The sequence below is a fragment of the Salmo salar genome, chromosome 18 (assembly GCF_965601325.2).
Source record: "Salmo salar chromosome 18, fSalSal1, whole genome shotgun sequence".
Lineage (NCBI taxonomy): Eukaryota > Metazoa > Chordata > Actinopteri > Salmoniformes > Salmonidae > Salmo > Salmo salar.
In genome coordinates, this window is record NC_138308.1 from 12,599,170 (window position 1) to 12,671,258 (window position 72,089).

General features: G+C 42.4%; 2 protein-coding genes, 2 long non-coding RNA genes and 1 other non-coding gene across 10 annotated transcripts; 3 read left to right on the forward strand and 2 right to left on the reverse strand.

Annotated features, from left to right (window-relative positions):
• Window positions 1-6,483: 6,483 nt before the first annotated feature.
• LOC106576758 (uncharacterized) lies at window positions 6,484-16,979 on the forward strand. 5 transcript variants are annotated; one of them, XR_006760318.2, is made up of 6 exons: window positions 6,484-7,930; window positions 8,317-8,437; window positions 8,524-8,604; window positions 9,613-9,790; window positions 16,294-16,407; window positions 16,513-16,979. It is a non-coding gene; the product is annotated as an uncharacterized LOC106576758 (long non-coding RNA). The 5 variants fall into 5 exon arrangements; XR_001322002.3 differs by lacking the exon at window positions 9,613-9,790 and having other exon boundaries at window positions 6,486-6,724; window positions 7,244-7,930; XR_001322004.3 differs by lacking the exon at window positions 9,613-9,790 and having other exon boundaries at window positions 6,486-7,930; window positions 8,524-8,613.
• Window positions 16,980-17,861: 882 nt separating this feature from the next.
• trnai-uau (transfer RNA isoleucine (anticodon UAU)) lies at window positions 17,862-17,955 on the reverse strand. The gene is made up of 2 exons: window positions 17,918-17,955; window positions 17,862-17,897 (listed from the first exon to the last, which is right to left on the reverse strand). It is a non-coding gene; the product is annotated as a tRNA-Ile (tRNA).
• An 8,858-nt stretch (window positions 17,956-26,813) lies between these two features.
• Window positions 26,814-40,177, reverse strand: LOC106576756 (transmembrane protein 229B). 2 transcript variants are annotated; one of them, XM_014154127.3, is made up of 3 exons: window positions 39,878-40,159; window positions 33,029-33,170; window positions 26,814-29,788 (listed from the first exon to the last, which is right to left on the reverse strand). In XM_014154127.3, exons 2-3 carry the CDS (start codon window positions 33,147-33,149, stop codon window positions 29,304-29,306), a joined length of 606 nt encoding a protein of 201 aa, XP_014009602.1. In that variant the 5' UTR covers window positions 33,150-33,170; window positions 39,878-40,159; the 3' UTR covers window positions 26,814-29,303. The 2 variants fall into 2 exon arrangements, with proteins under 2 accessions (XP_014009602.1, XP_014009603.1); XM_014154128.3 differs by lacking the exon at window positions 33,029-33,170 and having other exon boundaries at window positions 39,878-40,177.
• LOC145861728 (uncharacterized) lies at window positions 33,796-35,859 on the forward strand. Its single transcript, XR_014381356.1, has 3 exons — window positions 33,796-34,008; window positions 34,507-34,650; window positions 34,813-35,859. It is a non-coding gene; the product is annotated as an uncharacterized LOC145861728 (long non-coding RNA).
• A 4,862-nt stretch (window positions 40,178-45,039) lies between the features above and the next one.
• On the forward strand, window positions 45,040-47,669 carry hcar1-3 (hydroxycarboxylic acid receptor 1-3). The gene is made up of 2 exons (XM_014154126.3): window positions 45,040-45,208; window positions 45,799-47,669. Exon 2 carries the CDS (start codon window positions 45,898-45,900, stop codon window positions 46,885-46,887), a length of 990 nt encoding a protein of 329 aa, XP_014009601.1. The 5' UTR covers window positions 45,040-45,208; window positions 45,799-45,897; the 3' UTR covers window positions 46,888-47,669.
• Window positions 47,670-72,089: the final 24,420 nt, after the last annotated feature.

Sequence of the window (72,089 nt, forward strand, 5' to 3'; positions counted from 1 at the left end):
CACATATCTGCACATATGTGACGTAGTATGCAATTTTCAGTGACCACTTTTGGCTCATGAGCCCTCCTTTCAGAACTACTGTCTAAAAAGTATATAAAAGTACTGGAGAAGCTCTTTAACTAGTTAATGAGGTAACATGGCTGATCCTATAGATGTACAGCACATCAGCAATGTTTGCTAGCTCAGTGGTTCTCAAACTTTTTGACCTGTGACCCCCAAAAAGCAGTTGTTCAAAGCTTGTATTTAGGCGTGCACAGGGCGAACACCCGTGCACAATTGCTACACAAATGTAGCCTTTTTCTCACTCATCTACACACGATATGCTATAACGACAAAGTGAAAATGTGTTTTCACAGATTTTTGCAGATGTACTGACAATGAAAGGCATAAATATCTAATTTACATAAGTATTAACACCCCTTTGCTATGACACTCCAAATTCAGCTCAGGTGCATCCAATTTCCTTTTGATCATCCTTGAGATGTCACTACAACTTGATTGGAGTCCACCTGTGACCTATTCAATTGTTTGGACATGATTTAAAAAGAAGCACGCCTGACTATTTAAGGTCCCACAGTTGACAGAACGTGTCAGAGCAGAAACTATACCATGAAATACAAGGAACTGTCCATAGATCTCCAAGATAGAATTGCGATGAGGCATATATCTGGGGAAGGGTATAAAACAATTTCTAGAGTATTGAAAGTTTCCAAGAGCACAGTGGTCTCAAAATATGGAACTACCCAGATCAGAGCTGGCTGTCCGACCAAACTGAGCAACTGGGCAAGAAGGACCTTGGTCAGGGAGGTAACCAAGAGCCCAATGACCACTCTGACAGAATTACACAGTTCCTTGGCTGAGATGTGAGAACCTGCCAGAAGGACAACAGTCTCTACAGCATTTCACCAATCTGGACTTTGTAGGAGAGTGGCAAGACGGAAGCCATTCCTGTGAAAAAAAAGCTCATGACAGCATGCCTGGAGTTTGCAAAAAGGCACGTGAAAGACCCTGAGATCATAAGGCAAAAGATTCTATGGTCTGATGAGGCAAATATTTTACTCTTTGGCCTGAGTGCAAAGCGCTATGTCTGGAGAAGATCAGGCACAGCTCACCATTCGTCTAACACCATCCCTACTGTGAAGCATTGTGGTGGCAGCATCATGGTATGGAGATGCTTTTCAGTGGCAGTGACTGGGAGACTGGTAAGGATAGAGGGGACAATAAATGGAGACATGGAGACAAATACAGGAAAATCCTTGATGAGAACCTGCTTCAGAATGCAAACGACCTTAGACTGGGGCGAAGATTTACGTTCCAACAGGACAATGAACCCAAGCATACAACCAAAGCAATGCTTTAATGGCTTTAGAACAAGAATGTGAAAGTCCTTGAGTGGCCCAGCCGAAGCCCAAACTTTAATCCCATTGAACATCTGTGGAAAAACTTGAAGATTGTTGTTCACCACCGCTACCATCTAACTTAACAGAGCTTGAGAAAATCTCCAAGGAAGAATAGGAGAAAATCCCCGAATCCAGATGTGCAAAGCTGATACAGACATATGACTCAAAGCTGTAATCGCCGCCAAAGGTAGTTCTACAAAGTATTAAATACTCATGTAAATTTGATATTTCTGTTTTTCATTTTCAATAAGTTTGCAAGAACTTCTAGAAACACTGTCATTATGGGGTATTGTGTGTAGATGGGTGAGAGAAAAAAATAAATTTCATCCATTTTGAATTTAAGCTGTAACACAAAATGTGGAATAAGTCAAGGGGTATGAATACTTTCTGAAGGTACTGCATGTAGATAACTTTGTTAGAAAGAATACTGTATTTCTGAATGTAAACAAATGTCTCAATTTACCCCACTCACCCCTACAGCGACGCCTAGTTATTCTGGCAGATTATTTTACTACATGCACTGGTGCTCCCAAATTCAAATTCTAAGTCGCACAGCAAAATAACAATGAGCATATGTGATAAAAATGGCCGCACTTTAGAGCCCTGCCCATGACTATGTTACTTCACTATAGTATTCTCAGTGTTGTTAGGGTTAAAGATGAGTCAGAGCAGAGAAAGTGATTTATTTTCCAATGAATGACAGTTTGGTCACCCCAGGGCAGATGAAGGAGGAGATAAAGGAACAGGCCCCACCACCACGCTCAAAAGCCCTTCACCTGCTGTTCATTCCCAAGTCTCACCACTATCTCACCCTTTCACAGGTCTTTCTTCACCGAAAAAGATAGAGCTTCTGTTTGACCCCCTAGATGCACCACACCTCTCCAAAGCATCAAGTGGTAAATGTCTGTTTTCCAACTGTGCTTTCTCTTTGATGTTGTAAATGTGTCTTTGTATAAAACGTTATATGCTGCTATTTTGGCCAGGTCGCTTTTACAAAATAGATTTTTAATCTCAAAGAGATTAACTTCGTAAAATAAAATTCTATACCGATATGATGACGAACCAAACCCATACATGCGCTGCTAGGCCTACATCATGCCCCATTTTGTCGTCAGACTGAGGAAGGAGATTTTGAGAGGAATTTAGCTTTGATATAAGGAGACCTTGTGAAATCAATGCGACAGAACATCATCCAACAAGTACTGTTCCAACATGATAAAACTGGAAAGGGAAAACCATGCGTGCCATTTCACTGGAACACATACCTGTGTCACAAAATATGTGCACACAAGCAACTACATGAACAACACAAACACATTCAGTGTTTCACTACAGTCCTGTTCATCATTTAGCCAACACAATCCACACAAAATATGTCAGAGAAGAAACTCAGGCCTAATTTACCCCAAGGGCACATTTGAGTTGAGCGTGGAGTGAGGAGAGAAAAAAGAAAAATCTTAGAAGAAAAAACATTCCTGGAAATGTTTGGATAGACAAGCAAGTGTGTTGTGGTGATGATGGCGTGTTTGGCATGTCTCCATCAAAACCTGTCTATGCTAAACTGACAAGCTTTCATACAATACACTGTCTCCACAAATGGAGTGTGTGTGTGTGTGTGTGTGTGTGTGTGTGTGTGTGTGTGTGTGTGTGTGTGTGTGTGTGTGTGTGCGGTGTGTGTGTGTGTGTGTGTGTGTGTGTGTGTGTGTGTGTGTGTGTGACTTAGGAGAAGGCCTATATGGGCAGAGAGCAGCAGATCGGCCTACGACTCCCAGAGTACAGTACAATAACGTGTCTTAATGGGGTTACCCTGCATTCATAATCAAGTGGGAAGGTAATATTTACTACATATGACTGAAAAAAATCCACTTCGACACCCTCCAACTGGTAACTAGTCTACTAGTAGGAAACTTGTCTATCATCCCTGAGCTCTGACTTCTCCCACATGCTGAACTCTAACGTCACCTACTAAGGAAATTACCTCGATAACCAGGTGTTAAATTGGGCCGGGTCCCGCTGGGTCCGGGTCCTGGCACCTATGATCCAAATGAGATCCAGACGGAGCTGAGACCCATTTCCTTTGGTTATACAAAATTTGAATTATCTCATGAAAAATTGTTGTTCGTTTTACTCACCCAACAACACAAGTAAGAAACAGCAAAATCAGACAACCCCATAGTAGAATCGTTTACCTATTCAATTGGTCAGATTATCACATTCTACTGTATGTGAAAAAATTATATTCATTTCCAGTCCCGCACAGGAAGAGAAACATGCATGCATGACAGCCTACAACATTCTTAATGCAGTTGCGGGAAAACACATTTGAAAGCAGTTTTGATGGCCACTGTTAAAAGAAGAGGATCACAGAGCTTTCTAGTGTACACTTATTTCTCAAATCCCCCAAATTTGGGAACCATTTTAGAACCTGAGTTTTTAGCAGCAGCATGGTTTATGCGCACATAGCGTGTTACTAAATGTCACACGGGTCAGGTGTAACATGGAGACCTACACTATATTCACAGTACATGATCCTTGGCTAAGTGCCAGTAGAACTTTTGGGGGGGGACATTCAAGCCTTCAGTATGTTGCTAACTAGCAACAAGATAATGCTTAGAGTTTGATCTAGCTAAATGCAGATGGGCAACCCTCAGCCTATTTATTTATAGCCAATATTCCTCATCAGTTGGGCTACAGCAGGTGGTAATGTTTATTGTTGATTAGCACACCTCCCTGATAACATGGACCAAAAAGTTATTGGGCTCAATTCTGGTGGTGAAAATTATATTTTAGACCATCTCACAGTCATTCGCCCCCCCCCAAAAAAAATGTAGATCCATTTGTCACCTGTAGTATGCTGTGATATGTGCTTTTGTCAGCATATATTGTTTAGGCTAATATTTTAAACTCCTTGAGTCCCACCGTATCGCCGGCGTGTTTTGGACTTCTAACCCCTTTTAAACATTTGCGCTACAGACTTTGGGGTTGTACCATTGAATTGGTCTATTTATTTTGCATCCATAGATACCAGCCATTAGTCTGTGTGATCAACGGGGGCTAAGCTAGAGTGGTTTTTGTGAGACAAGGGCAGTCAATTATATAGTTCTTAGTCATTCAATTTGGGATGAGTGTGTCTTCTCACAAAAACGTCTGTAAAGTCCCAAACGGTTTGTGCTATATTATGACCCAACTATGAAAAGCTGAGACGCTCACAAACATGTCTTGCTCTATGATGCTCAGCGTAGTTAAAAGGTAAAGCGATCTTCTACATAGGTCATAGGAAATCCCAGGACATAGTGTCTATAATACTGTAATAAGCTCACATAGTTGCTGTCACAAACTCCAAACTCCACACAGTTGTCACTGACTAGTTGGATATTAATTTCCTACCTAGCAAACCATTTCTGTTCTCCTAAATTAATTCGTATCAGGTTTTTGCTTGGCGGACCTTATTTTTTTGTTGTTGACATTTGTCAATAAACTCATGAATGCAAGTGTTTATGTCAAATTGTTTTGTGTAGTACTTGTAGGCCTGGTTTTCCTGAAAGTAAAATACTTAAATGGGATGCTAAATATAAGCATTGAAAAAAATATGCAAATTTTTTTCTGGGGTCCTCGGGCCTGATGTTAAATTGAAAAACTCCTCCACACAGCTACAGAGCTTGTGAGAGTCTTGAGGGTACTGGTTGGGAGAAGACTTTTCATTTTTGCAGTACAAGATGGACACGTTCATCGCCTGCTGTGACCTTGTTTCCATTGATCTCATGCTAATTGCATTTAGCGTTCAAGTGTTCCTGGGAGGGCACTAAATGGACAAAGGTTAAATCCCTCGACACCGAATGTTTTTTAAATCAGCTGTGTTCTTTCCGTGTAAGAGTCAATTAAATGAAACTTGGAGTCATTTAATTTGAGATGATGTCAAATCCTGAGTGTGTGTATTGGGGTCGGGAAGAGGAGGAGGGGGAGGGGGAGAGGGGAGTGGAGGGGGAGGCCAGCTGCCAAAGCTCTCTCTGCTCAGTGCTCAGTTTCCTCTACCGTAAAATCTCTCTCCTCTATCATGTGTTACTTGTCTTCATAATGGATCCTTCCACTCACACATGGTTGTCTAAATGAATTAGGTGCTACCTAAATAACAGCTTATAGCCTATTCCTAAAGAGTTATCTTATCAACTTTTTAACATGTCTATTTGTTTTACACGTTCTTCCCAGCAACATTTACATTTTACCATGTTTTCTATAGTGTAATGTATACTGTAGGATGTTTTCAACATTGAATCAGTATAGGAGAACATTCTGATAAAGTTCAGGGAGCATTCTCAAACATGCGCACACAGACAAATCAGTATAGGACAACATTCTGACATTTAAAAGAAACTGTATTGATGTCAACAGAAAGGTTGCGAATGATGCATCAATCAAATGTGTCTAAATCATTCAACTAAAGAGAGGCGTAGCCAGTCACTACCAGCCACCAAGCCTCATTGATGTACTTAACTAGAGATGGTACACCCCACTCATAGCATGGACAACAGCGCCCCCGAGTGGAACTTGATACAGGTCATTACAAGCTGGCCAGAGAAGTATACTAAATACACCATTCTAATGTAATACTGGTAAATTACCTCAACAACAGTCACTCTCACCTTGTCCAAGTTCAAATGCAGTTAATTATCAAATACCATCCCCTCTAGTGAAGTTAAACTGCAAGTCTTATTACAGCTCAATGGATTTGTGTAGAAATTCAGTCATGCTGCCTCCTATATATAATGAGGGAACTACTTCAGCTCAGTTGATGAAATACCGCGTGAGTTAGAAACACACTTCTTACATTTACAGCTAAAAACGAATAATATATTTGCACTTTATATTAGGCCTTAGAAAAGTCCTCGCACCAAATAGTGTCACAAAAACAGAATAACTCGAAAATTGCTAGACCTACACATTGAGGTGTGTTATAAGATAACTGGTACCCGCCCCTGCCCCCCGCGCGGCTAAACGGCCCTAAACAGTTTCCCATGCATTGTCAATGGTTTGTAAACCAACCCGGATGTAATATAATTCTGGCCACACGTTGACTCAGTGACGCTTCTCCACGCAGGACGTGGGAGGTACGCACACTCTGTAAACAGGAATAGGTGCATCACCGGTCACTGAGCTGGCAAGCTAAAGTTACTCACAGAAATGTACTTTCAGCCTGTTAATTATTTATCTTACGAAGTCAGCATGGCTTCACATAGTTCATTTCGTTTTTGACTTCGAGATTGTTGCTGGATAGATACTTTCATATCTAACATGCTGGCGATGCTAGCTAATGCTAACGGCGCTAGGTAATCTCATATCTGGATGCCTCACTCTAGTTCCCGAGAGAGCAGCATACTGATAAGTCAACTTTGCTTTCAAACTTTGTAATCATCTGTAAAGTTGTTTTACATGCAATCATACAAGCTAGATAGATACATATTTTGTTAAAAAGCCTGATGTCATTCATTGGTTGTTTCTTTGGAGTTAGCTAAGCTATCACTAGCTAGCTAGGTTTATAATAATGTAACGTACAGTTGGCTACAGTAACGTTACAGTATAATATAGCCTTGTTACAACTAGTTGGTTGATATGGGGTGTAGTAGGCTAGCGTCGTTATGTTCTTTTTGACTTGGTAAAATAAGCTAATGGTTGTGTGCACTCCCACTGGATAGAATTGTGTGGTTTGGTGGCAGATTTTCTAAAGAAAATAGACATATACAGTATATAATCAGCAATTTTCAATCAGATGAGATACACAGTGAACCCATATTGAAGTTCATTCATACATGTGGACACTAAGTATTGTTAATATTCCAATTCTCTAGGCCCTCCATTCCCAAACCTGAAGCCCCCTGTCCCGAGCAGGAAAGACCAGGAAAAAGTGTTTAAAAGTGCCTTACGCATGTACAACTTCCTATTGAGGAAATATAAGACAACTCAATGTGACATTTAGATTTAGAGTTACTGACATGAATAGAAGCATACACAAGCAATCTATCAAATGTATTTTATAAAACCCATTTTACATCAGCAATTGTCACAACGTGCTTATACAGATACCCAGCCTATAACCCCAAAGAGCAAGCAATGCAGACGTAGAAGCAGAGCGGCTAGGAAAAACTCCCCAGAAAGGCAGGAATCTTGGAAGAAACCAGGCTCTGAAGGGTGGCCAGTGCTCTTCTGGCTGTGCTGGTGGAGATTATAAAAGAGTACAGCTATTTAGCCAGATTATGACCAGCAGTGTCAAATAATGAAGGGTTATAGAGGGTGCAATAGTTCAGCACCTCAGGAGTAAATGCCAGTTGGCTCTTCATAGCGGCGCATTTAGATGTTGAGACAGTAGGTCCGGTAGAGAGAGACAGGATCAAACAGCGGGTCTGGGACAAGTTAGTACCTCCGATGAGCCTTGAGCGGGTCAGGGTTCCATAGCTGCAGACAGAAACAGCAGAGACTGGATGAGCAGCACGACTAGGTGGACTGGAGACAGGGACAGCCAGGAGTCGTCAGGCCAGGTAGTCCTGAAGCATGGTCCTAGAGCTCTTCTTTGGGTCCAGCAGTTATACAATTTTAAAAACATTACAATACATTCACAACACATTAAGTGTGTGCCCTCAGGCCACTACTCTACTACCACATCCTTGTGTACGTGTGTGTACAGTATGTTATTGTGTGTATGCATGTGTCTCTTCACAGTCCCCGCTGTTCCATAAGGTGTTTTTTTGTTCCACCTGTTTTTTTTAAATCTAATTTTGCTGCTTGCATGAGTTACTTGATGTGGAATAGAGTTCCATGTAGTCATGGCTCTGTGTACTACTGTGCGCCTCCCATAGTCTGTTCTGTTGAGGTTAGTGTGTAGTCAAGGCTTTGTCATTAAAATTATATCGTGCCTGTTTTTCAGATCTTCCAACCTGCTCGGTGGGTGACAGGTAACCATCTTTCCACCAATCTTTTCCAGGCCTGGAGTGGCTGGCTGGAACTTCCAGAGGCTTGTAGACCTGAAGCAGTGTGATGTGGTCTGGGTAATTATCAAACACACGTATATACATTCACTCATTCTGTTTTGTTGTATAATTATAACTTAAAAAATTGTTCCTCTCTCTTTTAGATCTAAAAGATCTATTTGCTCAACCACAGTCCTCACAGCTGCAGTCGTCTGCCCCTACACCTGCTACTCCGGCCACGACAGGTGATACATGTAATTATCACATACATGTATACACACATGCACACTGTCCCTCACTTGGGGCTCTATTCATTCAGATCCGCTTTAGCCGACATCCACATAGCGGTTGTTTTGGCGGTGTCTGAGGTGGAACTGTGTTAGAGCTGTCAAATTCACAAGCGGCTCCTGGCATTATACCTAAAGCAGACATTGCCATTGGCTGCACGGAGTCGCATTAATGGAAATCTCACGCAGCCCTGTTTACAAGTTAGAACATTGCAATTTGAGATGTTATCTACATCTCGATTAGGCTGATAGAAATCCTCATTATTTAGTTTAATGATTTTGAATTTGAGCGTCATTATTTCTATATAACCTACACTTTCTCGTTCTGAACTTGTAACATGAGTAGGGCGGGTGTAGTTTTGTGACAATGATTAAGATCAGCTGCTCACTGATTTGACAGATCCAACACAGTTACACCTCAGACACCACCAAAACATCAGCTATGCGGTGTCAGCTATTGCCAGTTAACACTTGATCTGATTGAATCTAGGCCTTACACTCATTCAGTCTGTTTAGTTGTATGATTACAGTGGCTTGCGAAAGTATTCATCTCCCTTGGCATTTTTCCTGTTTTTTTGCCTTACAACCTGGAATTAAAATAGATTTTGGGTGGGGGGTTTGATCATTTTTTATCAATATCTCTCTCATCATCACTCAATGTCTAGGTTTACCTCCACTGTATTCACATCCTACCATACCTTTGTCTGTACATTATACCTTGAAGCTATTTTATCGCCCCCAGAAACCTGCTCCTTTTACTCTCTGTTCCGGACGTCCTAGACGACCAATTCTCAAAGCTTTTAGCCGTACCCTTATCCTACTCCTCCTCTGTTCCTATGGCAATGTAGAGGTGAATCCAGGCCCTGCAGTGCCTAGCTCCACTCCTATTCCCCAGGCGCTCTTTTGGTTTCATGCATGTTAACATTAGAAGCCTCCTCCCTAAGTTTGTTTTATTCACTGATTTAGCACACTCTGCCAACCCGGATGTCCTAGCCGTGTCTGAATCCTGGCTTAGGAAGACCACCAAAAGCTCTGAAATCTCCATCCCTAACTACAAAATTTTCAGACAAGATAGAACGGCCGAAGGGGGCGGTGTTGCAATCTACTGCAGAGATAGCCTGCAGAGTTCTGTCCTACTATCCAGGTCTGTACCCAAACAATTTGAACTTCTACTTTTAAAAATAGAACTTCTAAAAACAAGTCTCTCACCGTTGCTGCCTGCTATAGACCACCCTCTGCCCCCAGCTGTGCTCTGGACACCATATGTGAACTGATTGCCCCCCATCTATCATCAGAGCTCGTGCTAACTAGGTGACCTAAACTGGGACATGCTTAACACCCCAGCCATCCTACAATCTAAGCTTGATGCCCTCAATCTCACACAAATTATCAATGAACCTGCCAGGTACCACCCCAAAGCCGTAAACACGGGCACCCTCATAGATATCATCCTAACCAACTTGCCCTCTAAATACACCTCTGCTGTTTTCAACCAAGATCTCAGCGATCACTGCCTCATTGCCTGCATCCGTAATGGGTCAGCGGTCAAACGACCTCCACTCATCACTGTCAAACGCTCCCTGAAACACTTCAGTGAGCAGGCCTTTCTAATCGACCTGGCCCAGGTATCCTGGAAGGATATTGACCTCATCCCGTCAGTAGAGGATGCCTGGTTATTTTCTTTTAAATGCCTTCATCACCATCTTAAATAAGCATTCCCCGTTCAAGAAATGTAGAACCAGGAACAGATACAGCCCTTGGTTCTCTCCAGACCTGACTGCCCTTAACCAACACAAAAAGATTCTGTGGCGTTCTGCATTAGCATTGAACAGCCCACGTGTTATGCAATTTTTCCGGGAAGTTAGAAACCAATATACACAGGCAGTTAGAAAAGCCAAGGCTAGCTTTTTCAAGCAGAAATTTGCTTCCTGCAACACAAACTCAAAAAAGTTCTGGGACACTGTAAAGTCCATGGAGAATAAGAGCACCTCCTCCCAGCTGCCCACTGCACTGAGGATAGGAAACTCTGTCACCACTGATAAATCCACTATAATTGAGAATTTCAATAAGCATTTTTCTACGGCTGGCCATGCTTTCCACCTGGCTACCCCTATCCCGGTCAACAGCACTGCACCCCCCACAGCAACTCGCCCAAGCCTTCCCCATTTCTCCTTCTCCCAAATCCAGTCAGCTGATGTTCTGAAAGAGCTGCAAAATCTGGACCCCTACAAATCAGCCGGGCTAGACAATCTGGACCCTTTCTAAAATTATCTGCCGTAATTGTTGCAACCCCTATTACTAGCCTGTTCAACCTCTCTTTCGTGTCGTCTGAGATTCCCAAAGATTGGAAAGCAGCTGCGACCATCCCCCTCTTCAAAGGGGGAGACACTCTTGACCCAAACTGCTACAGACCTATATCTATCCTACCCTGCCTTTCTAAGGTCTTCGAAAGCCAAGTCAACAAACAGATTACCGACCATTTCGAATCCCACCGCACCTTCTCCGCTATGCAATCTGGTTTCAGAGCTGGTCATGGGTGCACCTCAGCCACGCTCAAGGTCCTAAACGATATCTTAACCGCCGTCGATAAGAAACAATACTGTGCAGCCATATTCATTGACCTGGCCAAGGCTTTCGACTCTGTCAATCACCACTTCCTCATCGGCACTCAATAGCCTTGGTTTCTCAAATGATTGCCTCGCCTGGTTCACCAACTACTTCTCTGATAGAGTTCAGTATTTCAAATCAGAGGGCATGTTGTCCGGACCTCTGGCAGTCTCTATGGGGGTGCCACAGGGTTCAATTCCTGAGCCGACTCTCTTCTCTGTATACATCAATGATGTCGCTCTTGCTGCTGGTGAGTCTCTGATCCACCTCTACGCAGACGACACCATTCTGTATACTTCTGGCCCTTCTTTGGACGCTGTGTTAACAACCCTCCAGATGAGCTTCAATGCCATACAACTCTCCTTCTGTGGCCTCCAACTGCTCTTAAATACAAGTAAAACTAAATGCATGCTCTTCAACCGATCACTGCCTGCACCTGCCCACTCGTCCAGCATCACTACTCTGGACGGTTCTGACTTAGAATATGTGGATAACTACAAATACCTAGGTGTCTGGTTAGACTGTAAACTCTCCTTCCAGACTCACATCAAACATCTCCAATCCAAAGTTAAATCTAGAATTGGCTTCCTATTTCGCAACAAAGCATCCTTCACTCATGCTGCCAAACATACCCTTGTAAAACTGACCATCCTACCTATCCTCGACTTCGGCGATGTCATTTACAAAATAGCCTCCAATACCCTACTCAATAAATTGGATGCAGTCTATCCTTACATTTAACATTACATTTAAGTCATTTAGCAGACGCTCTTATCCAGAGCGACTTACAAATTGGTGCATTCACCTTATGATATCCAGTGGAACAACCACTTTACAATAAATAGTGCATCTACATCTTTTAAGGGGGGGGGGGGGGGTTAGAAGGATTACTTTATCCTATCCTAGGTATTCCTTAAAGAGGTGGGGTTTCAGGTGTCTCCGGAAGGTGGTGATTGACTCCGCTGTCCTGGCGTCGTGAGGGAGCTTGTTCCACCATTGGGGTGCCATAAAGAGATCATTTCAAATCAAATTGTATTGGTCACATACACATATTTAGCAGATGTTACTGCGGGTGTAGCGAAATGCTTGTAAACTATTTTACTCTGAGCTATACACCTCTAAACCGCAAGATCCTTTGCTGACTGATTCGTTCTTCGATGGTCTGAATATGGCTTCAATTGATACAGAATCCCATGATGGTTAAGAAGAAGAATTTACACCTAAGGAGATTACAACTACAGTGTTTGCAATGAAAAGTGGTAAATCACCAGGTCCGGACGGTTTCCCAAACAGATTTTACAGAACGTTTTCCGGTCTGCTTTGCCCATTCCTGTCTCAAATATTTACATTGCGCCTTAATACATCAAAGCTACCGCCTAGTCTTTATCAAGCTTCAATTTCATTGCTATTAAAGAAAAACAAGGATCCCCTGGAATGTGGATCTTATCACCCAATCTCGCTTTTAAACTGTGATTAAAAAATCCTAGCCAAGCTCTTAGCCATCCGTATGGAAGGCTCGCACCACCAAGTAATACACTCTGACCAGACTGGCTTACTGAGAAATAGTCATTCATTTTTCAATATTAGATGCCTTATGAATATACTGTACTCCCCAGCGTCGGGGGACCTGGAGGTGGTGGTCTCGCTCAATGAGGCTTTAGATCGTATTGAGTGGGACTACCTAACAGCCGCCCTTTATAGATTGCCGCCCTTTATAAATTCATTGCATAGATAAAACATTTTTATTTCTCTCCCATGGCTTCGGTACAGACTAATAACTTGTCCTCTGACTATTTTCCCTTGCACCGTGGATCCAGACAGGGTTGTCTACTCTCCCCCTTGTTGTTTGCTTTGGCAATCGAGCCCCTCGCCGTCGCACTGCGCTCTAATGAGGCTGTTCAAGGTATACTCAGGACGGCCTTGAGCAGAACGTCTCGCTATACGCTAACGACCTCCTTTTGATAATCTCCAACCGTGATACTTCATTACCACACGCCTTATCTATTCTTAAACAGTTTGGAGCAATCTCAGGGTACAAGCTGAAACTAGGCAAGAGTGAGCTTTTCCTGTAAATCAGGCTGCTTTAAAGTGCTCTTTTACAAGCTTTCTGTTTAGGATTGTCCTGGATTAATTCACCTACTTGGGAGTTAGTGATAAGGAAATATTCAAATTTGTTTAAGGAAAACATTGCTCTAGCAGGCAGTTTGAAACAATAATTTACTTTTTGGAAGGGTTAATGTCATTAAATAGTAGTTGCTACTACTAAAATGAATGTATTGCCCAAATGTTTACCCATTTTTATTACAAAACCTTTTTTTTCGCTGCATCAAATATGAATGTATTTTATTTGGGATGGCAAGGTCCACGGATTGGTAGAAAACATTTATAGAAGTCTAGGGCATTGGGAGGTTTAGCTCTTACAAATTTTCAGACATACTATTGGGCTGAAAATCCGAGAGCCCTTTTGTACTGGCTATGGATTGATCCTACTGGACCAAGACCACCCTGGGTCCAGATGGAGTCTGAATCATGTAAACCTGCTGCACTTTCCTCTGTGTTGTGCTCCTCTCTCCTAGTGTCCCTAGGCAAAAGGTGTGTCAACCCAATTGTAAAGCAGTCTCTTAAAATTTGGAATCAGTTCCGTTTAGCTTTCAGCCTTCGAGGCTTTTCTCGATCAAGGCCCAATTAATCAGAATTAACCAATTAACCAATTAATATTTCCACCATCTTTAAATTATGGGGCATCTGGGCATCTATCACAATGCCATCCGTTTTTGTCACCAAAGCCCCATATACTACCCACCACTGCGACCTGTACGCTCTCATTGGCTGGCCCTCGCTTCATACTCGTCGCCAAACCCACTGGCTCCAGGTCATCTACAAGACCCTGCTATGTGAAGTCTCCCCTTATCTCAGCTCGCTGGTCACCATAGCAGCACCCACCATAGTAGCACGTGCTCCAGCAGGTATAGCTCTCTGGTCACCCCCAAAGCCAATTCCTCCTTCGGCCACCTCTCCTTCCAGTTCTCTGCTGCCAATGACTGGAACGAACTACAAAAATCTCTGAAACTGGAAACACTTATCTCCCTCACTAGCTTTAAGCACCAGCTGTCAGAGCGGCTCACAGATTACTGCACCTGTACATAGTCCAAACAACTACCTCTTCCCCTACTGTATTTATTTATTTTGCTCCTTTGCACCCCATTATTTCTATTTCTACTTTGCACTTTCTTCCACTGCAAATCTACCATTCCAGTGTTTTACTTGCTATATTGTATTTACTTCGCCACCATGGTCTTTTTTTGCCTTTACCTCCCTTATTTCACCTCATTTGCTCACATTGTATATAGACTTATTTTTCTACTGTATTATTGACTGTATGTTTGTTTTACTCCATGTGTAACTCTGTGTTGTTGTATGTGTCAAACTGCTTTGCTTTATCTTGGCCAGATCGCAATTGTAAATGAGAACTTGTTCTCAACTTGCCTACCTGGTTAAATAAAGGTGAAATAACATTTGAAAAAATGATTTACACAACATGCTAAATATTTTTTATTGTGAAACAAACAAGAAATAACACAAAAATACCAAAAACTTTAGCGTGCATAACTAATCACCCCCGCAAAGTGAATACTTTGTAGAGACACCTTTTGCAGCAACTACAACTGCAATTCTCTTGGGATATGTCTCTATAAGCTTGGCACATCTAGCCACTAGGATTTTTGCCCATTCTTCAAGGCAAAACTGCTCCAGCTCCATCAAGTTGGATGGGTTCCGCTGGTGTACAGGAATCTTTAAGTCATACCACAGATTCTCACTTGGATTGAGGTCTGGGCTTTGACTAGGACATTCCAAGACATTTAAATGTTTCCCCTTAAACCACTTGAGTGTTGCTTTAGCAGTATGCTTAGGGTCATAGTCCTGCTGGAAGGTGAACCTTCGTCCCAGTCTCAAATCTCTGGAAGACTGAAACAGGTTCCCCTCAAGAATTTCTCTGTATTTAGCGCCATCCTTCAATTCTGACCAGTTTCTCAGTCCATGCCGATGAAAAACATCCCCACAGCATGATGCTGCCACCGCCATGCTTCACTGTGGGGATGTGTTCTCGGGGTGATGAGAGTTGTTGGGTTTGCGCCAGACAGCATTTTCCTTGATTGCCAAAAAGCTACATTTTAGTCTCATCTGACTAGAGTACCTTCTTCCTTATGTTTGGGGAGTCTCCCACATGGCTTTTGGCGAACACCAAACGTGTTTGCTTATTTTTTTCTTTAAGCATTGGTTTTTTTCTGGCCACTCTTCCATAAAGCCCAGCTCTGTGGAGTGTACGGCTTAAAGTGGTCCTATGGACAGATACTCCAATCTCCGCTGTGGAGCTTTGCAGCTCCTTCGGGGGTTATCTTTGGTCTCTTTGTTGCCTCTCTGATTAATGCCCTCCTTGCCTGGTCCGTGAGTTTTGGTGGGCGACCCTCTCTTGGCAGGTTTGTTTTGGTGCCATATTCAAAAAAAAAAAAAAGTATAATGGATTTAATGGTGCTCAGTGGGATGTTCAAAGTTTCGGATATTTATTTATAACCCAACCCTGATCTGTACTTCTCCACTACTTTGTCCCTGACCTGTTTGGAGAGCTCCTTGGTCTTCATGGTGCCCCTTGCTTAGTGGCGTTGCAGACTCTGGGGCCTTTCGGAACAGGTGTATATATACTGAAATCATGTGACACTTAGATTGCACACAGGTGGACTTTATTTAACTAATTATATGACTTCTGAAGGTAATTGGTTGCACCAGATCTTATTTAGGGGGTGAAAACATATGCATGCGCCACTTTTCCGTTTTTTTTTAATTTTTTTTTACAAGTTATTTTTTTTTCATTTCACTTCACCAATTTGGACTATTTTGTTTATGTCCATCACATGAAATCCAAATAAAATCCATTTAAATTACAGGTTGTAATGCAACAAAATAGAAAAAACACCAAGGGGGATGAATACTTTTGCAAGGCACTGTATTTTCAATTAAGAAAATTGTGCCTCTCTCTTTTAGATCTGCCACCCCAAGCAGTTCAGCTGCAGTCACAGCAGTCCTCTGCTGCACCAGTTCCTACTACACTGGCCGTGAAGGGAGAAACCTTTTTGTACGATACCCAGATGGATACAGGTCATTCAGAATTCTATTGTATATGCTCAGTCACACCAACAGATGTACACGCAGACATGTTGTTGAGCTATATACTTACTGTCACTTTGTGCATCTCTCTTTCAGATCTGCCATGCACTCCACCACTGCCCGACAGCCTCACCCAGAAGACACTGGGCCTATCAAGACTGACAAAGCAGAGACGGGTGGCTGACAAGGGAAAATAAAACAACATGCACTCACACACATTATCCACAATGTAAATAAGTTGTAATTACTTGTTTATTTAATGTTTGGTCCATTTTATTTTAGGATTGGAGATATCTACTCTTTCATATCCATTCTTAATATCTACATAATTACTCTAAATATCTATCAAATCAAAGTGTGATTGATAATATTGTAAAAGACTATGGCTTAATGTTTACAGTTTGAGGAAATTCTGTGTGCTTTTTTTCCTGAGTTGATATACATGTCTCCCTATCACACGCACACATTAGACCCAATGTAAATAAATTGTAATAACTTGTTTATTTTATGTATGCTACATTTTATTTGAGGAAAATATCTGCAATAAACTACAATCAGTTAAAGCAATGTCTTTGGTTTATTGGATATTTCTCTGAATACAATGTGTGACCAGAAGGAAGTTGGCAGACCTGCAACCCTTGGACTGTGTAGGTTGACATCTGGAGCTGAAAAATAGGGAGGAGAGGAAGAGTGCAGTTTAAAGGTTTATCATTAATAACTGACACAATTCTATAATGAATATATGTTAGAATAATAATACATAGTAGAGTGACCAATAGTTACTGTATTGTGATTGATTGTTTTATTTACTCAATCAAGTAGTGTCCCAAGGGGGGATCGAACCGTGTCTCAAAAGCAGCAGAAAAAGTCAAATAAGGTCACCAAAATGTCCGTTACGGCTATACACTACTGGCCCCCGCGATGGGAGTGTGGATAATAGCTATTTTGTTTTATGTCTTCATTTCGAAGCACGCATGGATGTGAATGTGATCATCACTCACCCAAAGACCCCTGTGTACGTGCCTTGATCAGCGCAACATAAAACAGCAGGAATATATGTTAATGATAACATGTAGCTAAGAAATAGCATGTAGCTAAGACATGACAAATCGTGATTAAATCGAATCAAATTGTATTGGTAACATATACGTGGTTAGCTGATGTTATTGCAAGTGTAGCGAAATGCTTGTGCTTCTAGATCCCACAGTGCAGCAATATCTAACAAGTAATATCTAGGCTACTCTACCTAAATTTTTATATCTACTAGGTTTAGGCAAACAAATATGTTAGCGAAAAAAGTCCCTAACTGATATCATCTTTGTTTACACTGCTTAATCGTCAGTCACTGACAGATTAGGTAGGTACTGAGCGGCTGGTTCACGTATTGAATGTTATCTCAAGTTCAACGGCTAATACCTATCACTCTTCTGCAGCAGTAAAAATACTGCTCCAGGTGAGGCTCGAACTCACAACCTCGGCATAGCTCTACAATGTACTGTCATATAAGTACCGCGCGCTAACCGATTGCGCCACTGGAGCTCCACTATTACGGCTCAGCAATAGAGATTATGAGGAGTCTAAACCGGATGCTATCATCTCTTTTTTTTAAATCGGTAATTATATTGTCTTTTATGTGTTACAACACAACCAGAACTATACAGCAACACCCATAGAAACCGATCAAGACCCAACTAAGCTTTAATAAATTACTGATTTGCCGAATCAGTCGTTTGCGTTGTTTGAACATAGCTAACTAGCTTGCTAACGTTAGTTCGCCTGAACTGCTCACTGGATGGATAGAGAGCTGTCCGTTGTCGAGTCTATTGTGACTAAATTGTATTTTCCTATATTGGCCGTGTGTATTTGACAGTTAATCTGGAAAGTGATATTATACTGTGTGGTTGTAGTATGAATATTCATTTCATAACAAGTTGCTAATGCTTTCTGTGAAATCCTGGCTGCTACATGGTCGTTACTAGTTACCACAGCCACAAAGTTATGGCTAAACCCCACATAGTTCTACAGTTTATGTTCCTAACCGTAACCCTAACCTTAACAACACTGCTAACATGAATTCTAGCCCTAACCTTAAATTAAGGAACAATGTCAGCATTGCTGGTTTGGCAAAAAAGGTAGGTGTATAAAACAGTATCTTGCAGGATTCAACAGTTGGAATTGTAAGAGTTGTTGCCCTGTCCCTTTCTCTGTGATCGTCATTCTACTTGAATCCAGAAAGAACAAAACCCTTTCATTAAATATATACATCAAAATGTGCAAAGTTATGGACAAAGACCCAAAAGATCCATATCAAATTAAATATGTCTCTTGATCAAATAAAACAAGCACTTTTTTTTGTGCAGTATTAATTTGCCATCCTTACAAACCACTTAATGTAAATGTGCATTACTGTATTGTACATAGGCTGGTCATTTAGATTTGTACCTGTGGACTTTTAATCACCATAAAGACAATGCACAATGCAGTAATTGATTGAGTACATTGACACATCAACTGGTTTGTGATGTGATGATGTGGATCAGTTGGTAGTAGAGAATGATGATTTCAACTCTTGGGTTGGGGGTTCAATTCCCATGGGGGACCAGTATGCAATGCTTGCACTCACTACTCTAAGTTGCTTTGGATAAGGGTGTCTACTAAATTGTAAAACGACTGAGTAGACTACTTCAGTTTTCACATAGAAATAAGTTGTATTTGCAAAGTATTTCAAGAAACTGGAAAATAAATATCAAGCAAGTATTTTTATATTACACAAGTATTAACAGATTAACTGTTTTGCACAGATAATTATTAGACTGAAGTTACACATGCTGGTAAACACTCAAATACATTTAGTTTAACTTTTTTTCACAAAAGTAGTGCACTAGTCCTGTGTTAGTCCTGCAGCACCCCCACCCCAAAACTACTTCCCGCAGCTATGTTGACTAAACATGTTCTTTCTCTTCAGGCTACCCTCTATAACATGATGCAGTTTTGCCTGTGTATAATAATCTATTTTCGCAAAAGAGTCCATTGTTTTATTGTAGTATGGTTATGTTAACATTGTAAACTGAATGAAAAATACTGCTAGTCTAGACATGTATGGTAGGGCTAGTGTATTGGAGGATCACAATTCAACATGTCAACAACTGTACTTGACAACATGAATTCAGATCATTATCATCTATCCACTTAACTTTAGCAATCATCTGTCTTGTATCTGGATGGATTGAATGGAAGAATCATGGATGAATAGATGGAGGGAGAGAGGGAGGGAGGGAGGGATGGAAATGTAACATATGTAACAGCCATCTTTAACATATGCTTGGGAGATAAATCTGTCACATGACCTTCCTCTCCAAAGAGGCAGTTAAGCAAAAACTAATCTGATTTCACAAATGCATGTCTAGACTGAGCTCCCAGCAGACTGTGGCTCCTGCCAAGCTCCAGGATATCGACAGAGAGGGGATGTAGTGTGGAGAGATGGAGCTCATTAACTTCTTCAGGATTGGTGGGACGGTTGAGCTAACGTAGGCTAATGCGATTAGAATGAGGTTGTAAGTAACAAGAACATTTCCCAGAACATAGACATATCTGATATTGGCAGAAAGATGAAATTCTTGTTTTTCTAACTGCACTGTCCAATTTACAGTAGCTATTACAGTGAAAGAATCCCATGCTATTGTTTGAGGGCAGTGCACAGTTTTGACCATGAAAAGTTATTAATAAACATATTAGGCACATTTGGGCAATCTTGAGACACCATTTTGAATAGAAATGCAATGGTTCATTGGATCAGTCTAAAACTTTGCACATACAATGATGTCATCTAGTGGCCAATATATAAATTGCACCTGGGCTGGAATAATACATTATGGCCTTTCTCTTGCATTTCAAAGATGATGGTACAAAAAAAATACAAAAAACTGTTGTTTTTTTCTTTGTATTATCTTTTACCAGATCTAATGTGTTATATTCTCCTACATTCATTTCACATTTCCACAAACTTCAAAGTGTTTCCTTTCAAATGGTACCAAGAAAATGCATATCCTTACTTCAGGGCCTGAGCTACAGGCAGTTAGATTTGGGTATGTCATTTTAGGCCAAAATGTTAAAAAGGGGGCCGATCCTTAAGAGGGAAAGGGATCCTTAAGAGGGATCCTTAACAAATTGATGGGAAAGGAAAATGTGAGAAACTGCTCTTTAGTCCACCTGGGGCTTGATTAGAGAGTGTGAAGATGATGATGACGATGATGTCATATTGCCCTGCTCTTCCCATGACAGACCCTTCTCTATTGGCCACGAGAGACTGGGGGGATGAGAAGAGAAACTGATTTGTGGATATGCAACTGGTATGTGTCTTCCCCACGCATGAATGACCCGATCACCATTTTTCAGCTACTTAGCCGTTAATGCTACTTTGCTCACATTTTTCTCTCTCTTTCTACCTCTCACCCTTTCCTCCTCCCTCAGGAGAGGTCTACTATGACTTTAGCCAAGATTCCCTCTGTCTACAGGAGAGTCTGATCATTCGTGGACACAGCCAGTGAGTCAGTTTTCTTTAGAATACAGGAATTAGCTAGTGTATGAGAAAGTAAAAGAGAAATAATCAAGTATATTGTTTATTTCTTAGTTAACAGTGGAGGTGGGCTGTGGGGGTTGCCCTATTCATCTTACAGAGCCCTGACCTCTGATGTCATCACCCTGGTTGTGTGTCGTCAATCTAGACCCAGACAGTAAGAGCTGATAGTAGGATAGTAAGTCCTATGCACCTTTTAGATCAAATCAAAATCAAATGAAATTGTATTTGTCACATGCTTCAAAAACAACAGGCGTATACTAACAGTGTAATGCTTACTTAAGGGCCATTCACAACAATGCAGAGAGAAAAATTGAAACATAACACAAATAAATACACAATGAGTAAAGATAACTTGGCTATATACACAGGGTACCAGTACAGAGTCGATCTGCAGGGATACAAGATAATTGAGGTAGATATGTACATATAGGTAAGGGTAAAGCAACTAGGCAACAGGATAGATAATGAGAAGTAGCAGCAGCGTATGTGATGAGTCAAAAGAGTTAGTGCAAAAGGGGGTCAATGCAGATAGTCCTGGTAGCTATTTGCTTAACTATTTAGCAGTCTTATGGCTTGGGGGAAGATGCTGTTCAGAGTTCCAGACTTGGTGCATCAGTACTGCTTGTCGTGCAGTAGCAGAGAGAACAGTCTATGGGTGGCGTGAGTCTTTGACAATTATAAGGGCCTTCCTCTGACACCGCCTGGTATACCAGTCCTGGATGGCAGGGACCTTGGCTCCAGTGATGTACTGGACCGTACACACTATCCTCTGTAGCGTCGTGTGGTTGGATGCCAAGCAGTTGCCATACCAAGTGGTGATGCTGCCAGTCAAGATGCTCTCAATGATGCAGCTGTAGACCTTTTTGAGTATCTGAGGGCCCATGACAAATCTTTTCAGCCTCCTGAGGGGGAAGAGGCGTTGTCGTGCCTTTTTCACAACTGTTTTGGTGTGTGTGGACCATGCTAATTCCTCAGTGATGTAGACACAGAGGAACTCTCGACCCGGTCCACTACAGCCCCGTCAATGTGAATGGGGGCGTGCTCGGCCCTCTGTTTCCTGTAGTCCACGATCAGCTCCTTTGTCTTGCTGATGTTGCGATAAGTGGTAAGTGGTAAAAGAAGGGGATTTTAAGGTGATGAACTCAGCCAATAAAACAGTAGGCTATTGGTTCAAACATAGAGTACAGTCAATTTAAAATGTTTATTAAAACATAAAAAACATGCAACTCATTTAACTGTACCTTTTATAATATACATTGCTTATTCATGTACATTCTATCAGACTGCAGAGACTGCAGTGCTAATTTTAATGTGATTCCTGCTTCCCTCCTACTCATTAACATGTGCACCCCTCGTCCCCTCATCACTTTACTCTATCACTTTACTGACAAGTGTTTCCGCTTTAGTTTTATATGACCGCCCACACCGCTGTCACTAGTTTTCTTATTGTGGGAATGTAAGCAACCTTTCACCGATCACACCGGACTCCTCCCCTTGTTATCCCACTTCTGTATTTTGGACTCTCAGTCTCTCTGAAAACCCCCAAAAAACACACAGAACTAAGTGATTCAATACACAAAGAGTTATTTTTTTCAGTTACAATTTTCACATCACTTTGCAATAATGAGTGGGTAACCACTTCTTGTGAACGTAGACAAATGGATTGCAGAGAATGGAAAAGGCCTTTCTACCACCAGTGTGCAACAAACTCATGTGATTAGCAGCCTGGGCTAGTTTCGTTTATGGACATAGTTATAGTTTCAGTTTTAGTTGCACGCTCTGGTGTCACTAGATTAAACAAACTATAACTTCTAAAGTCTTCATATAAAGTGTTCATAAGCACAGCATAGCTGCTTCACAAATCATCTATAAGATGTATATAAAGCATCTGTTGTTATTTTAAAATGGGACCATGCTATTATCATGTTGAGCTGTAAAAGTACTGTTTACCCCCCTGACTATCTTTAGTAGTCAAATAGTAATGATTCACGCTACGTTGGCAAAGATTTACAAAGGTAATGAATGTGAGCAAAGTGAATGCTTTCATATTTCCTTTCTCCGCTAGGCATTTTTGTCAGCTGAACGTCATGTTTGTTGGAGGTCCCAACACCAGAAATGATTAGCACGTAGAGGAAAGGGAGGAGGTAAGAGAAAAGACCAGCATTCACCTATGACATTGACCAAATACTGTGGCAAAGGATTGAGGGATGTTCTTGATTTTTGTGTGCCCATTGGCTAAACTTCTGACTGAGTTGATGTAAGAAGGTTAGGCACGTGGGTCAGGAAAGATACTACTGTGGCTGACTGATTGCTAACTAACTAGCGTGGTAATGTCCTTGCATCAGTTGCTTACTTTCAGATAGGGACATTGCATTGGAATGATATCTCAAGCACTTGCAGACAATTGGCATTCAAACGACAAAGAGATATTATGTATGCGATATAAGACTTATAAGACTTATTTGTGCTATGTAAAGACTTTATACAATGAGTGTTCAAAACATTAGGAACATCTTCCTAATATTGACTTAGAATAGCCTCAATTCGTCGGGGTATGGACTACAAGGTGTCAACAGTGTTCCACAGGGATGCTGGCTGTTGACCCCAATGCTTCTCATAGTTGTGTCAAGTTGGCTGGATGTCCTTTGGGTGGTGAACCATTCTTGATACACACGGGAAACTGTTGAGTGTGAAAAACCCAGCAGCGTTGCAGTTCTTGACACACTCAAACCGATGCGCCTGGCACCTATTACCATACCCGTTCAAAGGCACTTCAATCTTTTGTCTAGTCCATTCACCCTCTGAATGGCACACATACACAATCCATGTCTCAACTGTTTCAATGCTTAAAAATCCTTCTTTAACCTGTCTCCTCCCCTTCATCTACTCTGATTTGAAGTGGATTTAACAGGTAACATCAATAAGGGATCATAGCTTTCACCTGGATTCACCTGGTCAGTCTATGTTATGGAAAGAGCAGGTGTTCTTAATGTTTTGTCTACTCAGTGTATTTACAAAGCAGAGAGGATTGTACTTGCATTTTCAAGACCATCATCTAGCCACTGGAGGTCAGCATAATCATAGCTTATATTCATAGCTTAGTGAGCACTTGAATGTGATGCGAAGCCGAAGATATCCTCCATATGATGTATCTGTGTTTTTTCTAGTCTGTTGTCATTGCCTTTCACTGTCATGTCCTCTTACTGTCTTGTTTTGTGCAGCTCTACTAGGCGAAAGGGGACATATGTCTGAAGGTGGTAGAGAATTATAAACATAAATGTAACTTAGCAAGTCAGTTAAGAACAGATTCATATTTACAATGACGGCCTACTCCGGCCAAATCTAGAAAATGCTGGGCCAATTGTGTGGGACTCCCAATCACAGCCGGATGTGATACAGCCAGGATTCAAACCAGGGAGTTTAGTGACACCTCTTGCACTGAGATGCAGTACATTAGACCGCTGCACCACTCAGGAGCTTGTGCATATCCACAAGGCACCGTTTGAGAGAAACAACATTTATTTCAAGCTTCTCTTGCCAAGCCCACTTCTCTTGCCAAGCCCACATAAGTGATCGTGCCATAAAAACGATGCAGATTTTTTTAGGTTTGCGTTTGTGTCACACACACCCCATGTTCTCCTGTGTCCATATCTGGTCCTCAGACATTTCTGCTCCCAGCTCGGATCCCCCACTCCCCCCAGAGACTGGATAACACTGTGGGGCTGGTGTTGGAGAGAAGGAGGCTTCATTCAAAGACAGACTGTTTAAGGTTCCAGCATGTCTTCTTCTTACACACATCATCACACCTCACATCCCCTTGACCCCCTACGGGGGGGGGAGAGAGAGAGAGAGAGAGAGAGAGAGAGAGAGAGAGAGAGGAGGAGAGAGAGAGAGAGAGAGAGAGAGAGAGAGAGAGAGAGAGGGAGAGAGAGAGAGAGAGAGAGAGAGAGAGAGAGAGAGAGAGAGAGAGAGAGAGAGAGAGGTAAATCATGCCTCTTCGTGGTTTCAGGTACTGTGTGGATGACACCACAGACATTTTGAGAGGGGTTTACTGTGAAAACCTGAGGACCCAGCTGGTGCCAGTGATTCAAAAGTGAGACGCATGTCATTGATTTTAGTCCGGCATTAAACAGAACACTTTGTTTTGTGAACATTAGCGCTCAGCAGGGAATACTCAGCGGATGATGTGGTTCGCATTTTTTTGTTTTGTTTTTGCGTCAGAGCAGCACAGATCAGGCAAGTTAAACCCAGGTGACTCCCCCTCTCACAAAGTGACAAAGGGAAAGGTGGGCTTCAATAGGTGTTGCACACTACTTTTATTTTTGTGTGGTTTTACATCGGGTTTGTGGATATTTTGCTGTGCCAGTGTATCCCACTACACGAGAACCCTGTTGGCCTATGTGCTATCATTTTCTGTCTGTCTAGAGGAGGACTTCAGACAGCCTCAGACAGCCTTCCACTTCAGAGACTGAGTGGAAAAACAGCGTCCCTCCCTGGTCCAGCTGACACCCCATCTACATGTTCGGGGGCCCAGTTTGAGACAGAGGTGACCCTGGAATATCCCAATGATGACTTAGCTATTTGCTGACCTTTTACGTTCATGGAAACCTTTCAAAGCGACCAACAACCAGTCTAGACTGAGCTCCCCACTGATTCAAACTCATGACTTGCTAATATTGAAAGTTACAGTAAGTTGCTCACTAGTGTAGTAGGAGGGAAGTGAGCTATAGGTCTGGTTTATCGGACTAGTGAGTGTAAAGATGATGATGGTGGTGCTGATGTTACTTCTACTACTCTTTGACAGACCATGCTGTATGGGCCCGGGCAGACAGAGGTTTGTAAACGAGAAACTGATGTCTGGTTACCCCTCATAGCCTGGTTCCTCTCTAGGTTTCTTCCTAGGTTTTTGGCCTTTCTAGGGAGTTTTTCCTAGGGAGTTTTTCCTAGCCACCGTGCTTCTTTCACATGCTTTGCTTGCTGTTTGGGGTTTTAGGCTGGGTTTCTGTACAGCACTTTGAGATATCAGCTGATGTACGAAGGGCTATATAAATAAATGTGATTTGATTTGATTTGATTTATGGCAGCAGGTACAGTATCACTAATCTATTCGAGAATTTGCATTTCTGTCATGTCATCATGCCTTCACTATTTATTTAAATGTGCGGTATTTCTCTCTTTTCATTTCACTCGCTCTGCTCCCATCTGTCTATTTGCACTTTCTCTCTCACCCTCTCTTCCTCTCTCAGGAGGGATCCCCCCACCCATGTGACTATGGATGGCCAAGAGTTCCCTCATTCCGGGACATAGCCAGTTAGTGGGATGATGACTGTGGTAATAAGAAAAGGAAACGGAAGATAGAGTGGATATGTGCATGTTTGTGAATTGCCCCAATAAATAATGGCTTTAGAGAAAGAATGTTGAATTCAAGTAACACAAGAAGAAAGAGGTTGTCACTCATACAGTAGATGCTATTATTTTGTGGTGTTGCTAGAGGAATCTGTTTGAATATCTGTTTGTATGATTCCGATGCGGCCGGTACCAGTGGAGGGGAGAATGTCCCTGTTTTGTCACTCAAAACCCAGGGAGGAAACGCGCATGACCTCTGACGAGCCCACTCTCTGCTGTGACGCACAAGGAAAAAGAAGGGTCAGCGAAAGAGATTGCATGTTCTTTTGCTACAGAGAGCATGATTGTAACCCTGAGTCATAAATTATGTTAAAGATTAACACTCTGTAATGCACTCAAAGATAAGATTTGGGTAGGTATTGAGTAAAACAGGAAGTCAAAATAACTGTAATAGACCATCTTGACAAATTAACATGATTAACGCAACAATATATTTTCATGCTTTCGGAATTAAACCATTTCATGAACACCTAAATCAGTGTTGATATGTATTCAAACTGAATTGTACATTTGTACAATTTGTACAAGTGTTCATAAATAAATGCAAATATGCTATGTGATCTCTTATTTGTTAACACACCAAAAGTGTTAACACACCAAGCACTTCCCAGCAGTCAGGATGGTTGAATTAGGAAGTTCACACATACCACACGTAATACTTCCCTTCATGTAAACAACCCACTGAAGCATAACTTTTATCTTCCATTGATGCAATGCTGCATTAGATTCATTTAACAACATACATTTAACCAAGTTAAACCCAGAGTTCAGAATAACTCCTTTTATTTCTCTGTAGTCCAAACCTGATGTATGTAAGATAGCAGAACAAAATAGAAATCAGCAATTCACTAAACGTTCATCTAGATATTTGATGGACCTACTAATTAAAACCTTTTTTTAATATGAAGCCTTTGATCCTTAGGATGTTTGAACAGTACTTCGGTTGTTCAACTGAATGTGGTGTGTGGGTTTGTGACAGTGGCCCTACAGTAGATTCTCTTCCCAGCACAGTGTACTGCCCACAGAGCAGATGACTGATACATTCTGTCATGTTCCAGCTTGCCTCATTTGACGCTTGATAGTGCACTTGTTATTCGCTGCCATGGCAACCAACTAGTGATCTCTCAGTAAAAATGCTTGCCGGTATTACCGTGTTGACAGTTTATTACCATGCTTACTTAAAACGATGGAATTAAGGGTTTGTGAAGACACTGTCAATGACATGGTGTGTTTCTATTTATAAACTGGGTGGTTCAGGTCCTGAATGCTGATTGGCTGACAGCTGTGGTATATCAGACTGTGTACCACGTGTATGACAAAACATGTATTTTTAATGCTCTAATTACATTGTTAACCAGTTTATAATAGCAATAAGGCACCTCGGGGGTTTGTGATATATGGCCAATATACATACCACGGCTAAGGGCTGTGCTTAAGAACGGCCAAATATCCTGTTCTGAACATTTGAGATTTACTATGCAATCGGATACACGTCAAATCCGTTTTTTTTATCTTGTGTGAAGATAATGTTCTATACACTGATCTTTACAGGAAACCTACTGATCGTAACAGTTTGTTGAGGGCTGATAGTTGTCACCCACTTCCCTTGAAAAGTAGTTTGCCCTACAGCCAATTCTGTCGAATCAAAATAATTTGTATAAAACAATCAGATTTCGACAGAAATATGGCTGAGACGCAGGATAAGTTCAAGGAGAGGGGGTACAACAATGATCAGATTAATATTGCCATTGAGAAAATTCAAAACAAAACGAGACATGACCTTTTTCAAGGTCAGTCTCGCAAAAAGACGCATTCTTGCGTTCTCACTACCCGCTATTCAAAATGCTCTGAACAAATTAAAGGAATCGTTCACAAACATTGGCACATTCTGAAATATGATGATAGTCTCGGTAATGTGTTTTCTGACCTTCCCCTGGTCGTATTCTCGCGGGGCAGAAATCTCAGAGACCAATTGGTACACTGATTTACCACCCCAAGATATTCCTGAACAACGCCTATTTGCGCCCATACTGGATGGAAATTACAAGTGTAATGGCTGTGCTCAATGCAATGGCACTTATAAATGTAGATCCTTCAAACACCCCCAAACAGGGAAATCTATCCCAATTAAAGGTGTTATTACGTGTTCCACTAAGGCAGTTATTTATCTTATAACTTGTCCTTGTGGTAAAAATTATGTGGGTAAAACAAAGCGTGAATTAAAAGTACGTATCTCAGAGCATCGTAGCACCATTAGGTGCAAAAACTTGACTTACCCAGTTGCGGCCCACTTTTTGGAAGCAAACCATTCGATTTCGTCTCTGCGTTATATTGGCATCGAACATGTCACCCTCCCGAGGAGAGGGGGTGACCTTGATAATTTATTGTTAAAATGAGAGGCTGCCTGGATCTTTAATTTAAAGACCCTTGCTCCCTTCGGTCTCAACATAGACTTTGATCTGAAGCCATTCTTGTGATTATTGTGATTTTGCCATTGTAATTGTTTGTTAGATACATTTTAGACTACAAATGCTATGATCGTATGCTATCCATTTGTTTGTCTTTTTGTATGTTCTTTGTATGCCATTTTTTTTAAATATTTGAGTTAACCAATGATATTAGGCCACACTTGGCCATGATTACAAACACCTGTGTGTCTCTTGACACTATATAAATGACTCATCTCGCAGTGTTTGTGATGATACCCTGATGAAGACAGCTTTGCTGTCGAAACGTTGGTTATTACATTTTTGCATCTAAGCTCTTAGAGTGTGCGGCTTTCCCTTATTTTCTAAGAACGGCCATATACCACACCCCCTCGGGCCTTATTGCTTAAGTATGCTGTGTATATAATAGGACGTAGGTGAGACTGTATGACTTGGTAATCCTCTATAAAGAGTCATCAGTTAGTCAGTCGTACTCTCAGAGTTTTTCTGATGACATGCTGCTCTGCTATTAGTGAGGCCAGGGCCCAGGGCAGGGCGTACTCCAGAGTCACCAGCCCTGCCAGGTTATAGCTAAACCCAGAGTAGTCCCATGGACAGGCTCCTAGAAAGCTCAGCACCACGCCCCAGCTAAACTCCCACAGGTAGATGAACAGGGTGTAGACCAGCATGCGCAGGAGCAGGGGGCAGCGTTGGGCCAACAGCCTGCCACGCAGGCCCTCTATGAGGAAGATGGCCAAGGCGTACATGGGGAGGGCCCAAAGACTGGTGTGTCCTGCCAGCCTCCTGTCCTTGGTCTCCCACCAGTCCCATACAGCGGTGAAGCCCACCTCACACAGGCAGCCGTGCAGGGCGTAGACATAGAGGCGGGCCAGAGGGGACAGGGGACGATGGGTCACCCGCTCTGGTGGCTCTGGTGGGGCCTCCTCGTCATCACCAGCCTCTGTCACAGGAAGAGAAGATCAAGACTTGTCGCACGCCATAAAGTATTTCTCACCTGTCCAGACAGTACAGTCAATGACGAGTGATGAGTGCACAGCGTCACACATCCAGTTACAGTATTATGCAACACAGAGCAGTTAATCAGTCTCACAAAATACTTGCTCCACATATCTGCATGCTCTGGTTTAATGCACATAGCCATAGACCCATGCCAGTGCATATCAGGAGACAACTCTACTAATCTCTGTCACATTTATGTTTCTTCATCATCTGTTGTCTTCATGATTTCTTAGCATGTCCAAATGGAATGGTTTGAGATGGTTCACTCTGTATGTTTCCATGTTCAGTTACATTTCAGTCATTTAGCAGACGCTCTTATCCAGAGCAACTTACAGTAGTGAATACATTTCATTTAATGCATTTTTTTTTGTGTACTGTCCCCCCGTGGGAATCAAACCCACAACCCTGGCGTTGCACACACCATGCTGGCGTTGCAAACACCATGCTCTACCAACTGAGCCACAGGGAAGACAGTTACAGCTCTGTGATACCTACAGTATGATAACTATTTAGTTATGCAATATTAGAAATGTCATTTTGACAGCAGGTTCACAGGCAAATACACAAAAACTCAGTTGTCAGATCGAGAAAGACAATCATTTCCACTAGTTACAGCATCAACTTGTGTGTAACCCTTACACCCAGTGTGACCCTTACACCCAGTGTAATCCTTACACCCAGTGTGACACTTACACCCAGTGTGACCCTTACACCCAGTAAAGTTTGCTCTTTACTAAATGGTTTTAAGAATACACTCTACAAATATTATACCACTAAAATGATATAGTTATACATAATACATATATGCTTATTACTGTATTTGTAGCTCCACCCATGAATGATCCTGCAAACCCAGCCATGTGGTGGGCTACTGAGATAAGGGAAGCTATTTTGATTAACTTTCTCACTTGGTACTGTCAGCTAAAGAAGAAGAAAACCACCACTGAAGATGCTAGGATGAGTGTAAATGTTTAAGAGAATGTTTCTTCCCTGGTTTGCATTCGCCCTTTTGCAGGTTTTACTATATCATTAAGTCCATCTTAGACAAATTTCCTCATCTGCTTTCATGTGCCTCCCCTATGTCAAAATGTTTTGTTACTTCCCTTATGCACTATGCTTTTCTGGGAGCTAACTACACCACAGGTCAATATAGTCTACAAGTCTGTCTAATAATAGCGAAGACTATGAATAGCGAAAACTATGAAATAACACATGGAATCATGTAGTAAAAAAAAGCGTAAAACAAATCAAAATAGATTTGAGATTTGAGATTCTTCAAAGTAGCCACCCTTTGCCTTGATGACAGCTTTGCACACTCTTGGCATTCTTTCAACCAGCTTCATGAGGTAGTCACCTGGAATGCATTTCAATAAACAGGTGTGCCTTGTTAAAAGTTAATTACTGGAATTTCTTTCCTTCTTAATGCGTTTGAGCCAATCAGTTGTTGTGACAAGGTAGGGGTGGTATATATTTAGTAAAAAACCAAGAACAGCTCAAATAAGCAAAGAGAAATGACAGTCCATCATTACTTTAAGACATGAATGTCAGTCAATCCGGAAAATTTCAAGAACTTGGAAGGTTTCTTCAAATGCAGTCGCAGAAAACAAGCGCTATGATGAAACTGGCTCTCATGAGGACCTCCACTGGAAAGGAAGACCCAGTTACCTCTGCTGCAGAGGATAAGTTCATTAAAGTTACCAGCATCAGAATTTGCAGCCCAAATAAATGCTTCACAGAGTTCAAGTAACAGACACATCTTAAAATCAACTGTTCAGAGGAGACTGTGTGAATCAGGCCTTGATGGTCGAATTGTTGCAAAGAAACCACTACTAAAGTGCACCAAAAGAAGAAGAGACTTGATTGGGCCAAGAAACACAAGAAATGGTGGAAATCTGTCCTTTGGTCTGATCAGTCCAAATTTGCGATTTTTGGTTACAACCGCCGTGTCATTGTGAGACGCAGAGTAGGTGAACAGATGATCTCCGCATGTGTGGTTCACACGTGACGCATGGAGGAGGTGTTATGGTGTGGGGGTGCTTTGCTGGTGACATTGTCTGTGATTTATTTAGAATTCAAGGCATACTTAACCAGCATGGCTACCACAGCATTCTGCAGCAATACGCCATCCCATCTGGTTTGCGCTCAGTGGGACTATCATTTGTTTTTCAACAGAACAATGACCCAACACACCTCCAGGCTGTGTAAAGGCTATTTGACCAAGAAGGAGAGTGATGGAGTGCTGCATCAGATGACCTGGCCTCCACAGTCACCTGACCTCAACTCAATTCAGATGGTTTGGGATGAGTTGGCCCACAGAGTGAAGGAAAAGCAGCCAAAAATTGCTCAGCATATGTGGAATCTCCTTCAAGACTGTTGGAAAAGCTGGTTGAGAGAATGCCAAGAGTGTGCAAAGTTGTCACCAAGGCAAAGGGTGGCTACTTTGAAGAATCTCAAATATAAAATATATTTACATTTATTTAACACTTTTTTGGTTACATATGTGTTTTTTCATAGTTGTGATGTCTTCACTATTATTCTACAATGTAGAAAAGAGTCAAAATAAAGAAAAACCCTTTAATGAGTAGGTGTCCAAACTTTTGACTAGTACTGTATGCTCCCAGCAGGCCCAGCTAATAAAGGAAAGCTTAAATTGCTCTGCTTCCTCTCTACAAACTTACGCTTTAATATAGCCTGTATTTGTAATTTCACTTTTTAAATGTATTACCTTTCATGTGTGGCATAAACACAAACAGTCACAATGTGTTAATCTGATTAGGCTAATTCAAAAGTCTCCTGTGGGCTACCTGAGCACATTCGTCCAAAATCTAATTCCAGCATCCAAACTGTGCAGCTGCTATTTGATGAATGGAAAGAGACATCTGTTCCAAAACACCAAAAAGTGTAATGACATTCAGAGATTGTCAAGCCAAGCCTTCGCTACTGGGTAGGCCTACAAGGTAGGGAGGGATGTAGACCTTATATTCTGTTTGTCGAGATTGACAAGTCTATTTGATTTTGGTGTTGAAAACGCAAACCATGATGTTGAAGCGCCCAAAGTTGATATGCTTGGCTTATTGGTTCTGTGGTGCATTGGCACAGAAACCTGTTGGTGGAAAATTAATTGCATATATTTGATATAATTATAAATATTGCATCAACATGTTGAAAATCGGATTCCTACCAAGCTGATCATTGTCTGCAGCCGGCTCTGATCGTAGTGTAATGAAACAGGTAGGGAGAGTTAACTTGTCGGTGGTGGTCTGCGAACCCTCAACCTTCTGGCCCGTAGCCCTGCATGGCATCGGCTGTGCCACAAAAGCATGCTGAAGTGGGAAAGACGATATCCACGTTTAAAAACACAGGGTCGCTACAGTTATCGTTATTTGTGGTCGTAAACATTGTTTTGGGTTAATTCTATAAGTATAAGGGGGAGGGTGTGCATTTTTACCAAGGTAAAAACAATTTCAGGTTGGATATTCAACGGATATTTGCCTGTAGTTTTCCTTACGACCACCAACAGCAGTTAGGGACCGTCAACATAGTAACAAATCACATTTTTCAAATTTCAATAGCTCTTTAACCATTACTCCTAAAGCGTTCAAAACTGGTTGTAGCTAACCCGATGGCATAGACACACATTGCACACACTTGTTTTGTCTTTGATTTACATCTCGCACTATTTAAAATTATTTATTTACATTTTTGAATTTCAATAGCTCCTTGGTCATGTGACCTACTGACTTCAAACAAGGTTCAGAATGTCCACTGAATACCCTACTATATTGCACACCCTTTAGTTTGTCAATTTTCATCTCACAAGATTTTACATTAATTTTTCAAAATGTACATTTCAATAGCTCCTTGGTCATGTGACCTACTGACTTCAAACAAGGTTCAGAATGTCCACTCAGTGGGCCTACACATTGCACACCCTTTAGTTTGTCTACTTTCATCTCATGCTATTAGACTTAAATCTGTAAGCTTTGCAGGCCTTCATTTTACATGGGTGTTCAACATTTTTTGGGGAAGTTAACAAATGTTCCAGCCTCGCAATAACTATCTTTCACATGGACACTGAGAAGATCCGCAAATGGCTGTATGTGGGATGGATCAAGGACAGGAGAGGTGTTCGAACAGAGGTGCTTAAAGGAAGGCGCGCAGGTAGGCCTCATGAAAAACAATGTTTCATATGCTCTTTTTAATCACAGTAATAGGCAGGGATTTGTCAGTCAGAGTGAGCTTGATAACGTGAAATAATAATTTTCATAGCATCACTTTCATATACTGTACATTAAGACAAATCCTTCTACTGTGAGTATTAGCACGCAGTTTACATAACCTGATAATGACTTGATATTTGAGTGCATTCACAACAAGCAACCTGCAGACAACTTACAAAATGCTATATTGCATTTGAGGGTTCCTTTTTCTGATGAAAATAGTTATTTCATACATGGCCTACTATTTCTAAGTGGAAAAATAAATTCCTATGTCTTTTGTGTAACACCAAAATGTTTAACATTCACACCACAACTACATGTTGAAACTACAGTTATTTTCCTGTGAAGTGATCAACTTACATTTTGCTAGCTTTTTGTATTTCTGAGTGATGTAAAGGTATCGACATAGGGATTAATTCAACTTGTAATGTCATTACAGAAAACATACAGCAACAACAAAATGATATAGTTAACAACACATTAGAAACAGATAAAGACGACAATGGAAAGGGAAATATTGATGATGGCCAGAAATTCAGTCAACACCATCGATATCCTTACTCCAGAGACAGAGGGACAGAAGGTGAGGCAGAGACTCTAGAGGGCAGGAAAGATGACAAACAATCACAAAGTGACAATGTGTTTTTTTTCTTCTTCAAATGTTAAAGGATTGTGATAGTTTGTTTTCAGTTCATGTTTAAGAGGACAATAACTCTTCTAAATGTGTTTAATTTGCATATTGCAGGTCACGGCTCTGTGGCGAAGAAACAATTGCGAGGTGGTGGTTGCTGTTGTGAGGTCTACAGACAAAAAGTCCTCTTTCCTTCTCCATCATTGTCACGTCCTGACCAGTATAAGGGTTATTTGTTATTGTAGTTTGGTCAGGACGTGGCAGAGGGTATTTTGTTTATATGGTTCGGGGTGGTGATTTTTGTAGTAGGGTGTTTGATTTATTATTTCCGGGTTTTGGTCTATGTTCTATGTTTTGTATTTCTATGTTCTTTCTGGTTTGTTGTATTTCTATGTTTAGTTTGATGGGGGGTTGGACTCTCAATTGGAGGCAGGTGCTTTCTCGTTGCCTCTGATTGAGAGTCCTATATATGGGTAATTGTTTGGTTTGGTATTGTGGGAGGTTGTTTCTTGTTTTGCCTGTGTGAGCATGACAAGACTGTTTTGTTGTTCGTGCGTTCTTCATTTTGTTATTTTGGTGTTCTCTTTATTTTAAAATAAATACAAGATGAGCATCCACATTCCTGCTGCGTTTTGGTCCTCCATTCCCGACGACAACCGTTACAATCATTCAGAGTTTAAAACTCTGCAGTCCCACAAATGCTTGTGGGTGAGGTAATAAATACTAGTCATAACATGACAATAAGCATTTTTTTTATCACAATTCTAAACATATTGTGTAAAAAACTTCATACAGTATGAGGGATGAACATAGAAGAACATTAGATGTGCACCTAACCAAGTATAAGGACATGTAATATCATTATGTAGTTAACTGGAATTGGAGCTGAATGTTTCTGATGACGTACACTTGAATATTTATGGCCCTCATTTTTCATGACATACTGTGAAAAACTCTCTTGGCTGCTGGCTCTGTCACTTTCAGACATGCGCAGAGCAGACTGAAAGGCGAAGGGTAGCTCTTGACTTGAACCACAGGGGTTCTCTGTAAAGAGAGAGTAATCCAAAAGGCACAGACACACCCCTTGACTTTCGATTGGCACCCTTGACCTGTGTATTCTCTCCTGATTGGCTCTGTGGTGCTTAATCAATGGGAACTCCGTTGCTGGCCCCATCATAAAGTTTTTACACAATCTGTCAGTCTGACTAAAGTGCCAGAGGTATGAGGAGAGACATCCTCCGTTGTATTTATGGGAACAAATATTTTCTATCGCTTTGGATCCTATTCTTGGACAGTTAGAAGACACACTGCATCAATGCAACATTTTTTTTTTTTACTAATTACTGTCCATGAGTAACCTCAACCTTGTGGGTCTGTGGATGTTTGGGCCAATAAAGTGCCAACTCAATTCTACCACTGACTAGTCTCTCATGCCCCTATGAATGGGAATATATGGCAATAGTTTTTCATCTAAACCAGTCCTTTTTTACTGGAGTACACTAACCCCTAATTGGGGCTCTTTTCTTGACGCACAGTAGCGGTTTACCAGATAAGAAGTCAAGAAGATCAAAAAGTAGATTGTTCTAAGGATGTATTATGTCCTGGGCTGGCCCCATTGTCATATCCATTCTTGATTCTGAGTAAAATCATAGCTGAAAAATGCCTCTATGTATGTGTTTACTGTATGTGGGAATGTCTTATGTCCGTCCTACATGTAGTGTTGGTACATGGAATATTCCTCAACTGCATATATCATAAACTGCTATTGCAAATAGAAGTATTATGTTCAACAACTGACATTTTCAGATATTATTTTGACAAACACACTTTAACACACTTTGGTGCTTACAATTCATTCTCTATTGTCATAGATTTGGTGGGCACTGTCATCTGTGATCTTTGTGATATGACTTTCTTTCAGCATGTACTGATGAAACTGTCCCTTAATATTTTTTTCTTAAAGTCTACAAACACTCTACATTTATTCACTCTGTGATAGGGTTGGATCCTATATGCTACTGTAACGCCCTGGCCATAGAGAGGGGTTTTTGTTCTTTATTTTGGTTAGGCCAGGGTGTTACATTGGGTGGGCGTTCTATGTTCCTTTTTCTATGTTTTTGTATTTCTTTGTTTTGGGCTGTGTGTGGCTCCCAATCAGGCACAGCTGAAGGTCGTTGTTGCTGATTGGGAGTCACACATAAGGAGCATGTTTTTCCTTTGGGTTTTGTGGGTAATTGTTTCTGTTAGTGTTTGCACCTGACAGGACTGTTTGGCTGTCAATTTTCTTGTTTTGTTTGTATAGTGTTCTTTCTTTATTAAATATTCAATGATGAACACTAACTCCGCTGCACCTTGGTCTACTCTCTCTCACGACAGCCCTTACAGCTACTTTTATTATTGTCCTGTAAATGGTTCAGTGCCTGTAATTTAGGCTGTGTGTAGAATGGGGCATAAAGGAATATACCTCTACTAAATTACAGTGATAAGGAAAACAGCATACATTTTTGGCCTGTGTATTAATTTGCCTATAACTAATCAGAATTCCATTATATTTAAATAAAAAAAGAGAATACTTCAAAATGAGAAGATCCTGCCATGGAAAAGACGACTGGGAGGACATAAAGTGGAAAGGAGGGGAAATAACTCACACCATGCAGCAGGACACCTTCAGCTGTGGGGTCTTTGTAATGCAGGTTTGATAGTTATATTTTCAATAATGAATGGTTAGCTGTTATGTGGCAATTAGGTCAAAAACTCTATTTTATTGTTTGGTGTAGATGGCCAAGGAAGTTGCACAAAAGTTCCCCAACATCCCCTCCCAAATTGATATAGAACCTTCACAAAAACACACGGAGCAACTGTGAAAAGAAATGGCTGAGGATATACAAAAAATGTCTGCTATGTAATGACATTTAATTCAAAGTAAATGTAAATATTGTTTTATGTTATGTCTATTTTTATGTTGTTGTATGGGACAGCCATATGGTCAGGTCATGCCTATGATTTCAGAGTTCAACAACTGCTTCATGTGTGCCACTGATAAAGAACCTATAACACAATGGATGGCTCATTCGTCATACTGCATTGATAATTGATATTATTTATAACGTGTTAAGCTTTCTTTTGTTTTAGATTGAATGTTTTGCATGTCAACGGCGGTTCCATGTGCTGTGCCTAGGAATGAAGACAAGAGTTCAACAGAGTAAAGAACACAAACTGGAAGTGCAGTCTTTGTTGTTGAACATGTATGCTATACCCCATCCACACTGAAGAGGCTCTGAAATGTACATCAACCAGGGATAAAGAGGAAGTTAACACTGTGAAATGTTTCGTACTAATATGAAGTAAAGTGTCTGTTGACATGTTAGAAAAGATTAAAGGTCTACAATTTCTGTTTAATTTGTCAATATACATTTTTGATTCATTGATTTACTGGCCACCATTACTGTGGTTACATGTTCAGTATATGTATTGACCAGCAAACCCACTGCAGCCTAACTCACCAGCTCACTTTCCATCTCTGCTTTGGACAATTAATAACATGACTTTCATACTTTGCCATTTTCCTTTATGGTTGATATTAACAATGAAAGGATATATTATCTGTCTCTCTTCTATTGTGCACCGCTGTTAAATACTGTGGAAAAATAAAAAAACAGGCAAAATAAATACTTAGAACTACCAATTATTCTAGATGAATATTAAAGAAAAGGGTAAACACAACACAATTCTCTCATGATTGTAGACCAAAAGGTAAACCCAATTGACGCCTACAAGAGGAAGTTGACCTCCACAGCCTGGGCCGTCTTCAGCACTCTGATCTGGAGTGCGAGTACGCCTCGAGTCACTCACGCCAACTCTACGGTACACGGAACCCCCTAATTGTCAAACTAATATTAATGTACAACAATATAGAAGAAACATAACTAGAGGTTATGCAATATGGGTGTATATCCACTGCATGCTTATTAGGTGTAATTGATATGATCAAGGAGCTATTGCAATCTAAAACAAAAAAGAAATGAAAAATGTACGTTACACTGCATGATTGTACAGTACACAAACAAGAGTGTGCAATATAGAAGGGTAGCCAGTGTACATTCTGCACCTTGTTTGAAGTAAGTAGGTCAAATGACCAAGGAGCTATTGAAATGTGAAAGTTTCAAAATTCATGTAAAATCATGTGAGATGAAAATGGACAAACTAAAGTGTGTGCAATGTGTGGGCCCACTGAGTGGACATTCTGAACCTTGTTTGAAGTCAGTAGGTCACATGACCAAGGAGCTATTGAAATTTAAAAAATTAAAAATTCATGTGAAATCTTGTGAGATGAAAATGGACAAACTAAAGGGTGTGCAATATAGAAGGGTAGTCAGTGGACATTCTGAACCTTGTTTGAAGTCAGTAGGTCACATGACCAAGGAGCTATTGAAATTCAAATGTAAAAAAGGTTTGTCCTTTGTTTTTCGTTCCCTAAATAATTCAACTAGGAATTCAAAATGCTGCTCACATTTCCACATGTTTATTAGCTTTGGAAAATGAATTAATGTCCAAATCGTGAAAATAAGACCTGTGCAATGTTGAGTGCAATTTTTCCAACATCATGACAATTATTTGGAGTCTGTGGCTCAAGTAGTTTGAAAGCTATTGAGGTTTGAAAGCGTGAATATCTGTTGAATATCCAACTTGAAACTGTCTTTACCTTGGTTGCATTTTTTTTTTTTTTTACAGTACAAGGGGAGTGTCATGTTAAAATATTTTTGACGTTGGGGAGGGGGGGTGCAAGTCAATAACCTTTGTCTTCTATTGACTCACGGGGGAAACACAGATGATTTCACTACATGCTTTCCTATTAAAAGTCTCTATGATATTCCATGCAAAGTTTAAGAAATGTGCTTATACTATGTCAGCATTGTTATGGTCTATAGAGCCTATTGTTCTTCATTTAACAGACAAACAATTGACTTTATCTGTAATTGTTATTGATCAGGCAGTTACTGTAAACGACTCAACTTAGGAAAGAACTGAACAAGTTTTATTTCAGCATAGAAACATTTATGGCTGTAGGTTCACTGTAACAAATTGATTAGCTGATAGTCATGGTTGTTATTTGAAATTAATTGTGATAAAAATGCAATCCTATAAATCCAACTCCCCAAAAAATGACTCAAATACTCACCCAAAGTTTTACCGCCTAGTACCCTCCTTACGTGTAGTGTTCCTGACTCCATCCCTGAGCCGTGTATGTCTCTGTGGTTACTTTGCCTTTTATACTGCTTCCCGGTCTGCCTCGTTGTGTCTATGTGTGTGTGTGTGTGTGTGTGTTAAGACCCTAGGCTAAACATTAAGCCAGTCTATGCTATCAGAGGTACAGAGCGACATCTCTTCTCCAGTCTAAGGTCAGGGTGGAGTGCAGAGGCGGTGGGGAGGAGAGCCAACCAGGTTTACCACTCATCTGGGCCATCAGTGACAAACTGTGTGTGTGTGTGTGGTGTGTGTGTGTGTGTGTGTGTGTGTGTGTGTGTGTGTGTGTGTGTGTGTGTGTGTGTGTGTGTGTGTGTGTGTGTGTGTGTGTGTGTGTGTGTGTGTGTGTGTGTGTGTGTGTGTGTGTGTGTGTGTGTGTGTGTGTGTGCGTGTGTGCGTGTGTGTGTGCGTGCCTGTGTGTCACTGTCACCAAAGTAAACTTTACTAAGGCTTTGGGGGTCCTTTCTCTACTGTCTCAGAGCAGGCTGCGTGAGGCTTATCAGTTGAGGACAGGCGAAGGGAGTGAGGGACATGACCTTATGGGAGACTGATAAGGATGGGCTAGCCCTGACATTACATCTAGGTCCTCTGGAGTTACAGAGAGGATCACCATTGTCTGCCTCAGGCTGGTTTAATGTGTGATGTGTACCTTTACATGGGATGGGAGAATTGTGGGTATGTGTTAATGTGGGATGTCTAACATGCAAGTAGGGCCTACACTCTTAGCAAAAAAAGGTGCTATCTTCTAGAACCTAAAAGTGTTTGTTGGCATAGGATAAGCCTTTGAAGAACCCTTTTGGGTTCCATGTAGAACCCTTTTCCACCGAGGGTTCTACCTGGAACCCAAAAGGGTTCTACTTGGAACCCAAAAGGGTTCTCCTATGGGGACGGCTGAAGAACCCTTTTGGAACCCTTTTTTGTAAGAGTGTAGAACACTGTACCCTGTTTACACAGTGACCAAGATATTGGTACAAAGCTGATCTGTCCAATATCTAACAATTTACATTTGTGAATTTTTAAAAGCTAGTGGAAGAACGCTTTTGAGACAGCTTGCATAATATCTTTCAGTTCTGTGCCAGAAATGTCATAGGTTATCTAGCACAGCTCCTTTTCACAAGCTACATCGCTTCCCCTCAAAAGGCTCTCAAAACATTGCGATTCAACTACTTTTACAGTCATTTACAGACAGACAGAGGGGAATGACTTAGTGGTAATTGACTCCCCCTCCCTCCTAGGCCTACCACAGTGTGTGTGTGTGTGTGTGTGTGTGTGTGTGTGTGTGTGTGTGTGTGTGTGTGTGTGTGAGTGTGTGTGTGTGTGTGTAAGCTGGACTCTGGTCTCTTATTTTCCTACTTTATTACACCGCACACAAAACAAACAGAGGCCGTAAAAGTGGCACCACCATAGGGCTAACATCTGCCTATCAACACAGATACACTCATTTATTGCAGAGTATTTGTGCATGCAGGAAAGTTGTTTTTAGAGTGTGAATGTCGGTGGGTGTGGTCGTGTGTCCCTATTTATTTTTCACAACATGTGCTACTTCTATGTTCTGCGAAATAGAGTTAGTGAGACTGGTAACCTCAAAATGACTGACAACAGAGGACTTGCGACATCGCTGACAGATAATGTTGTCATCTGAACATTTCTAAATAATTTCCTATGGACTTTGATCAGAGTACTGAACTTTGTTCAGACTAACACCGTCTGTTGTCACATACTAAGGGATTTTTACCTTGATGTATATGGTTATATTATGACATTAATGCTATAAACATTATTCATAGATCAGACAATTTTTCTTTTTTTCTTTTTTTTCCTTCAAGAATCTATGGCTATATGTCATTCTTTTACAAGTCTTAAAACAGATGTAGCAATCCCAGAATGCCCCTTTAAGACACCCAAACTCATTCTTGAAAAATTGAAGTAGTTCCCTATCGCTGCTATGAACTTAAATCACTGTTCTCAGCCAGGTGCAATCCATGGACTGATTCATAGACTACAGTATAGCGGGATCCAGGGGGAATTAGGTTGAAAAGGAGCTTCTGGGTTGATACAGTATATGTTGCTCATATGTCATGACTCATGGGTAATAGTGGAACTGTATGCTTCAGGAAAAGGTCTTCCCCCAGTTGTATGCCTGGTTTTCTTCTTATGAGGACAGCACATTTCACCTTCTCTTATTCCTGATATTACATCTATATCTTGACTCACTGGTATTTTGACCAACATCCCCTATCGCTGTGAACAAGCAGTTGCATGTTAAAATATCCACAATGATACCTCAGATAAAGCAAAGTCCCCCAGTCATATAGAAGTACAGTGCCTTCAGAAAGTATTCATACCCCAAATCAAATCAAATGTATTTGTCACATACACATGGTTAGCAGGTGTTAATGCAAGTGTAGCGAAATGCTTGTGCTTCTAGTTCCGACCATGCAGTAATATCTAACAAGTAATCTACCAATTCCACAACAACTACCTTGTACACACAAGTGTAAAGGAATGAATATGAATATGTACATAAAAATATATAAATGAGTGATGGCCGAATGGCATAGGCTAGATGCAGTAGATGGTATGGAGTACAGTATATACATATGAGATGAGTATTGTAGGGTATGAAAACATATAAAGCAGCATTGTTTAAGGTGGATAGTGATACATTACATCAGGATGGCAAGATTCAGCAGATGGTATAGAGTACAGTATATACATATGAGATGAGTAATGTAGATTATGAAAACATTATATAAAGTGGCATTGTTTAAAGTGGCTAGTGATAAATCTAATTACATCAAGATGGCAAGATGCAGTAGATGGTATGGCGTACAGTATATACATATGAGATGAAAAATGTAGGTTATGTAAACATTATCTAATATAAATAATATAAAGTGGCAAGAGATAAATTGATTACATCAATTTTCCCATTATTAAAGTGGCTTGAGTTGAGTCAGTATGTTGGCAGCAGCCACTCAATGTTAGTGATGGCTGTTTAACAGTCTGATGGCCTTGAGATAGAAGCTGTTTTTCAGTCTCTCGGTCCCAGCTTTGATGCACCTGTACTGACCTCACCTTCTGGATGATAGCGGGGTGAACAGGCAGTGGCTCGGGTGGTTGCTGTCCTTGATGATCTTTTTGGCCTTCCTGTGACATCGGGTGGTGTAGGTGTCCTGGAGGGCAGGTAGTTTGCCCCCGGTGATGCGTTGTGCAGACCTCACTACCCTCTGGAGAGCCTTCCGGTTGTGGGCGGAGCAGCTGCCGTAACAGCCCGACAGGATGCTCTCGATTGTGCATCTGTAAAAGTTTGTGAGTGTTTTTGGTGACAAGCCGAAATTCTTCAGCTTCCTGAGGTTGAAGAGGCGCTGCTGCGCCTTCTTCACCACGCTGTCTGTGTGGGTGGACCGTTTCAGTTTGTCCGTGATGTGTACGCCGAGGAACTTAAAAAAAACTGAAATGGTCCACCCACACAGACAGTGTGGTGAACAAGGAGCAGCAGCGCCTATGGGGAAATCCGAATATTAGGTTCTAGATACACACTTAGAAAAATAGGTGCTAAGTCAATACTTTGTAGAAGCACCTTCGGTACCGATTACAGCTTTGAGTTGTCTTGGGTGTGTCAGTATCAGCTTTGCACATCTGGATTCGGGGATTTTCTCCCATTCTTCCTTGAAAATTTTCTCAAGCTCTGTTAAGTTAGATGGGGAGTGGCAGGTTAACAACAATCTTCAAGTTTTTCCACAGACTTTCAATGGGATTCAAGTCTGGGCTTTGGCTGGGCAACTCAAGGACTTTCACATTCTTGTACTGAAGCCATTCTAGCGTTGATTTGGCTGTATGCTTGGGGTCATTGTCCTGTTGGAACATAAATCTTCACCCCAGTCTAAGGTCATTTGCACTCTGATGCAGGTTTTCACAAATGATTTGCCTTTATTTGTCTGTATTCATTGTTCCCACTATCCTTACCAGTCTCCCAGTCCCTGCCGCTGAAAAGCATCCCCATAGCATGATGCTGCAAACACCATGCTTTACGGTAGGGATGGTATTAGACAGGTGATGCCTGGTTTTCTACAGACATAATGCTTTGCTTTCAGGCCAAAGAGTTCAATTGTTGTCTCAGACCACAGACTCATTTACCTTATGCTCTGTCTTTCACGTGCCTTTTTGCAAACTCCAGGCATGCTGTCATGTGCCTTTTTCTCAGGAATGGCTTCCGTCTGGCCACTCTCCCATAAAGCCCAGATTGGTGAGGGGCTGTGGAGACTGCTGTCCTTCTGGCAGGATCTCCCATCTCAGCCAAGAAACTCTGTAGATCTGTCAGAGTGGTAATTGGGTTCTTGGTCACCTCCTTGACCAAGGTCCTTCTTGCCCGGTTGTTCAATTTGATAGGATGGTAAGCTCTAGGCAGAGTCTGGGTAGTTCCATATTTTTTTTTATTTTCCAATGATGGAGACTGTGTTTTTTGAATCTTTCAACACTCTAGAAATGGTTTTATACCCTTCCCCAGACATATGCCTCATCACAATTCTTTCTCTGAGATCTACGGACAGTTCCTTGGACTTCATGGTATAGTTTCGGCTCTGACATGTAATGTCAACTGTGGGACTTATATAGCCAGGTGTGTTTCTTTCTAAATCATGTCCAAACAATTTAATTGGCCACAGGTGGACTCCAATCAAGTTGGAGTGACATCTCAAGGATGATCAAAGGAAAATGGATGCACCTGAGCTCAATTTGGAGTGTCATAGCAAAAGATTGTGAATAATTATGTAAATAAGGTATTTCTGTTCGTTTTTTTTGTATATTAGCAAACATTTTGACAAAGATGTTTTCCCTTTGCCATTATGGGGTATTGTGTGTAGATGGGTGAGAAAACAAATTGATTGAATCCATTTTCAATTCAGGCTGTAAAACAACTAAATGTGGAATAAGTCAAGGGGTGTGAATAATTTCTGAAGGCACTGTATATGCAGATGTGGCTGAAGAGGACATTCAAATTAGAGTTTGGTTGTGATTGCAATCTCCCTGAATTAGCTCAGAGATCACACTTAGTGATGTCATGTTGGGTCTGGCCAGCCCTCAGAGGAAGTCAGTCTTAAAGTGACAGTCTCAAGACGCTCCTCTAAAAACCAACAGAAAAGCCTGAACAGTGGAAACACACAGGAGAGGAGATAAAATCTGTTGAGGACATTCAAAGTCACCTACGGGATTCTAAACTGCTCTTCAACCCCAAACGCAGTCAATGACCCCAAACGCTCAACTGGTGAGTAGTGAATATGTGAAAAGGTATCTTATATATGTGTGTGTATGTTGTTTTGAAATGTTTTTCATATTTGTTTCACGTTTCTCATCAATTGTGTAAGGCTAACTTACAAGCGAACATAGCAAGCATTTTCACTGAACATGCACTGAAGGAGGAGTTAATTTTGAGCATAGAAAATATATTGTTTTATTACAGTTTATTCCCAAATTTTACAGAAGTATTCATAAGTATTGCTATGAGACTTGAAATTGAGCTCAGGTGCATCCAACTAGATTGGGGTCCACCTGTGGTAAATTGATTGGACATGATTTAGAAAGGCACACGCCTGTCTATATAAGGTCCCACTGTTGACAGTGCATGTCAGAGCAACAACCAAGCCATGAGGTTGAAGGAACACACATCGGTTTTGCTGAGCTCTTACCCAAGCCCTGTAATAGAGGAACCTCCAATAAGCTTCCTTTTTATAAACGTTTTTACAAAGAGGTAGGCATATGAACAGACTATTTGTAGAAAACAGCTCTTCGTCTGTCTTGAATGCATTACCCTGGCAAATTTGATGTTATTTTCTCACATTTGCCTTGTTTGTGCAGATATCCCCCTGAGATGCTCTGTAAAGAGGAAGAGCCAGACTGTGTGAAAAACACCAACATCTGAGGTTTCCTGGAAGCAAAAACATACTCAATCTAACTATGGTTGAAGAAGCAACAGTAGTGCACAGTAACCAGCCCTTCCACTGCCTGGCCCCTCAGGATCTGGTGGCCAAAATACTGCCCCCTGTCCTGATTACAGAGCTCCTAGTGGGCTTGCCAGGCAACGTAATGGCCCTGTGGATCTTCACCTGCCGTCTGAAGACTTGGAGGGCCAACACCCTGTTCCTCTTTAACTTGGTCCTGGCTGACTTCCTACTGCTCATCTCCCTGCCCTTCCGCATTGACAACCTGTTCCGTGGGGAACACTGGGTGTTTGGCGAAGCCTGGTGTCGGAGCAACCTCTTCATGCTCGCTGTCAACCGCTCGGCCAGCATCGCCTTCATGACTACCGTGGCCTTCGACCGCTACTTCAAGGTGGTCCACCCACACCACCGTGTCAACCACATGACATCTACCCAGGCAGGATGGGTGGCGGGGGGCATCTGGGCGGTGGTGATGTCCCTGCGGCTCCCCCTGCTGACCACCGACCTCCTCGTTCAGCATGGCAACAAGTCCCTGTGTCGCAGCTTCAGCGCCTACAATGTGACTCCCCTGGCAATCAAGATACACAACACAGTGTTCGTCGGGGAGTTCTTCCTGCCCCTGCTGCTCTTGCTATTCTGCTCAGCCAGGATTGCCTGCATCTTGCGCCAACGGCAACTGGACAAGGGGCAGAAGGTGCAGCGGGCCATCCGCGTGGTTGGGCTGATCGTGGCTGTGTTTGTGCTGTGTTTCTTTCCCAGCATCGCCACAGGCCTGAGTGCTCTCTTTATCAAGAAGGTCAGACCCAGCGACTGTGAGTCTTACAACAAGGCTGCGCAGCTCTTCAGCCTGTCCATTGGATTTACCTACCTTAACAGTGCGCTGGATCCGGTCATCTACTGTTTTTCCAGTTCCATGTTCCGAAACTCCCTCAAGAGTGCCATCAATAAGCTGGGCCTGGTGGAGATGAGGCTGAGTCGACGGGGAAGCATGACGAGCGATGGGTGAAGAGCGAGGCACCCACCTTCTAAAAGGCCCTATAAAGGAGAACAGGAGCAGATTTCATGGCTGTGAATCGAATGGAGACTAGACATTGGAATTTTACAGCTATAATTAACAAGCCATATTATTTTAATATTTTTATTTTACCTTTATTTAACTAGGCAAGTCAGTTAAGAACAAATTCTTATTTTCAATGACGTTCTAGGAACAGTGGGTTAACTGCCTTGTTCAGGGGCAGAACGACTGATTTTTACCTTGTCAGCTAGGTCATCCGATCCGATTCTGTAGCTATGTGGGATACATACTTGAAAGGACTGAGTATGTGTGTATGTGTGTATGTGAAACAAAGACAGGAAAAAGAAATCCTTCATTCTACTGAATGGTTATTATTATAACCGAATGATGTAGAGTGACATTATGTTTTTGTCTTGATTTAGTAATGTCTATCAAATGCACCATTTTTACCAGATGCAGTGTTTAGGGATGTTTCAAAATGTACAGAACGGGACCAGGAGGAGAATGGGGGAGGGACATGCTTTCTATTTCAGTCGGGGAGGATTTAGTATTTTCTAAATCAAGTCCAGGGGAGGGTCATGCAATTTGTAATTGATTACATTTTAATATTTATCAGTGTTCTAGAATTAGTTGCTTATTATGCTATACAATGCCTTCAGAAAGTATTCCCACCACTAGACTTTTTCCACATTTTGTGTTAAAGCAATTTACATTTTTTATGTCACTGCGATTGTTTTGTTTTTTTACAAATGAATAAAGAACGCAAAGCTGAATGTCTTGAGTCAATAAGTATTCAACCCCTTTTTTTATGGCAAGCCTAAATAAGTTCAGAAGTATAATGTTGTTATGGATCGGTGTCCCGTCAACGGGACAGTTATTGCTCAATATGCATAATGTGACAAAAAAAAAATTGGGGGACAAAAATGTTGTACATAAGTGTCTTATATGGGCATAATGCTTCAATTCTTGTTAATGTAATTGCATTGTCCAATTTACAGTAGCTATTACATCACAAAAATACCATGCTATTGTTTTGAGTGCACAACAACAAAACACTTGTATCACAGCGACAGGTTTGATACATTCAGATCTGCAGGTAAATAATTTAATTACATTCTGACATCTTGCTCTGATTTGTCATCCTAAGGAACACAGAGATAAAATGTAGTGTAGTTTGATAACATCCTTTTTCATATCCTAAAAACGTCCATTTAGTATGCACGATTTTTGTATTTCCACAAGTTCAACTTGCAAAGAAAAAGCTGTGCTACTCGAACGCTAAATGTTGTTTCAACCAGTCAAATTACATTTGAATTTATTCCTCAGACACTCTAAAAAGTAACCAGCCTTTGCTATATCATTCTGCATTCAGTATATCCACTGGAAAGCCAATTTTAGCCAGGAAGGTACGACGCGTTATTGCGCACCGATGACACGGGCGGTGTTCACTTGATTGACTATCTTTGTCCAATGTTAACGATCGTTTTGAAACCTAGCTAGCTAGATAGCCAATGACCTGTGCTTTACGTGAGTAGGTGGGAACCCGTTGTGTGAAACCCGTTTTGAACTTAAATGGCTACTAATTCTGGAAAAGCTAAATCAAAGTCCAGGTATACAGATTTTGGATGATATTCTAACAGAAATCAACCGGGAAAGTGTCATGGACCCAGTGAATATAGTTTAGACAGCAGCTAAAGGAGGGGACGCTAAGTGAAATACCAGTCTTTGTATTTATATTTCAAAGCCGAGCTAATTCAGTTTGAATGGTTGCATAGTACTCATTTGAGAGATTTTTGAAATATTTTCTTTGATTGCTATATATTCATGTATATAATCTCAGCAAAAAAAGAAACGTCCTCTCACTGTCAACTGCGTTTATTTTCAGCAAACTTAACGTGTAAATATTTGTATGAACATAAGATTCAACAACTGAGACATGAACTGAACAAGTTCCACAGACATGTGACTAACAGAAATGGAATAATGTGTCCCTGAGCAAAGGGGGGGGGGGGACAAAATCAAAAACAACTGTCAGTATCTGGTGTGGCCAGCAGCTGCATTAAGTACTGCAGTGCATCTCCTACTCATGGACTGCACCAGATTTGCCAGTTCTTGCTGTGAGACGTTACCCCACTCTTCCACCAAGGCACCTGCAAGTTCTCAGACATTTGTGGGGGGAATGGCCCATGCACTCTCCCTCCGATCCAACAGGTCCCAGACGTGCTCAATGGGATTGAGATCCGGGCTCTTTGCTGGCCATGGCACAACACTGACATTCCTGTCTTGCAGGAAATCCCGCACAGAACGAGCAGTATGGCTGGTGGCATTGTCATGCTGGAGGGTCATGTCAGGATGAGTCTGCCGGAAGGGTACCACATGAGGGAGGAGGATGTCTTCTCTGTAACGCACAGCATTGAGATTGCCTGCAATGACAACAAGCTCAATCCGATGATGCTGTGACACACCGCCCCAGACCATGACGGACCCTCCACCTCCACATCGATCCCGCTCTAGAGTACAGGCCTCGGTGTAACACTCATTCATTTGACAATAAACGCGAATCCGACCATCACACCTGGTGAGACAAAATTGCGACTCGTCAGTGAAGACCACTTTTTTTGCCAGTCCTGTCTGGTCCAGCAACGGTGGGTTTGTGCCCATAGGCGACATTGTTGCCGGTGATGTCTGGTGAGAACCTGCCTTACAACAGCCCTACAAGCCCTCAGTCCAGCCTCTCTCAGCCTATTGCGGACAGTCTGAGCACTGATGGTGGGATTGTGCGTTCCTGGTGTAACTCGGGCATTTGTTGCCATCCTGTACCTGTCCCGCAGGTGTGATGTTCGGATGTACCGATCCTGTGCAGGAGTAGTTACACAGGGTCTGCCACTGCGAGGATGATCAGCTGTCTGTCCTGTCTCCCTGTAGCGCTGTCATAGGCGTCTCACAGTACGGACATTGCAATTTATTGCCCTGGCCACATCTGCAGTCCTCATGCCTCCTTGCAGCATGCCTAAGGCACGTTCACGCAGATGAGCAGGGACCCTGGGCATCTTTCTTTTGGTGTTTTTCAGAGTAAGTAGAAAGGCCTCTTCAGTGTCCTAAGTTTTCATAACTGTGACCTTAATTGCCTACCGTCTGTAAACTGTTAGTGTCTTAACGACCATTCCACCGGTGCATGTTCATTAATTGTTTATGGTTCATTGAACAAGCATGGGAAACAGTGTTTACACCCTTTATAATGAAGATCTGTGAAGTTATTTGGATTTTTAAGAATTATCTTTGAAAGACAGGGTCGTGAAAAAGGGACGTTTCTTTTTTTGCTGAGTTTATAATCCCTAATGAAATATCTGTATGAATAGCAAACAAGGCACTCGAAAGCCACAACATGTCAAAGTCAACATACAATACACTTTGGGCTCCCGACTGGCGCAGTGGTCTAACACACTGCAGTAGCTGGTTCAAATCTAGGCTGCATCACATCCGGCCGTGATTGGGAGTCCCGTAGGGCGGCGAACAATTGGCCCAGCATCGTCCAGGTTTGGGCGGGGTAGGTGTCATTGTAAATAAGAATTTGTTCTTAACTGACTTGCCTAGTTAAAAGGTAAAAAAAAACTAAAAAAAATACTCCTTGCTTGCACATGCTTTTTCAGTTCTGCCCACATATTTTCTACAGGATTGAGGTCAGGGCTTTGTGATGGCCACTCCAATACCTTGACTTTATTGTCCTAATGCCATTTTGCCACAATTTTGGAAGTATGCTTGGGGTCATTGTCCATTTGGAAGACCCATTTGTGACCAAGCTTTAACTTCCTGACTGATGTCTTGAGATGTTGCTTCAATATATCCACATAATTGTCCTTCCATGTGATGCCATCTATTTTGTGAAGTGCACCAGTCCCTCCTGCAGCAAAGCACACCCACAACATGATGCTGCCAACCCCGTGCTTCACGGTTGGGATGGTGTTCTTCGGATTGCAAGCCTTCCCCCTTTTCCACCAAACATAACAATGGTCATTATGGCCAAACAGTTATATTTTTGTTTCATCAGACCAGAGGACATTTCTCCAAACAGTACGATCTTTGTCCCCATGTGCAGTTGCAAACCGTAATCTGGCTTTTTTATGGTGGTTTTGGAGCAGTGGCTTCTTCCTTGCTGAGCGGCCTTTCAGGTTATGCTGATATAGGACTCGTTTTACTGTGGATATAGATACTTTTGTACCTGTTTCCTCCAGCATCTTCACAAGGTCCGTTGTTGTTGTTCTGGGATTGATTTGCACTTTTCGCACCAAAGTACGTTCATCTCTAAAAGACAGAACGCGTCTCTTTCCTGAGTGGTATTATGGCTGTGTGGTCCCATGGTGTTTATACTTGCGTACTATTGTTTGTACAGATGAACGTGGTACCTTCAGGCATTTGGTAATTGCTCCCAAGTGTGAACCAGACTTGTTGAGGTCTACAATGTTTTTCTGAGGTCTTGGCTTATTTCCTTTGATTTTCCCATGATGTCAAGCAAAGAGGCACTGAGTTTGAAGGTAGGCCTTCAAATACATCCACAGGTACACCACAGGTACAGGCACCACATCCACAGGTACTCCAATTGACTCAAATTATGTAAATTAGCCTATCAGAAGCTTCTAAAGCCATTACATCATTTTCTGGAATTTTTCCAAGCTGTATAAGGCACAGTCAACTTAGTGTACGTAAACTTCTGACCCACTGGAATTGTGATACAGTGAATTGTAAGTGAAATAATCTGTCTGTCAACAATTGTTGTAAAAATTACTTGTGTCATGCACAAAGTAGATATCCTAACCGACTTGCCAAAATTATAGTTTGTTAACAAGAAATTTGTGGAGTGGTTGAAAAACTAGTTTTAATGACTCCAACCTAAGTGTATGTAAACTTCCCACTTCAACTGTATATACTGTATCTTTATAAAAAATAATATAGATGGGGGATTGGAAGTTATGCAGACAATTACATTGATAGAAGCCACAATCTATTTGCAATATTAAAGCTGATCTACACCCTAAATAAAAAGTATTGTAGAATTGTTCATAGCTTTATGTGGTTATTTCATTGTCAGCAGTTTGTTATGTATGAGGTGATTCCTGTTAGTAGTTACTAACATTGTGTTTACTAACACACCAACATGAATATGTTTGTCTGCAGAATGAGAAGTCCTCAACTTTCACCAGCAATACCATGATCTAACTGCGAGGTGGTAGAGGAAATAAGTGTAGCCCCGCCTTATCTCAGCTCACTGGTCACCATAGCAACACCCACCCGTAGCACGTGCTCCAGCAGGTATATTTCACTGGTCATCCCCTTCCAGTTCTCAGCTGCCAATGACTGGAACGAATTGCAAAAATCACTGAAGTTGGAGACATATCTCCCTCTCTAACTTTAAGCATCAGCTGTCAGAGCAGCTTACCGATCACTGTACCTGTACACAGCCAATCTGTAAATAGCACACCCAACTACCTCATCCCCAAATTGTTGTTTATCTTCTTGCTCTTTTGCACCCCCGTATCTCTACTTGCACATCATCTGCACATCTATCACTCCAGTGTTAATGCTAAATTGTAATTATTTAGCCTCTACGTCCTTTATTGCCTTACCTCCCTACTCTTCTACATTTGCACACACTGTACATAGATTTTTTTCTATTGTATTGACTGTACATTTTTTATGTGTAACTCTGTGTTGTTGTCGCACTGCTTTGCTTAATCTTGGCCAGGTCGCAGTTGTAAATGAGAACGTGTTCTCAACTGGCCTACCTGGTTAAGTAGAGGTTAATAAAAAAGTAGCCGATTCTACACCACCCACTGGTTAACTTTAACCAGAGCATGGGGCTCAGCCTAACCATACAAATAATACATGTTCATATAGCTAGTGGGAGGTCAAACGGTTTACCTATGGAAGAGGCAGAGACCAAAATAACATTCTCATTAATTAATATGGATTATCCCAGTGGGCAAAACCTGGTTGAAAAGACGTCAGTATGACATCTTATTCTGGTCGCAAACTGGTTGAAAAAGGAAGTTAACATTTTTATTGTTGTAACGGCTGTCGTAGAGAGGGGACCAAAGCCCAGCGTGTTGAGTGCTCATGATGAAATTCAATAACTCAAAAACACTAAAGACAAAATAACAAATGGAAACCGATCAGCTCACAGTTCTGTCAGGTACAGAGACTAAACAGAATGCAACTGCCCACAAGCATAGGTGGAAAAAAAACCTACTTAAATCTTAAATATGATCTCCAATTAGAGACAACGAGGACCAGCTGCCTCTAATTGGAGATCATCCCAAAAAACAACAACATAGAAATAGAAACCTAGAACTTAAACATAGAAATAGAAAACATAGAAAAACGCAAAACACCCCCTGTCACGCCCTGACCTACTCTACCATAGAAAATAATATCTTACTATGGTCAGGATGTGACAATTGACCACTATATAGTGGTCATCATTGTGACCACTATATTATGTGCTATATTATGTAGCCTACTGGTCATAGTTAAGGCCTCATCATAACCTGATAATGACCACCTGACAACAATTTATTACCTACACTCTTAGAAAAAAAGGGTTCCAAAAGGGTTATTTGGCTGTCCCCATAGAGTAACCCTTTTGGGTTCCACGGAGAAGGCTTTTGGTTTCAATATAGAACCCTCTGTGGAAAGGGTCCTACATACAACAGGGTTCTTCTAAGTGTTATCCTATGGGGACAGCCAAATAATCCTTTTAGGTTCTAGATAGTACCTTTTTTCTAAAGTTGGATATTGAAAACATCTTCCATTTGTTTCCATAGTCACCAATTAGAGTTCATCTGCAACATATTCTTACATTTACAATAGAAAAAGCAATGGCAAAAACAAATCTACATCACAATGTTTCACACATCTGCATACAGTAATTGTTTCAGAATTCACTCACAGAAAATAAATGCATAGACACGGTGCACTCGGAACGTATTCAGACCCATAGACTTTTTCCACATTGTTACGTTACAGCCTTATTTCCCTCATCAATCTACACACAATACCCCCATAATGACCAAACAAAAACAGGTTTAGACGTTTTTGCACATTTACTAAAAAATGTAAAATCACATTTACTTAAATATTCAGACCCTTTATTCATTACCTTGTTGAATCACCTTTGGCAACGATTACAGCCTCAAGTCTTCTTGGGTATGACACTACAAGCTTGGCACACCTGTATTTGGGGACTTTCTTCCATTCTTCTCTGCAGATCCTCTCAAGCTCTCTCAGGTTGGATGGGGAGCGTCGCTGCACAGCTATTTTCAGGTTTCTCCAGAGATGTTGGATCGAGTTCAAGTCCGGGCTCTGGCTGGGCCACACAAGGACATTCGGAGACTGAGCGCTCTGGAGCAGGTTTTCATCAAGGATCTCGCTGTACTTTGCTCCATTCATCTTTCCCTCGATCCTGACTAGTCTCCCAGTCCATGCCACTGAAAAACATCCCCACAACATGATGCTGCCACCACCATGCTTCACTATAGGGATGGTGCCAGGTTTCCTCCAGACGTCACGCTTGGCATTCAGAACAAAGAGTTCAATCTTGGTTTCATCAGACCAGAGAATCTTGTTTTTCATGGTCTGAGAGTCCTTTGGATGCTTTTTGGCAAACTCCAAGTGGGCTGCCATGTGCCTTTTACTGAGGAGTGGCTTCCGTTTGGCCACTACCATCAAGGCCTGATTGGTGGAGCTCTGCAGAGATGGTTGTCCTTCTGGAAGGTTCTACCATCTCCACAGAGGAACTCTGGAGCTCCTTCAGAGTGATCATCGGGTTCTTGGTCATCTCCCTGACCAAGACCCTTCTCCCCCAATTGCTCAGTTTGACCGGGTGGCCAGCTCTAGGAAGAGTCTTGGTGGTTCCAAACTTCTTCCATTTAAGAATGGAGGCCACTGTGTTCTTGGGGACCTTCAATGCTGCAGATATGTTTTGGTACCCATCCCTAGATCTGTGCCTTGACACAATCCTGTCTCAGAGCTCTACGGACAATTCCTTCAACCGCATCGCTTGGTTTTTGCTCTGACATGCACTGTCAACTGTGGGACCTTATATAGACAATTGTGTGCCTTTCCAAATCATGTGCAATCAACTGGATTTACCACAGGTCGACTCCAATCAAGTTGTAGAAACATCTCAAGGATGATCAATAGAAACAAGACGCACCTGATCTCAATTTCGAGTCTCATAGCAAAGTGTCTGAATAGTTATGTACATAAAGTATCTGGTTTTTTTTTTTTTGGGGGGGGGGGGGTATATAAAGGTGCATTGTTTTATTTAATTAATAAGAGTGGTGTGATGGGGTAGATCCTCATCAAGGACCTCGGAGCACAGAAGGCGATCTGGAACGTAGTGGCCCTCTTGAGGAGTTGTGTGATGGGTCAGATCTGCAATGAAAACAATCAGCACATTTAAAGATTTTATGAGCAAACGAGAAAAGCACATTCTTGAAGCAACTTTGTGGACTCAGCTGGCTAAAAGTATTTCCATGGTACTAGTTGAATAATTTTGTGGCAGTTATAGCTTAGAGAGGTCTTTAAAAAAAGACACTTGCTCATATACATACTTTGCGTCATTCTCCAACACGGCTCAGGGGCATATTTCAGGACTTTCCAGAGGGCCCGCAATACATCAACCTCCTGAGTTTTCATGACACGCACTGTAAGCTTAAAATATTTGTTTTAACAATTGACGTAATGTGGGCATGCAGGACACAACATAACAGTAATGCACAGTGAAATATCTTCAACAGTCAGAATCTACAGAAAGTGGTAGCAATAGCATGTTTGGGACATGAATTCATTGGTCATCAATCTGAAACATTTTAAGGAAGAGGATATCAAAATTAAACAGTAGTAGATTGTAGACTTGTGGAGGTCTACAATTGTTTTTCTGAGGTCTTGGCTGATTTCTTTTGATTTTCCCATGATGTCAAGCAAAGAGGCACTGAGTTTGAAGGTAGGCCTTGAAATACATCTACAGGTACACCTCCAATTGACTCAAATTATGTCAATTAGCCTATCAGAAGGTTCTAAAGCCATTACATAATTTTCTGGAATTTTTCAAGCTGTTTATGTCACGACTTCCGCCGAAGTCGGTCCCTCTCCTTGTTCGGGCGGCGTTCGGCGGTCGACGTCACCGGTCTTCTAGCCATCGCCGCTCCACCTTTCATTTTCCATTTGTTTTGTCTTGTTTTCCTGCACACCTGGTTTACATCTCCTCTTAATTACTATGTGTATTTAGGCCTCTGTTCCCTCCATGTCTGTGTGGGGTATAGTTTATTTGTCAAGGTTGGCACACTTCCGTCTGGTTTGCGCCGGGTTTTGGTTTGTACCCGTGCTTTGTGGCAGCCTGTACTTTGTACTTGGTTGTGGTACTTTGTGCTATCTCATTTGTTCCTTGGGCATTTGTTTTTGTGACACGGTTGAGTTCTGTTCTGATAATTGCCTCAGTAAAGTGCTTTGTCCACTCATCTCTGCTCTCTTGCGCCTGACTTCCATGCACCAGCTACACCCATCATTGATAGTTTAAAGGCACAGTCAACTTAGAGTATGTAAACTTCTGACCCACTGGAATTGTGATACAGTGAATTATAAGTGAAATAATCTGTCTGTAAACAATTGTTGGTGTCAAACAAATTACTTGTGTCATGCACAAAGTAGATGTCCTAACCGACTTGCCAAAACTTTAGTTTGTTAACAAGAAATTTGTGGAGTGGTTAAAAAATGAGTTTTAATGACTCCGACCTACGTGTATGTAAACTTCCGACTCAACTGTATTAGGCAAAAAAGAGGTCAAATATTATTTTGTTCAAATGTTTTGGGTCTATCATTTAATCAAAATCAAATCAAATTTTATTTGTCACATGCGCCGAATACAACAGGTAGACCTTGCAGAGTTGCAAAGAAATAGCCAAATCTCAATTTCTCGCATGGAATAGCCTTAATTTCTCAGAACAAGAATAGACTGACGAGTTTCATAAAAAAGTGTATTGTTTCTGGCCATTTTGAGCCTGTAATCGAACCCACAAATGCTGATGCTCCAGCTACTCAACTAGTCTAAAGGACAGTTTTATTGCTCCTTTAATCAGCACAACTGTTTTCAGCTGTGTTAACATAATTGCAAAAGGGTTTTCTAATGATCAATTAGCCTTTTAAAATGATAAACTTGGATTAGCTAACACAAATTGCCATTGGAACACAGGAGTGATGGTTGCTGATAATGGACCTCTGTACGCCTATGTAGATATTCCATTAAAAATCAGCCGTTTCCAGCTACAATAGTAATTTACAACATTAACAATGTCTACACTGTATTTCTGATCAATTTGATGTTATTTTAATGGACAATTGTTTTTGCTTTTCTTTCAAAAACAAGGACATTTCTAGTGACCCCAAACTTTTGACCGGAAGTGTACATGCAGGTAGAGTTATTAAAGTGACTATGCATAGGTAATAACAGAGAATAGCAACAGCATAAAAAAGGGGGGGCAATGCAAATAGTAGCTATTTGATTAGATGTTCAGGAGTCTTATGGCTTGGGGGTAGAAGCTGTTTAGAAGCCTCTTGGACCTAGACTTGGCGCTCCGGTACCGCTTGCCTTGCGGTAGTAGAGAGAACAGTCTATGACTAAGGTGGTTGGAATCTTTGACAATCCTGGTATAGAGGTCCTGGATGGCAGGAAGCTTGACCCTGGTGGTGTACTGGGCTGTACACATTACCCTCTGTAGCGCCTTGCAGTCGGAGGCCGAGCAGTTGTCATACAGGCAGTGATGAAACCAGTCAGGATGCTCTCGATGATCTGAGGACCCATGACACATTTTTTCAGTCTTCTGAGGGGGAATAGTTTTTGTCATGCCCTCTTCACGACTGTCTTGGTGTGCTTGGACCATGGTAGTTTGTTGGTGTAGTTTGTTGGTGATGTGGACACCAAGGAACTTGAAGCTCTCAACCTGCTCCATTACAGCACCGTCGATGAGAATGGGGGCGTGCTCGGTCCTCCTTTTCCTGTAGTCCACAATCATCTCCTTTGTCTTGATCATGTTGAGGGAGAGGTTGTTGTCCTGGCACCACACCGCCAGGTCTCTGACCTCCTCCCTATAGGCTGTCTCATCGTTGTCGGTGATCAGGCCTACCACTGTTGTGTTATCAGCCAACTTAATGATGGTGTTGGAGTAGTGCCTGGCCATGCACTCAAGAGTGAACAGGGAGTACAGCAGGGGACTGAGCACGCACCCCTGTGTTGAGGATGTGTTGTTACCTACACTTACCTCCTGGGGGCGTCCCGTCAGGAAGTCCAGGATCCAGTTGCAGAGGGAGGTGTTTAGTCCCAGGGTCCTTAGCTTAATGATGAGCTTTGAGGGCACTATGGTGTTGAAAGCTGAGCTGTAGTCAATGAATAGCATTCTCACATAGGTGTTCCTTTTGTCCATGTGGGAAAGGTCAATGTGGAGTACAAAATTGGAGTGGGTCTAGGGTTTCTGGGATAATGGTGTTGATGTGAGCCATGACCAGCCTTTCATAGCACTTCATGGCTACAGACGTGAGTGTGTCTAGGGTTTCTGGGATGATGGTGTCGATGTGAGCCATGACCAGCCTTTCATAGCACTTCATGGCTACAGACGTGTGTGCTACGGGTCGGTAGTCATTTAGGTAGGTTACCTTATTGTTCTTGGGCACAGGGACTATGGTGGTCTGCTTGAAACATGTTGGAATTACAGACTCAGACAGGGAGAGGTTGAAAATGTCATTGAAGACACTTGCCAGTTGGTCAGCGCATGCTCGGAATACACGTCCTGGTAATCCGTCTGGCCCTACGGCCTTGTGAATGTTGACCTGTTTAAAGGTCTTACTCACATCAGCTGTGGAGAGCGTGACCACACAGTTGTCCCGAACAGCTGATGCTCTCATGCATGTTTCAGTGTTACTTGCCTCGATGCAAGCATAGAAGTGATTAGCTTGTCTAGTGGGCTTGTGTCACTGGGCAGCTCTCAGCTGTGCTTCCCTGTATGTTTGTAATAGTTTGCAAGCCCTGCCACATCCGACGAGCGCCTGAGCCTGTGTTTTACGATTCGATCTTAGTCCTGTATTGAAGCTTTGCCGTTTGATGGTTCGTCGGAGGGCATAGCGGGATTTCTTATAAGCATCCGGGTTAAAGTCCTGCTCCTTAAATGCGGCAGCTATTTAGCTCAGTGCGGATGCTGCCTGTAATCCATGGCTTCTGGTTTGGGTATGTACTTGCAGTCACTGTTGGGACGACGTCATCGATGCATTTATTGATGAAGCCAGTGACTGACGGGGTGTACTCCTCAATGCCATCGGAAGAATCCTGGAACATTTTCCAGTCTGTGCTAGCAAAACAGTCCTAAAGCTTAGTATCTGCTTCATCTGACCAGTTTTTAATTGACTGAGTCGCTGGTGCTTCTTGCTTTAATTTTAGCTTGTAAGCATGAATCAGGAGGATAGAATTATGGTCAGATTTGCCAAATGGAGAGCGAGGGAGAGCTTTGTATGCATCACTGTGTGTGGAGTAAAGGTGGTCTAGATCTGTTTTCCCTCTGGTTGCACATTTAACATGTCAAATCGTTTGCCCATAGTTTAGGGATCAACATTGTTCCTGTGGCTGTGCTCTTCCCCGTTCACGCCTTAGACAGTCGACCATTAGGGTCAGGTTTGATTAGGGAGGCCACTGCTCCGCTGGGCATGGTGACGCAGGGGGATCACAAGGAGATAATCAGTCTCTTTCTTATTGACTCTCCTGCATTTCCTGTGGCGCTAGGCCTACCCTGGTCAGCCTGTCACGACCCCACAGTCTCGTGGCAACGGAGGGCTCTCACGGGGTGGTCGCGAGAGTGCTAGGGTAGATGTTTAGGGGTTTCCGTTGGTGCTACTACGGTGGAGAGTCCAGACCAGGTTTCCAACGTGCGCATCGCCCCTGAATATGCCGATTTGGCTCTCGCATTCTCCAAAAAGAAGGCGACTCAATTACCACCCCATCGACGGGGGGATTGGGCGATAAATCTCCTGGTAGACACCGCACTTCCCAGGAGTCACGTGTATCCCCTGTCACAGGCGGAGATGGCGGCTATGGAAACATATGTCTCCGAATCCCTGCGTCAGGGGTACATTCGGTCCTCCACTTCACCCGCCTCCTCGAGTTTCTTTTTTGTGAAGAAGGAGGGAGGTCTGCGCCCGTGTATTGACTATCGAGGTATAAACCAGACCACTGTGAGGTACAGTTACCCGCTACCTCTCATAGCCACAACGATTGAGTCAATGCACGGGGCGCGCTTCTTCACCAAACTAGATCCCAGGAGCGCTTACAACCTGGTGTGTATCCGGGAGGGAGACGAGTGGAAGACGGCTTTCAGTACTACCTCAGTGTATTATGAGTACCTCGTCATGCCGTACGGGTTGATGAATGCTCCATCAGTCTTCCAATCCTTTGTAGACAAGATTTTCAGGGACCTGCATGGGCAGGGTGTAGTGGTGTATAGTGACGACATTCTGATATACTCACGCCGAGCATGTGTCCCTGGTGCGCAGGGTGCTTGGTCGTCTGTTGGAGCATGACCTGTACGTCAAGGCTGTGAAATGCCTGTTCTTCCAACAGTCCGTCTCCTTCCTAGGGAATCGCATTTCCACCTCAGGGGTGGAGATGGAGAGTGACCGCATTTCAGCCATGCGTAATTGGCCGACTCCCACCACGGTAAAGGAGGTGCAGCGGTTTCTAGGGTTTGCCAACTACTACCGGAGGTTTATCCGGGGTTTTGGTCAGGTGACGGCTCCCATTACCTCACTGCGAAGGGGGGACCAGTGCGTTTGCAGTAGTCGGCTGAGGCGGACAGGGCTTTTGGTCACCTGAGGGCTCTGTTTACCTCGGCTCTTGTGCTGGCTCATCCAGATCCCTCTTTGGCGTTCATAGTGGAGGTGGACGCGTCCGAGGCTGGGATATGAGCCGTGCTCTCTCAGCGCTTGGGTAAGCTACCAAAGCTCCACCCCTGTGCCGCCTTCTCGAAGAAGCTCAGCCCGGCGGAGCGAAACTATGACGTGGGGGACCGGGAGCTGTTAGCTGTCGTCAAGGCTCTGAAGGCGTGGAGACATTGGCTTGAGGGTGGCGAAACACCCTTTTCTCATCTGGACTGACCACCGCAATCTGGAGTACATCCGGGCGGCGAGGAGACTGAACCCTCGCCAGGCAAGGTGGGCCATGTTTTTCACCCGTTTTGTTTTCACCCTCTCTTACAGACCAGGTTCCCAGAACGCCAAGGCAGACGCACTGTCCTGGCTGTATGACACAGAGAAGTGGCCCATGGATCCCACCCCCATACTCCCTGCCTCCTGCCTGGTGGCGCCGGTAGTGTGGGTGCTGGACGCAGACATTGAGCAGGCGCTACGTGCAGAGCCCGCTCCCCTCCAGTGTCCCGCTGGGCGTCTGTACGTTCCGTTTGCTGTCCGTGACCGGATGATCTATTGGGCCCACACGTCACCCTTCTCTGGTCATCCAGGCATCGGTCGGACGGTGCGCTGTCTGAGTGGGAAGTACTGGTGGCCCACTTTGGCTAAGGATGTGAGGGTTCATGTTTCCTCCTGCTCAGTGTGAGCCCAGTGTAACGCTCCTAGGCACCTGCCCAGAGGTAAGTTACACCCCTTACCTGTTCCACAACAGCCGTGGTCGCACCTGTCGGTGGATTTCCTTACTGATCTTCCTCCCTCACAGGGTAACACCCCGATCCTGGTCGTTGTGGACCGTTTTTGTAAGTCCTGCTGTCTCCTCCCTCTGCCCAGTCTCCGGAGGCCTTGTTTACACGTCTTCCGGCACTACGGGGTGCCTGAGGACATTGTGTCTGATCGGTGTCCCCAGTTCACTTTGAGGGTCTGGAGGGCGTTCATTGAATGTCCGGGGGTCTCGATCAGCCTTACCTCAGGTTTTCACCCCGAGAGTAACGGGCAGGTCTTATTGCCTGGACCGGCCGGTGGAGTGGTCGGCGTTCGTGCCCTGGGCAGAGATGGCCCAGAACTCGCTCCGCCACTCCTCCACTAACCTCTCCCCCTTCCAGTGCGTACTGTGGTATCAGCCGGTTCTGGCTCCTTGGCATCAGAGTCAGACCGAGGCTCCTGCGGTGGACGATTGGTTTCGGTGTGCGGAGGAGACATGCGACGCCACTCATTATCACCGAATGCGCGCATTGCTGCTCCAGAAAGCCAGCGCAGACCGTCACCGCAGTGAGGCCCTGGTGTTCGCACTGGCTCTCGACCCGAAACCTGCCCCTCCGCCTGCCCTGCCGGAAGCTGGGTCGGCGGTTTGTGGGGCCATTTAAAGTCCTGAGGAGACTGAACGAGGTGAGTTACAGGTTACAGCTCCCCCGATTACCGTATTAACCCCTCGTTCCATGTGTCTCTCCTCAGGCCGTTGGTGGCTGGCCCACTCCAGGAGTCTGGGGTGCGGGAGGTTCCTCCACCCCCTCTGAACATCGAGGGGGCCCCGGCGTACTCTGTTCAATCCATACTGGATTCGAGACGTCGGGCAAGGGGCCTTCAGTACCTCGTGCACTGGGAGGGGTACGGTCCAGAGGAGAGATGTTGGGTTTCGGTGGAGGACGTGTTGGACCCTTCAATGCTGCGGGAGTTCCACCGTCTCCGTCCGGATCACCCTGCACCTTTCCCTCCGGGTTGTCCCCGAGGCCGGTGTCGGCGCGCTGCTGGAGCCGCGCGTCAAGGGAGGGGTACTGTCACGACTTCCACCAAAATTTCCGTTTCCTCTCCTTGTTTGGTCGGCGTCACCGGTCTTCTAGCCATCGTCGATCCACTTTTCATTTTCCATTTCTTTTGTCTTGTTTTCCTACACACCTGGTTTCCATTTCCCTCATTATTTGTTGTGTATTTAACCCTCTGTTCCCCCCATGTCTTTGTGTGGGATTGTTTGTTGTTAGTGCTTGTGCACTTGTTTACTGGTGCACGTCGGGTTTTTTGTGCCCATATTCTGTTGTATTTTTATGCCATTTGTTTTTTGGATTAAACTGCTCCGGCTACTACCTAGTTCTGCTCTCTTGCGTCTGACTTACCTGCCACCAGTTATGCACCCCTTTACAACAATCTTATATTATTAGAAGCGGCGCTATTTCAATTGGATCTACTTACACTACACTCTTAGAAAAAAGGGTTCCAAAATAGGTTCTTCGGCTGTTCCAATAGGAGAACCCTTTTTGGTTCCAGGTAGAACCCTCTGTGAAAAGGGTTCTATACTGAACAAAAATATAAACGCAACATGCAACAATTTCAAAGATTTTACTGAGTTACAGTTACTGGCCTCTGACATTGATCCTAGCTTTACCATCAACTGGCTAGCTTTATCAGGCAGCTTTAGATAGGAGGGGACAATATATTTGCTAGTTAACAATCTGATTGATAGTTTATATGAATGCCATTAACGTTAGCTAGATAGCTAGCTAAATTGAAACTGCTGCGTATCATTATAATCCCATACAACTGCCATATGGAATGTTGACAGATGTGCTTGAGCAGGCTGCCTGAGCACGGGGATCTATAGCTGTGCGTGAGGCACAGATTCCAATCCAAGTTTTAGCAGGAACTTCTGCTTCTTTAAGGTTTTATGGCAGACTACATCCTTTGGTTTACTGCTGCCACCTACTGTACGAGGTAGTGAAACCAAAAATATTTTATCTCTTTAGCTGGAACTGATGTGCCTACCTCCTTATTTAGCTACTGAAATTAAAATATAACTACTGCATGCATTATGTTAATTGCTTGAAGGCTTTAAGGAACAAGTGTCATATTTTCAGGGTCAAATTGAGGTGCAATAATTTTACTAATTATTTATGCAAATAAATGCGATAAAAATAGGGTTTGTAAACCCTGGTGGATTGTAGTAGGATATTGAAATAAATGACAGGCCTGTGTTATTTGATACACTTAGTGATAATAGAACAGTATTTAGTGGAACAGAAGGAAATATGCAGCACAATTAACATTGCAATTCGCTAACAGACAAAGGATTGCCATTAGAAGCCAACAGAGAAAGCAATCCAGATATCATTAATTAATCCATTATACTGCAGTTTTACTGCATTTTGTAAGGGTATCCTGTATTATTGTGCATGTTTATCTCACATGCTGGTAGCCTTGAATGAATGTTATGGAAGTGAATGTGCACTTTTCAATTGGGTGGACTGCAACTACAAAAAACACACTGCCATAGCCTGTAGTAAAAGCAAAAGAATTTGTAGCGTCGGAGATTCTCTAAATTAGATAGTCTCTGCGGTCCTATAGCTATCACAAATTTGAGATTTTAATGAACTAGCAAATTCGATGACTTGGAGGTGAAATATATCATATTTCTTTGTTTTTTTTAAAATTGGCATTTCATCACCTGCTGAATGAAAACCTCAAAATGTCTCTACTCCTGAAAAAGTTAATAGGGCCGGATAAGCTGAAGTGGACTCGGCCCGAGTACCATTAGCCGGAGCCCAGAGTAATATGATTCTGCCGGATTCGGGAAGAGCTCGGCCTGCATGAAGCCCACCCTGAGTCACAGTCCAGGCCAAGTCCCCAGGGTCTCAAACGGAATAGGCCTGAGCCCAGTGTGTTGACTGGGTACAAAATGCCACAAGACCCTGACCCTGCTTTGGTGAGCTCTGCCAGCTGTTTGCCAAGTGTGCTAAACTGAATCATGCAAACCCTGCTGAAAAAGAACATTACTCCTATTTTTTGTTGTAATGGTTCATATGTTTTATATGCAATGGGTGCACGGCCCACAAACACTATGCACATGTTTATATAGATTTGTTTCTATTAGTTAAGTAGCATTTAGATAACTGGTCAGTAATTTAATCAGATTTCAACCAAAAAACAGATTAGCAGTAGCGCATTTGAGGAATGGGCATGGCGATCGTTCAGAGTTCCAGGGCTCGCTTCAAGGCCACTCACAACATTCATATAAGAAATGAAAGACAGAAAACTGGTGACAGTATAATGTCTGAATCCTGAATAATTCAGTCTATTAAATCGGCAGAAAAAAAGAAAAGAAAAAAAAGATTTACAATATGCCCAAGGACTTAACCAAATCAAAAACAGTAAGGGTTCCACAAAAGGCGCAACAATTAAACTAATAACTATGTCTAAAACCCACACTTACTCCAGTGCTCACTCACTCCGCTAGTCAATGAACACACACACACACACACACAAATAGATCAGCCAAAAGGCAAGAGTCCACTTTTTCCAAAAACTTCACTCCTACTGTCACAGACGCATCTTTATCCTGACCCTCGGTGCAAGCCTCGGGCTCCGAGAACTTCACCACACCTATCACTTCCGATACTTCACTCTCATTCATTTCCATCTCTCCTCCTGTCTTCATCTCACTGCTTACATTTTCTACCATTCCTCTTTAACAAACCATCTCCCTTTTTCCCGCCATTTTTAACCGACTCAAGCTCACCCTCTTCCTCCCTCTCTCTCTTAGACCTCCTCTGCCTCTCTTTTCCCCTCCATTCCTCCTCTGTATTCCAAGTATACCTCTCCTTCTGATAATACTGCACTTCTCCTGACATCTTGTTCTTGCCTTGTCAAGGGACGCCATTTAACCGGCTGTCACAATCTCCGTCCAATCAGCACGGACCCATCAGGATGTAGCGCTCAACAGTGCATCCCACTTAAAAAGCAGCTGCTTCGTCTTGATGTTCTTCTTTATCAAAAGCTACCGTGACACTTTTCCATTTCAAACAGGCACGCTCTTCCAACCACCACCCACCGTCTCGCTTCACGCACTTGATCAGAGGAAGGCGCGTCCGTCCATCTCTCATTATAAGAGCAGCAAAGCATGTGCGCCCGTTCAGGTAATCAGAGGCAACCTAACATGATTTGGGCTCACTTACACACAAAGGAGTGGGTTGATAGCATGAGATTGACTCGTCGTATACAAATCACAGTAACCCCCTTTTGCAAACGTGACATATGAAATACAAATTATTTTGATATAATTTCACTCCTACGTATTTCCTTACGATCGATAGCAGGATTTAAAAATCGTAATTTTATTTAATTTAGTTTGATCCTCTTCACCCCTGTCTATGCACAGGCTTTGAGAATGAATGAACAACTTGGGAACCTAAACAAATTTTATGGAATTTTGAGGTTGACTGTTCCAAAGCTCTAGATACCAGATATACAAAGTATCTGGACACCCTTTCAAATTAGTAGATTCGGCTATTTCAGCCACACCCGTTGCTGACAGGTGTATAAAATCGAGGACACAGCCATGCAATCTCTATAGACAAACATTGGCAGTAGAATGGCCTTATTGAAGAGCTCAGTGACTTTCAATGTGGCACCGTCATAGAATGTTACCTTTCCAACAATTCAGTTTGCCAAATGTCTGCCCTGCTACAGCTTCCCTGGTCAACTGTAAGTGCTGTTATTGTCAAGTGGAAACGTCTAGGAGCGACAATAGGTCAGCCGAGAAGTGGAAGGCCACACAAGTTCACAGAACGGGACAGCGTAGAAAAAAATATTTTCTGTATTTGGTTGCAACACTCACTGCCGAGTTCAAACTGCCTCTGGAAGCAAAGTCAGCACAAGAACTGTTGGTCAGGAGCTTCATGAAATTGGTTTCCATGGCCGAGCAGCCGCACAAAAGCCTAAGATCACCATGCGAAATGCTAAGCGTCGGCTGGAGTGTTGTAAAACTTGCTGCCATTGCTGCTGGACTCTGAAGCAGTGGAAATGCGTTCACTGGCATGATGAATCACACTTCACCATCTGGCAATCCAACGGACGAATCTGGGTTTGGCCGATGCCAGGAGAACCCCACCTGCCCCAATGCATAGTGCCAACTGTAAAGTTTGGTGGAGGAGGAATAATGGTCTGGGCTGTTTTTCATGGTTCGGGCTAGGCCTCTTATTTCCAATGAAGGGAAATCTTAATGCTACAGCATACAATGACATACTAGACTTTTCTGTGCCTCCAACTTTGTGCCAACAGTTTGGGAAGGCCCTTTCCTGTTTCAGCATGACAATGCCCCTGTGCACAAAGCGAGGTTCATACAGAAATGGTTTGTCAAGATCGGTGTGGAAGAACTTGACTGGCCTGCACAGATCCCTGACCTCAACCCCATCGAACACCCTTGGGATGAATTGGAATGCCGACTGCGTGCCAGGCCTAATCGCCTAACATCAGTGCCCGACCTCATTTTTTATTTTTTTTATTTCACCTTTATTTAACCAGGTAAGCTAGTTGAGAACAAGTTCTCATTTACAACTGCGACCTGGCCAAGATAAAGCAAAGCAGTGCAACAGAAACAACAACACATAGTTACACATGGAATAAACAAGCGTACAGTCAATAACACAATAGAAAAAAAAGAAAGTCTACATACACTGTGTGCAAATGGCATGAGGAGGTAAGGCAATAAATAGGCCATAGTAGCAAAGTAATTACAATTTAGCAGATTAACACTGGAGTGATAGATGAGCAGATGATGATGAGCAGATGATGGTGTGTAAGTAGTGATACTGGTGTGCAAAAGAGCAGCAAAGTAAATAAAAACAATATGGGGATGAGGTAGGTAGATTGGATGGGCTATTTACAGATGGACTATGTACAGCTGCAGCCATTGGTTAGATGCTCAGATAGCTGATGTTTAAAGTTAGTGAGGGAAATGTAAGTCTCCAGCTTCAGCAAATTTGCAATTCGTTCCAGTCACTGGCAGCAGAGAACTGGAAGGAAAGGCGGCCAAAGGAGGTGTTCGCTTTGGGGATGACCAGTGAGATATACCTGCTGGAGCGAGTGCTACAGGTGGGTGTTGTTATCGTGACCAGTGAGCTGAGATAAGGCGGAATTTTACCTAGCATAGACTTATAGATGACCTGGAGCCAGTGGGTCTGGCGACGAATATGTAGCAAGGGCCAGCCGACTAGAGCATACAGGTCGCAGTGGTGGGTGGTATAAGGCGCTTTGGTAACAAAACAGATGGCACTGTGATAGACTGCATCCAATTTGCTGAGTAGAGTATTGGAAGCTATTTTGTAGATGACATCACCGAAGTCGAGGATCGGTAGGATAGTCAGTTTTACTAGGGTAAGTTTGGCGACGTGAGTGAAGGAGGCTTTGTTGTGAAATACAAAACCGATTCTAGATTTGATTTTGGATTGGAGATGTTTGATATGAGTCTGGAAGGAGAGTTTACAGTCTAGCCAGACACCTAGGTATTTGTAGTTGTCCACGTATTCTAGGTCAGAACCGTCCAGAGTAGTGATGCTAGTCGGGCGGGCGGGTGCGGGCAGCGAACGGTTGAAAAGCATGCATTTGGTTTTGCTAGGGTTTAAGAGCAGTTGGAGGCCACAGAAAGAGTGTTGTATGGCATTGAAGCTCGTTTGGAGGTTAGTTAACACAGTGTCCTAAAAAGGGCCAGATGTAAACAGAATGGTGTCGTCTGTGTAGAGGTGGATCAGGGAATCATCCACAGCAAGAGCGACATCATTGATATATACAGAGAAAAGAGTCGGCCCGAGAATTGAACCCTGTGGTACCTCCATAGAGACTGCCAGAGGTCCGGAAAACAGGCCCTCCGACTTTACACACTGAACTATATCTGCGAAGTTGTTGGTGAACCAGGCGAGGCAGTCATTTGAGAAACCAAGGCTATTGAGTCTGCCGATAAGAATACGGTGATTGACAGAGTCGAAAGCCTTGGCCAGGTCAATGAAGATGGCTGCACAGTACAGTCTTTTATCGATGCCGGTTATGATATTGTTTAGTACCTTGAGCGTGGCTGAGATGCACCCGTGACCAGCTCGGAAACCGGATTGCACAGCGAAGAAGGTACGGTGGGATTCGAAATCGTCGGTGATCTGTTTATTAACCTCCCTGGGCTAGGTGGGATGTTTGCGTCCCACCCTAGTCAACAGCCAGTGGAATCGTGTGGTGCGAAATACAAATACCTCAAAAATGCTATAACTTCAATTTCTCAAACATATGACTATTTTACACCATTTTAAAGACAAGACTCTCGTTAATCTAACCACATTGTCCGATTTCAAAAAGGCTTTACAAAAGGCTTTTAAGCAAAACATTAGATTATGTCAGGAGAGTACCCTGCCAAAAATAATCACACAGCCATTTTCAAAGCAAGCATATATGTCACAAAAACCAAAACCACAGCTAAATGCAGCACTAACCTTTGATGATCTTCATCAGATGACACTCCTAGGACATTATGTTATACAATACATGCATGTTTTGTTCAATCAAGTTCATATTTATATCAAAAAACAGCTTTTTACATTAGCATTTGATGTTCAGAACTAGCATACCCACCGAAAACGTCTGGTGAATTTACTAAATTACTCATGATAAACGTTCACAAAATACATAACAATTATTTTAAGAATTAAAGATACAGAAATCCTTTATGCAATCGCGGTGTCAGATTTTAAAATAGCTTTTCGGCGAAAGCACATTTTGCAATATTCTGAGTACATAGCTCGGCCATCACAGGCTAGCTATTTTGACACCCACCAAGTTTGGGGCTCACTAAACTCAGAATTACTATTAGAAAAATTGGATTACCTTTGCTGTTTTTCGTCAGAATGCACTCCCAGGACTTCTACTTCAACAACAAATGTTGTTTTGGTTTCAAATAATCCATAGTTATATTCAAATAGCTCTGTTTTGTTCGTGCGTTCAGGTCACTATCCGAAGGGTGACGCGTGAGTGCATTTCGTGACAAAAAAAATCAAAATATTCCATTACCGTACTTAGAAGCATGTCAAACGCTGTTTAAAATCAATTTTTATGCTAGATTTCTCATAAAATAGCGATAATATTCCAACCGGGCAATGTTGTATTCATTCAAAGGCTGAAAGAAAAAAATGGAGTAGTCTCGTGAATGCGCATCTCAGTCTCACTATCCCCAGGCTGACCACTTACAAATTCTGCTGCTGTTCTTTGTCCAGAGACAGCAGACACCCCATTCCACTTTCTGGCGGCTTTAGAGAGCCAATGGAAGTCTTAGAAAATGTCACGTTACAGCACAGATGCTGTATTTTCGATAGAGATGCAACAGAAGGACAACAAATTGTCAGACAGGGCACTTCCTGTATGGAATCTTCTCAGGTTTTGGCCTGCCATATGAGTTCTGTTATACTCACAGACACCATTCAAACAGTTTTAGAAACTTTAGAGTGTTTTCTATCCAAATCAACTAATTATATGGATATTCTCGTTTCTGGGCAAGAGTAGTAACCAGTTTAAATCAGGTACGTTTTTTATCCGGCCGTGCAAATACTGCCCCCTAGCCCAGACAGGTTAACTTGGCTTTCAAAGACTTTAGAAAGGCAGGGCAGGATGGATATAGGTCTGTAACAGTTTGGGTCTAGAGTGTCACCCCCTTTGAAGAGGGGGATGACCGCGGCAGCTTTCCAATCTTTACGGATCTCGGACGAAATGAAAGAGAGGTTGAACAGACTGGTAATAGGGGTTGCAACAATGGCGGCAGATAATTTTAGAAAGAGAGGGTCCAGATTGTCTAGCCCAGCTGATTTGTACGGGTCCAGGTTTTGCAGCTCTTTCAGAACATCTGCGATCTGGATTTGGGTGAAGGAGAAGCTCTTGTGGCTGAATGGAGGCACATCCCCTCAGCAATGTTCCAACATCTAGTGGAAAGCCTTCCCAGAGGAGTAGGGGGGACCAACTCCAAAATAATGCCCATGATTTTGGAATGAGATGTTCGATGAGCAGGTGTCCACTTACTTTCGGTCATATAGTGTAAGTTTCCAAGAAGAGATTCATTCATATGTCATAGCAATATTTCAGCAGTCCAAAGTGCAAAAAATACCTAAAACCTCATTAGAACCTGGCAGTGTGATTTAATTTGATTTAATTCTTTAACAATATGCTTATAAGGAGGCAATTATTTATCTAGAATTTTGCAAACTGAGCAATACATAAATAGTTGACTCTTTATAGCACACGTTGGTGTGGAAAAGTTTCAAATTCAATTACGCTGCCAGATTGTGATGAGGTTAATGGTACATTTTCCACTTTGCACAATGCTTTTCCCACTGGTATACTGGACACTCCTGCAGCTCTCACAAGGCGGTGGGGCCCAAGAGCTCTGGGGGTCCATGCGCCTGATGTCGATGTCATTTAAAAAAAACTAAAATTAGAAATCATTTTGACAGTAACCCTTCAAAAAGTAATTCCTAAACTTTTTTCATTTCCATTTGTACTAGGAAGCTAAGTGTTTGCTTCTTGCAATTTAGGAATGTGACTGAAAAAGTGCCTCAGGCCTTTTTAACTGATTGAAAGTATAAGGGGATATTGATGAACAAATGTCGTGATCAAGGCTGCAACGGAGCCAGTGCAATGTGTGGATCTTACTCAGGTGTTAAAAGTGCACATCAGTTCGAGAGCCTAATTGCTTCTTAGGGTGTTCTTTATGAGTTTAGGAAATGATCTCTCCGCAGAAGCGACAGTTACAGAGATGGTAAAAACAGCTTGATTGCGTAAGAACATCAGGGATCAAATACAGCAGTTATACAACATCTTTAATTGCACCTCACATTCTCCTTAATTGCTGGCCTCAACATATTAAAGAAGATATTAACTGTATAGGAAGCTCTGGGAACAGGTTGTCTGGATACTGGACAGCCAATAAATTGGCAGATGCAAATAGATTATCATCTTTCGCTGACAACAGTTCTCGAGGGCTTGAACAAAAAAAGAGTTTGCAATTTCGTTCATAGGCTTCAGGTGAACTGGCATTTGAGTTGTGTGGCTGCAATATCAAGAGTCTCTTATCTCTGGTATATCTTGGCATGCATCATTCAAGACTGCGTTTAAATTGTGTGCAGCGCAATAGACAAATAACACACAATGCCTCAGGAAAGACTGTCTGGCTTGGCAATGTTTAGTACAGAAAACCGTCAGGCCCGCAACCTGGACCTACAGGCCGTGGTGTAAACATTTGCACATAAAAAAGGAGGACTTCAGGAGACCAGGGGCGTCTCTCAAGTTGGATTTAATTTGATTTAATAAAATTTACTATGAATATTACAGCCCATTTGTGTAGGCTATTAGCCAGACAAAACCTGCTGAGTAGTGGCTGAATTTATCCTCAAGCTGACTACTTT

Excerpts from the sequence above, each read along its gene's own strand:
- LOC106576756 (XM_014154127.3), bottom strand. The coding sequence starts at position 33,149 with ATGCCATGCAGGGCTACGGGCCAGAAGGTTGAGGGTTCGCAGACCACC. Across the intron at positions 29,789-33,028 it reads TGCAGACAATGATCAGCTTG|AGGCTGGTGATGACGAGGAG; the intron begins GTAGGAATCCGA and ends TTCCTGTGACAG.
- hcar1-3 (XM_014154126.3), top strand. The coding sequence starts at position 45,898 with ATGGTTGAAGAAGCAACAGTAGTGCACAGTAACCAGCCCTTCCACTGC.